General features: G+C 46.4%; 2 protein-coding genes across 3 annotated transcripts; one reads left to right on the forward strand and one right to left on the reverse strand.

Moving 5' to 3' along the window:
• Positions 1 to 3,719: 3,719 nt before the first annotated feature.
• SIGMAR1 (sigma non-opioid intracellular receptor 1) lies at positions 3,720 to 10,906 on the reverse strand. Its single transcript, XM_070938990.1, is given in 7 exon segments — positions 3,720 to 7,110; positions 7,199 to 7,291; positions 9,245 to 9,445; positions 10,406 to 10,603; positions 10,606 to 10,668; positions 10,671 to 10,854; positions 10,856 to 10,906. Coding segments are annotated over 7 exon segments (1,017 nt in total). The 3' UTR covers positions 3,720 to 6,883.
• Positions 10,889 to 40,778, forward strand: GALT (galactose-1-phosphate uridylyltransferase). 2 transcript variants are annotated; one of them, XM_070938988.1, is made up of 11 exons: positions 10,889 to 10,935; positions 11,640 to 11,809; positions 14,592 to 14,667; positions 18,827 to 18,875; positions 19,893 to 20,022; positions 20,259 to 20,315; positions 34,074 to 34,196; positions 34,286 to 34,418; positions 35,802 to 35,885; positions 37,284 to 37,438; positions 40,308 to 40,778. In XM_070938988.1, exons 1-11 carry the CDS (start codon positions 10,905 to 10,907, stop codon positions 40,371 to 40,373), a joined length of 1,074 nt encoding a protein of 357 aa, XP_070795089.1. In that variant the 5' UTR covers positions 10,889 to 10,904; the 3' UTR covers positions 40,374 to 40,778. The 2 variants fall into 2 exon arrangements, with proteins under 2 accessions (XP_070795089.1, XP_070795090.1); XM_070938989.1 differs by lacking the exon at positions 10,889 to 10,935 and adding an exon at positions 11,092 to 11,149.
• The last annotated feature ends 30,347 nt before the right edge of the window (positions 40,779 to 71,125 follow it).

The following is a 71,125-nucleotide window of genomic DNA, read 5'->3' on the forward strand; positions in this document are numbered from 1 at the left end:
TTAGCTACAGGCAGTCCAGGACTTACGACTGGTCGCTTAGCGACCATTCAGAGGTATAGCAGTCCTCCAAGTTGGGACTTATGACCCAGTTTCCAAAGTCCGCCTTCCACCTCCCTAGGCACAACTGCATCTTGAGCCTCGGCTAGCCTGTATTTATTATGGCCATTTGTAGCACCCCAGAGTCAGGTGGATGTGCTTGATGTCCTTACTGCAAACCAGGGTTTACTTCCGTTTCTGAAGAAAACCAACTCATGGCAAACAATGGATTTGCTTCACGACTGTGGCATGAAAGGGCATAACAGCTTTGTTAGGAAATGATTTTACCTAACTCCGTGATGGCGAACCTATGGCACGCGTGCCACCTGGGCACGCCAGCTCAGCTTTGGGGCGCATGTGTGCGCCGGCCAGCTGATTTTCGGGCCTTCTGGGCCCACCACAAGTAGGGAAACAGGCTGTTTCCTGCCTCTGGAGGGCCTGGGGGCGGGGTGGGGAAGGCCCGTTTTTCTTTCTTACCTGGCTCCAGATCCTCTCTGTGTATCTGGGAAGGGCGAAAACAGCCTTTCCCACTCCCTTGGAGGCCCTACGGAGGCTGAAAGGGCCCATTTCCCGACTCCCGGTGGGACAGGAAGTGACTTTTTTTCCTGTCCCCAGCCTCCAGAGACTCCTAGAGAGGCTCCTACAGACTCCTAGAGAGGCTCCTAGAGAGGTTCTGGAGGCTGGGGACAGCAAAAAATGTCACTTCCTGTCCCACCGAGAGTTGGGAAATGGGCCCTTTCAGCCTCCGTAGGGCCTCCAAGGGAGTGGGAAAGGCTGTTTTCGCCCTTCCCAGATACACAGAGAGGATCTGGAACCAGGTAAGAAAGAAAAACGGGCCTACCAGGCCATTGTGCCAGGAGCGGGGGGGGGAAGGGGGAGGGGGTTGCGCACACATGCACGTGGGCACGTGCGTGTGCAACCCTCCCCCGCCCCCCCCCCTCCTGGCACGCGATGGCCAAAAGGTTAGCCATCACTGACCTAACTTGTTGGGTTGGCAATATATAAACTATCATTATAGCTTTAAGACTGCTGTATTGCATACTATGTCCCGATTGGTTAGATCTGTAGCCAATGTCCTTAAGAGGGAGCTAGAAACATGGTTTCTCTTTGCTGTTCTTGCTCTCTGATATCTCTGTATGCTAGTTTGCAAATCCAGAACAACTGTTAATGTGAATGACTACAATGACTGGTAAGAAGACTTTGTTATTGGATTATCCCTGGACTGTTGTTTAACCATCTACTGCTTTATATGTGAATGACCTGGACTGTTATTTGGACTGTGCCTTATTAGTATTTCCTGAAAGTAAACACAACTCAGTGTATCTCTGTATTGGCTGTGTTATTTCCTAACTACTCTCAATCGCTTTTCATGTGCACAACCTTGCTACTCAAGGGTTGCTCTGCGAATTCCTCAACAAACTTTTCCTCCCAGGTTACACCGGAGGCAACTAAACGAGCAGGATAGCAACTTTTGTTCTTGAAAAGCTCAGAAACCCCATTAAACAATTCCAGCAACTGCCGTATGAACAAGCTTTGTTTTTAACTATCTCCATCCCGTTTGCTCTCACATCCCCCCCCCCCAACCACCGACTGTGCCCAAACGGCCAACCGGTTCTCTTTAGGGCAGGGGACGGTTTCCACCCATGTCTTGTTCCAGCCGTCTCTTTTTGAGGATGTAAGAATTAACTTCCACGTAAAGGCCGGCCAAAGGAGGGGTTGTGGAACGTCTTCACGTTGGTGGGGTCCTCGGTGCCCTCTTACCATTTCGCAGGTGGTGAACAAGCAACACATCTGTCTCAGAACTGGGGGGAAACATTCTTCCTGGAATCGGATTGGCGCCAAACCTCCTGGGTTTTAAGAAAGTCAAAAAGTGGAAATGGCATTTCGGGAAATCGATAAGGACTCAACACAGGGCAGTCCTTGACTTGCAGCCATTCGTTTACTGGCCGAAGTCACAGCGGCATGAAAAAGGACTTACGATTGTTTCTCACACTTACGAGGGTCACGTGATCCAAATTCAGTTATCATTCTGACTCACATTTATGACAATCGCAGTGCCCTGGAGTCCTGCGATCCCCTTTTGAACTAGCCAAGTCAATGGGGAAAGCTGGATTCACTTAACAATTGTGTGGCTAACTTAACAATTGCAGTAATTCACTTAATTGTGTCGAGAAGTCATAAAACGGGGCAAAACCCACTTGACAGATGTCTCTGCTAGGCAACAGCAACTTTGGGCCCAATTGTGGTCGTTAAGTCGAGGACTTCCTGTAGCCTGAGTCTTCCCAGGCAGAATTCCCTCAAACACAAAGGCTCCCTCCTGCAACTCTACTGGTTACGCTGATTTACGATTGGCCGTTTCTTGGTGTAGCATGATGGGAAAAGTGCATTTCCTTCTGTTGGGTTGTTTCAAAGCCTTCACTGTAAACTGGGGGTGTAAGCCCCCCTTCAGAGGGTCACCCATGAAGCAGCCCACCAAGTCTCTGCTGCCGAGAGTTCGAAGATGGATGTAACCTTTGCTTCTGCAGGAGTCCAAATGATGGAAATTATATCGATACGGCGAGTCCTTCACCAACGACAACCGATTTCTCTTGCTAAGCGGGACAGTTGTTAAGTGAGTCTTGCCCCACTTGATCACCTTTCTTGCCAACGTTGTTAAGTGAATCGCTGCAGCTCTTAAACTAGCAACACGGTTGTTCAGTGAATCCCCTTCCCCCTTGATTTTGCTTGTCAAGAGGTCGCAAAAGGGGATCACGTGAGCCCCAGGACACTGGGAACGTCACAAATAGGGAGTCGATTCCCAAGTGCTTGAATTTTGATCATATGACTGGGGGGGGGTGGATGCTGCAACGGCCATGTGAAAAGCAGCCATAAGTCCCTATTTTTAATGTCGTCACTTCGAATGGTCAGTAAAACAACTGTTGTAAGTCAAGGACTACCTGTGCATATGTAATCAGGGTCAAATGTGCCTGAATCTCCAGAGTCTGGCCAACCCTGCAGGGAATTCACACAGAACCAATGTGTAAAAGGGTGTTGTAGACCGTACGCAGCCTGTGCAGATTGTAGCTGATTCAGACAGCGAGGAGGCTGGTGTGGTGCTGCGCCAGCAGCCTGTGCAGCTGGCACTCGAGTCGGACAATGAGGAGGCTGGAGAAGATGTGGTGCCAGAGGCAGGGATTCAGCCAGGGCCTTCAGAACCTCCAGAAGCTCCTTTAAGTGAAGAGGAAGAAGAGGAGGAGCCTCTTCTCAATGCACGGGCGCACAGAGCTGCCAAAAGGCAGGAGTGGCTCCTCAGGAGGAGGTCTCCTCGAGAGTAAGGCTAATTGGCCACTCCCTTAGCCTATTTAAGGAGGAACGCCGACTGAAGCAATTTGCAGGGAACAACTTTGTTCACATACCTTTGTGTCTTGTCTTGCTTATCTTATCAGCTTCCTGCAAATTGCTTCTGGGCATTCTGCCAACCACAGTAAGCTTTCAGTTATTATTCTTTGAATTCTTGTAGGCTGTTAAGAAAGTTAACTAACAGCCATTGTTGTAAAAGACTGGTTTATTTAGGTTTGAGCGGATTTTGGGTGTGCTGCGTTCTTTGGGATCCGTAGCTGGGGCAGAACAAAGGGTGTCGTTCGTAAGGGCCTATTTTTGCAACCATGCCCAGCAACGAAGAAAAATAGAGACACACAAAGCGCCAGGTTTAATCACAGTCCATTGTATTGGTTGTTGTTTTTTTTAGTCAAAGTATAACAATCACACACCCACACGGATTCTCAAACACTTGTTCGTGAACATCAGACATGAGACGTTTGCAGTAACCGAGAAACAGAAACTGGAGACATGCTTATATATTTGACCGAGGGTTCCAACGGACTGCAAATTCTAGCCTGTCTGTGCCAGCTAGCTGCCAGCCTCACTGAAGGACGGCTTCAGAGAGAGTGGCCGGCGGAAGGAGAGGCGCGGAGGGAGACCTCGGTGCCGGGCAAACTTTCTGCAATGCGTCACTGCCTTTGATCTGACCTGAACAAAGGACGGCTTGAGCTCAGTGTGGGAGGAAAGGGGGGGGGGGAAATGTGCGCTTATGACTGTAATATTCAACTCCCAGAGGGGAAAAAAAAGCAGAAATTTGTAAATTTGCCAAGGATGCCCCTATTTTGGGGGGGCGGGGGGGGAGGGAAGGGAAGGGGTTGGGCTCTCTCATGGGTAGGGGAAACTTTCCAGCCAATGCAACTTGCCGTCAAATCTGGCTACTGGACCATACCAGCCCTCCAGGCAGCAGCCATGGGGGTCAGTTGAACAGTACTTCAACAGGTTTCCCACGGCTGTTGCAAGGAGGGATCAGAGACCCTCAAAGACCCTCTCCCCAACTACACTGGGGATGGCCAGGACAAACCATTATTGCCATCTACTGGCACTTTCCGCATATCAACTTCCGCCCACCTTTCAGAAGGAGGGGAAAAAAAAAGGACAAAGCCAAATGATGAAAAGAGGTGGGGGAAAAGGATTTCAACACCACACAAGAAGGGATGAGCCTCTCTTTCCATCTAGGCAAAACTAAGCTGAGGAGAAAGGAAGGATCCAGACTGGAGCCAGTCTGGGCCAAAATTGAGCCAGGTTTTGACAATCTAGCAATCTCCAGAGCGTTCTGAGGGAGATGGAGGACTCTTTCAGAAGACTGAAGCATTCAGGATGAGGATCTCTCTCTCGGGCGTTCTGGAACCAGGGACAGTCCAGAACTGACCACCAATACCATAAACCTAATTTCCATGCTACAGAAACAGGATCTTCTGGTTAATAATACTGGGTACGAAGAAAAGGAACTTCATTGTTAAGTAATGACACCCCTTTTTTTGATGGTTGCAATTTTGGGATATTCTGAGAGAAGGAAGAAGAGGTGCCTTGATTTGTTTTAGAACAGGGGTCCCCAAACTTGGCAACTTTAAGACTTGTGCACTTCAACTCCCAGAATTCTCCAGCCAGCTGGCTGGAGAATTCTGGGAGTTCAAGTCCACAAGTCTTAAAGCTGCCAAGTTTGGGGACCTCTGTTCTAGAGAATCAACAATCCTGGGTTTGGTCCCACTGCTTGAATTTCAGGTCAAAAACCTGAACATTGAGGGTTTGCCTATTTCTGCAACTCTAGACAGTCCATTTTTGAGTCAAGCAGATTCAGCCACCCTGGATCCCTGGCCCCATTCTTCCAGAGGTCACTTAACCTCCATGACTGCCTGGTTCTCAGCCAGATAACATCAACAACAGGAGGTATATATATATCTATCTATATATATAAATACACACACACATACACACGTGCATAGCTCAAGAGAATAAGGCGCATGGTTCGGGTGACGGATGGCGGTTCTGCATTATTACAGGACCAAACTGGATGAGATCTTGAAAATGTCTACAATCCATTTTTTTTTTTTTTTTGAGAAAAGAAGGGCTGCAAAAGACATTTTGGTTATTGGTGCTCCAGGCATTAAGACATACAGGAAGAACCAGTCACGAAAGGCAGCTAAAATGCTAACTGTCCTACTACACAGCAGCTACTGCTTAATTATAATAGCATCTCTTCAAAACCACAAGCTCTGTTTTGTATGAGGTGGTTCACTGGGCCATGGACGGAGAAGAGGGGGGATAGAAACGTGCAAATTCCACAAGGGAGCTAACCAGCCCAGCCTACTACCTGGAAGAGGCTAGATTTAGCTCCAAATGCGTCTAGTCTGAAATGGATGAGGTATGTGTGGATAATAATCACCAAGCCATTGAGAGTTGTTTTTTTTCTATTTCTAGGATGGGAGGAGGAGAATATGATAGGAACGGGAAAATACCTCTCCCCTCCGTCTCCTTTGAAATGATTTGGAAGACCTAAAACAGACGAGGAAATTAGCTGAAATTGGGTGTTGCAAGCAGGTAAGGAAGGATGAATTGATTGCCCATAAAGGACAATCAGCTGGCTGATTTGTGGTGAGAGGAAAAAGGTTCACGAAAGACCCAAGGAAAACACAACTGGAATTCCAAACTATTTTTCCAGGTGAGAAGCAAGATAAGAGTCGTGGAAGATCCACACACAGAGATCCCAAGGGGAACAACGCGAGTCTGCCGGAAAGAACTTTCCAGAAGCCCAGTCAAAACACCAGTCTGCATGGGTGTTTTCCAACCTGTGAATGCAGATATTGCTCAACCAAATTACCCGTTTACCATCTGAGAAATTGAAGTGAGGAAGGAAGGAAGGAAAAGGAAGTGCCCGGAAGTATTTGTCTGCCTTAAACAGTAGTGCAAATGTATACTCTCAAGGGCTCAATCCAAAAAGTTCTGCTGTTGTTTCTCAGCTGCCTATTGAATTTGTGGGGATCAAGAGGCCCGTTTGGAACAAAGCAGAGAAGGACCAAGGGAGCTTGGTGACAATGTTGTAGGAGGTATCTCTACTCAAAGCATGCAAGGAGGATGCAACGTCTCTTTCCTGGCAAATGCCACCATGACAAGATACATGCCACCATGCAAATGGCATTATTTGGGTCAATTGTACACCGATGCCACTGCACGTGGGCACCACTCCTTCCATAAAGCACACGGGACTTTCTTTTTTTTCTTTCTCTGCGTGGCTCCCAAATACTCTGAATATCCGGTCTCCACGAGAGACTGAATCTTCACCTTGTGAGCAGCATGGATACCTATTTACAGCTGGACATTCAGGTATCCATGGATGGGCAACTGAGGAGGACGTGGACCCACCTCTGCTTCCTGACACATGTGCGATGCACCCAACTGTGCAAGGCCGGGAGCCGCACCAGGTTTGCTAGCACACGAGATGGGAGGGAAGGGGGCGACCCTTTTATCAGCTTGGGGTGGGGGGGCAGACTCACTGACTCGTGCTGCTGAAGTACGTGTTAGCCTCCAAGACCAGGGCCTTGGCATAAACCCGGAGGGTGTAGAAGAGGGTGAGGAAGTCCTGAGTGCTGAAGATCGTGTCAGCAAGGGCAAAGGTCAGGGTGGAGGGGATGAAGCCTCGGCCATACTCGACCATCCATGTGCCGGCGCTCCACTGCACGGAGGTGACCTCTCCGGAACTGTGGACAATGGTGTCTCCTGCAGGAGGCAAACAGGCAGCAGTTGGAATCTCAACATGGGGTTCCCGTTCTCATGCCAGCCTCCAGGTGAGGAATCTGCAACTCACCTGGATAATAAATCTCACTTTTAGTCGTTCCCTCTTTCCATTGCCGGAAGGTCCCTGAGATGACCGTGTCGTAAATGTCAGCCCAATAGCGACCTGCCGTGGGGAGAAAGAACATCCAGACGCTAGTCCCAGATACAGGTACAGGCAAAGTGGCCAAGAAGAGTTTCTAACAGCTTCCGCCTTTTTTCTTGCAGTCATCGACCACCCGTTTAACACTGCATAAGCCAGTGTTTTTCAGTCTTGTGAACTTTAAGATGCAAAGGCCAAGCCATCTTAAAAGTTACCAAGGTTGAAAAACACTGCAATAGAAATTACAAGAGCAACCTGACAAAGTAGACCACAATCTACTAAAAAAATGTGGGTCAGACAGCATCGCCACCAGATGGATTCATAACTGGCTGACCAACCGCACTCAACGCGTAGTCCTCAATGGAACTGCATCTACATGGAGGGAAGTATGCAGTGGGGAATCCCAGGGCTCTGTTTTAGGCCCAGGGCTCTTCAACATCTTCATCAATGACTTGGACGAGGGGATAGATGGGGAACTCATCAAATTTGCAGAGGACACCAAGCTGGCAGGAATAGCCAACACTCCAGAAGATCGGCTCAAGATACAGATGGATCTCGACAGACTTGAACATTGGGCGTTATTTAACAAAATGAAATTCAAAGGAGAAAAAAGCAAGGTTCTACATTTAGGCAAGAAAAATAAAATGCTCAGGTACAGTATATGTGGTCCCTTGCTAATAGCAGTAACTGTGAGAGGGATCTTGGAGTCCTAGTGGACAACCATTTAGATATGAGCCAGCCATGTGCAGCAGCTGCCAAAAAAGCCAAACCAGTCTAGATGCAAGAATTATAAATGAGCATTGGAAGCATACGTGGGATGCAACCCAAGGCAGCTTACTTTCCAGAAAGGGAAACTGCATTTTGCAGTTGGCTGATGGTCTTGCTCTACTGAGCAGGCTAGCTTCCAAGTTCTAGCTGTCCCTATTTAATTTTATAGAGAGCACGATCAGTTCAAAAACGACATAGTGTCAACGACACAGCTTAAATGTTTTAAAAGCACTGATGGGCAAAGAGGCTTTGTCCTAGGAAGTTCGTTAAGCTAGGATGACTTTCTGGTTTAGCACCTGAGAGCTTGACTTTAAACATAGGGATACATTTCTGTATCCTGTCTACTAGGCCAGTTTGGTCTAGTTGTAAAAGCACCAGACTAGGAGATCGGGAGTTCAAATCCTGCCTCAGGCATGAAAGCCAGTTGGATGACCTTGGGCCAGTCATTCTCATAGCTCAGTCCACCTCAGAGTTGTTGTGGGAAAAATAGGAAGAATTAAGATTAAGATATGTTCACCGTTATGTAAAAATAGTACCTATTTGCTATCAATCTTAATACACAACTAATGCAGAACAAGGTGGGTGGGACTCATGCTTCTCACAATGTACTTTAGCAACATATATTAATAATATACAATTACAAGTAGTTCTCCACGTACGACCACCGTTGAGTCCAAAACTTCTGTTGCTAAGTGAAACATTTATTAGGTGAATTTGCTTCATTTTACGATGCTTCTTGCCACAGTTGTTAAATGAATCACTACAGCTGTTAAGTTAGTCAAACTGTTGTTAAGCGAATCCGGCTACCCCATGGATTTTGCTTGTCAGAAGGTCACAAAAGGGGATCACGTGACCCTGGGACGCTGCAACCGTCATAAATATGAGTCAGTTGCCAAGCCTCTGAGTTTTGATCACGTGACCCCGGGGGTGCTTACAACGGTCGTAAGTGTGAAAACTGGTCATCAGTCTCTTTTTGCGGTGTACCGGAGGTTTCTAAGAAGAGACTGGACATCCACTTGTCTGAAATGGTACAGGTTCTCCTGCTTGAGCAGGGGGCTGGACTAGAAGACCTCCAAGGTCCCTTCCAGATTCTATTCTGTTCTACTTGCGAACTGTTGTAAGTGGAGGACTCGGTGTATTATACCGGTAAGAAAACCCCTAAATAACGGATCTTGGGGTTCCGGCTGGCCTGGAGGCGAGGGGGCTCACCTGAGTGGCCGCCGGTGTCGACGGCGGTGCCGAAGAGCAGCACGTACTCCGAGAGGGAGGCGTGCAGGAGGCACATGGAGCCCATCCAGCCGCCGGCGTTGACGAACACCCAGCGCAGGTCCTCGTCCGGCAGCACGTGCCCCGGGTGCTTCCGCCGCAGCTCCACGATGATCTTGGCGAAGGCCAGCTCGTGGTCCAGGCCTGCAAGGAGGGGGGGGGGGAGAGAGGAGAGGTGCTTGAGGCCGGACGAGCACCATGGGGACTGGAGTCCACCTGCACCCCCTCCTCAGAGCCCCGCTGAGCACCTTGGACATTGGAGTTCGTCCGCTCCCCCTCCCCAGAGCACTGCAGAGCACCATGGACATTGAAGTCCACCTGCACTCCCTCCTCCGAGCCCCGCTGAGCACCATGGACATTGGAGTCCACCTGCACCCCCTCCCCAGGACTATGCAGAGCACCATGGGGATTGCAGTCCACCCGCACCCCCTCCTCAGAGCCCCGCTGAGCACCATGGACACTGGAGTTCGTCCGCTCCCCCTCCCCAGGGCACTGCAGAGCACCATGGACATTGGAGTCCATCTGCACCCCCTTCCAAGGCTACGCTGAGCACCATGGGGACTGGAGTCCACCTGCACTCCCTCCTCCGAGCCCCACTGAACACCATGTACATTGGAGTCCACCTGCACCCCCTCCCCAGGGCTTCGCAGAGCACCATAGGAACTGGAGTCCACTAGCACCCCCTCCTCAGAGCCCCGCAGAGCACCATGGACACTGGAGTTCGTCCGCTCCCCTTCCCCAGGGCACTGCAGACCACCATGGACATTGGAGTCCACCTGCACCCCCTTCCAAGGCTACGCTGCGCACCATGGGGCCTGGAGTCCACCCACACGCTCTCCTCAGAACCTCGCTGAGCACCTTGGACATTGGAGTTTGCCCTCTCCCCCTCCCCTGGGCTCTGCAGAGCAGCATGGACATTGGACTCCACCTGCACCCCCCAACCCAGGGCTCCACTGAGCACCATGGACACTGGAGTCCACCTGCACTCCTTCCTCCGAGCCCCGCTGAGCACCATGGACATTGGAGTCCACCTGCTATCCCTGCTCAGGGCCCCGCTGAGCACCATGGTCGCCGGAGTCCACCCCCCGATTCCCCCGCACTGACCGGCGTGGTGCTTGGCCAGGCGCGCGATCTCCTCAGGCTCGAACTCGAAGCGCCGCGAGGAGGCCCATCCGCGCAGCGCCTGGATCAGCAGCGCCGCCGCCGCCACCGCCAGCCCCAACCGCAGGCCCCGACCGGCCCACCCAGAGCCCGGCCCGGGGAGCCACCGCATCCTCCCGCCTCTTCTCTCGCCTCTCCCGCCGAAGCCGCCGCTGAGGGGACGCGAGACAAGGCCAAGGCCGCCCGCCTCAGGGGTGGGGTGGGCGGGCCAAGGACACGCCGCGCGGGGTGCTGGCCAATCGCCGCCCTGGCGTCCACCGGCGGAGCCAATGAGCGCGGGCGCCGCCGGCGGTCGGCTGCGCCCCCCGCCACGCGCTGCTTACGTCACGCCGGGCCGCCAATCGCGCGCGAGGCGGTGACCTCGCGCTTCCTCCGTCGACTCCCCCCTCCCTCCCTCAAGATCACGTGGCGCCGGTCACATGATCGCGGGAAGGCGGAAGGCATGGAGGCCGCTGCCAAGTTCCAGCCCAGCGGTAACCAACGCCGCCCCTCCCCCCGCCTGCGAGGGGGGGGGCTCTTTCTCAAGCGAGCAGGCGGGGGAGGGGCTTCCCATGAAAGGGGAGCCTGTTGATAGGTGGAGGAGCAGGAGGGGGAGGAGACCGAGGAAGGGGCTTGGTCTCTTGCTAGGGAGCCGCCGCTGCCTTGGACAGGGAAGAGGCGGGCCTTCTTGGCAAAGGGGCGGAGCCTGTACGGGAGGGGCGGGGCTTTCTGGTGGAGAGGGCGGAGCGAGTGGATCTGGTTCTTCAGAGGATGGGCCCCGTTGCTGACGAGGAGGAGGGGCTATTCTGGAGGGGAGGAGTCTATTGCTGCAGAGGCGGGGCTATCCTGAAGGGGCGGGGCCTGTTGCTTGTGAGGAGGAGCTATCATGGAGGGGCGTGGCCTGTTGCTGGAGAGGAGGGGCTGGCCCATTGGAGTGGGGTCTTCCTGTGGGCAGGGTATTCCTATGCGGATGGGGGGGGTGTCTTGCTTGGGTGAAGGGGCGGGGCTTGTTTCTGTGGAGGCGTGGCTAACCCAGAGGGGTGGTGCTTATTGCTGGGGGGGGGCTGGACTAGCCCAGAGGTTCTTGGGGGGGGCAGGGCATTCTGGGTGGGTGGGGCCTGTTGCTGGGGAGGAGCATTTTCCCCTTGATCACCTGGTGGGACCCCTTCCAGCCTCACCACCCGCATCTCTTCCGCAGAGCACCAACACCTGCGCTACAACCCTCTGCGGGAGGACTGGGTGCTGGTCTCTGCCCACCGCATGCGGCGCCCCTGGCAAGGGCAGGTGGAGAAGCCCCCCGAGGAGGACCCCCCACGCCACGACCCGGCCAACCCTTTGTGTCCTGGGGCCACGCGGGCAAACGGCAAGGTGGGCAGCCTGGGGAACAGAGGCCGTAGGGTCCAGGTCTCTGCTCCCTCCTCACCCCAACCCTCGATTTTGTGCCCGGAGTTTGCTTGCCCCTTTCTCCTTCTGGGGCTTCCTTCCTTGGAGGACCCAATCCTGGCACCTGAGTAGCCCCCTGAAGGATTTCGGAGCTTGTATTCGATCTGTTAGGTAGATTTTTATCCCGTGTTTATTATTCGATAAATAACTGGAGGTGGTGAACATATCGAATAGAATCGTGGAATTATAAAACTGGCGGAGACCTTGGAGGTCTTCTTGTCCAGCCCCATAGTTCCATAATCTGTCCCCGCCCTGTGAGGTGGGTTGGATTGGAAGGGAGGGATTGGTCCAAAGTCACTCAGCTGCCTTTCGTGCCTAAAACAGAACTGGAACTCATAGCTTCCTGGTGTCAAGTTTCGAGGTCGTCTCAAATAAATTGCATTTCAAACAAAGTCTTTGATGAAAACTTCCATTTATTAAGCACGACATTCTAACTCCGACTCCATCGTAGCCAACACTGACTTCCTGACCCAAAACCCTCCTATTCCTTTCCCCACTCCTCTGCACTCATTGGCCATCTTCCAAATCACTCTACCCCTAATCTACTGCTCCAGCTCAAAGGAATTTCCCCCCTCCCATCCATCTCCTAGGGGATATTATCTCCAGAGAAAATAAGTAGGTGAAAAGTCAAACGTCCCTTTCCAGACGCCTCCGCTTCTCCTTCTTATGTCAGCACTAGAGTAAATGCAGCTTGAAGTGCTGACACCTGGTTTCTAAGCCAGCCCACCCAAACCACATCTGTACGATGATGGTTCTGCCATGCACGTTGGTACTTTCTTGAGAACGAGAGAGAGAAGTTATCCCATTGAAGCTGAGAAGTATCGGCTGAGCAATTTTGGCCTGACCTGAAGACTGTAGAAATCCAGAATTCAGTCAGGCAAGGCTGGGAAAATATCTACAGACCCCTCACATCCTGGACATAAACTGTTGCAACTCCTACCCTCAAAACAACATTATAGGGCACTGCACACCAGAACAATTAGACACAAGGAGAGTTTTTTTCCCCCACATGCTATCATTCTGCTAAACAAATAATTCCCACAACAGTGTCAAACTATTACTAAGACTGTATTACTATTCTTCTTCTCGTCCTTCCTAGTATCTATCACTTCCCACTTACGACTATGACCATGTTGCTTGTATCTTTACAATTTATATTTTTATTGTTTCCTAGTATGATTTGATTGCTTATTAGTATCCTATGACTACCACTAAGTGTTGTATCTTATGATTCTTGACAGATATATTTTTATTTTTTCTTTATGTACACTGGGAGCTTATGCACCAAAGACAAATTCCTTGTGTGCCCAATCACACTTGGCCAATAAAGTAGGTGAAATGAGGACCCAGTTTGTGGGGGCAATAAGCTGACTTTGTATAAATATACAAAAGGATGAAGGCTATTGCTGAGCACATTGTAAGCCGCCCTGAGTCTTCGGAGAAGGGCGGCATATAAATCAAATTAAAAAAATAAATAAATAAAGAATAATTCTTTTTCTTCTTCCTCTTCTTCTTCTTGTTGTCTTCTTTTTCCTCCTCCTCTTCTTCTTCTTTTCTTCTTCTTCCTCTTCCTCTTCTCCTTCTCCTTCTCCTTCTCCTTCTTCTTTTTCTCCTCCTCCTCCTCCTTCCATCATTCTCGGCTCCACCACATTCTCTGAGCTCCTCTTTGGATAACTTGCGGCTGGGAACAACACATTCTCTCAAAATCTAAAATAAACATAGCTTCACCTTCGATTTTGCAGTCAGTGTAGCTCTTTTCTGTACCCCATGCTGGCTTCCTCGGATGTCAGTACGTTTCTTCACTTTTGTCCCTAACATATTTTTTCCAGCAGAAGGAAAATATAGGCAGTCCTCGGCCTAACGACCACATTTGAGCCCAAAATTTCAGTTGCTAAACAAAATTGTTAAGTGAGTTTTGCCCCCAATTTTTACGACCTTTCTGGCCCTCGGTGTTAAGTGAATCACTGCACTGGTGAAGTTAGGAAAACGGTTGTTAAGTGAATCTGGCTTCCCCATTGTGTTTGATTTTACTTTGCTTACTTTTATCCAAAGAAGAGAATATATCTAACTTTGTTCTTATTCTGAAATTGCTTCCGGATTTTGTGCTTGCCAATGAAAAAAATAATAATGAAACTTTGATTTTGTTTTTGTTAACTAGACAGGCTTATTGTTATAGAAATGGCTTGTATATACGGTTGTGTAAAAGCAAAAAGTTGTGGTTAGTCATTGTGTTATTTTCTACTGTGTTAAAGAGAGTCGGAAGTCTGTGCCTTTTTCTTTCCTTTTTTCCCTTTACACGATATCTCTTTTATTTTCTTAGTTTTCCACTACTATTTTTCCTTTTGCATTTTGTACTTCGATAAACGAATAAAAAATTCTAACAGCGTAAAAAGAAAAAAAAATTAAGAAAGATTTTGCTTAAGAAAGAGGTCACAAAAGGGGATCACGTGACCCCCGGGACATTGTAAACCCGTCATTAATATGAGTCAGCTGCCAAGCGTCTGAACCCAAGGATGCTGCAATGATTGGGTGAAAACTGGTCCTTTTTTCAGTGCCATTGTAAGTAACAGTCAGTAAATGAAAGGTTGTATGTCGAGGACTACCTCGGAGACCTTGATCATATCCAAAAAGGAGGAAAAATCTTGGAATCCAACAGTTCGTTATATAATTAATACCTTATTAATCTCTCTCTATTTGTCTCATGCAGGTAAATCCTCACTACGAGAGCACGTTCGTCTTTGACAATGATTTCCCTGCATTGCAACCAGATGCTCCAGAACCTGGTAAGAGTTCCTTTCACCTTTGCTAAGCCAAAGGTGTACTTTTCTTCATGAGTCAATTGGACTTCATTGTTTTTCTTTCAAGACGTTTTGCTCCTCGTCCAAGAAGCTTCTTCAGCTCTGACTGGATGGTGGGGAATGGAAGGATTTATGTTCCTGTTCTGTCCCCGTCTCACACACACACACACACAAACAGACAGCCGGGGGTTAAATATACTGGCAGACAACCAATTCTTCCGATAAGACGCTTGGCAGCAACCCAGTAGCTGCTTGCAAAGAACTTTTACTCAATAAACAAAATACCCACAGTCAAGAATTGTCCAGTTCGTAAAATAAATCCAAGGCCGATAATGTTGTTTCCAAAGATGCAATGTGACTTGATAGTAGTTAGTTTTGTCCGTCACAGAATCTGAATGGCCACCACGCTCCCTTTTATACCCTGTGGGGTGTGGTCCAGTGACTCAGCCTAATCTCGGGCACGCCTTTTCTTCTGTTGCGCGCACTTATCTCTGCGACGCTGGCATGGATCCAGCCAAGACTCATTACCCTCATCACTGTCCACCTGTGGCTGCGTGGATGTGCTTGGCCCTGGCCCTATCTCTTGCCCTTCGGCGGACACCAAAGGCATTGCCAGAGAGGAGGATCCTGGAGAGGGAGGCCTTGCCAACTCCTCTCCTTCACTCTCGGAGTCCTCTCCTGCCGATGACACAGGCTCCGGTAACGGAGCCACAACAGTTCCTTGCAGACAGCTGGTCATTTGCATCCTTTTAGAGGGTTGTTGAGGCCCCTTGGAGGTTTATCTGTGCCCTCAGGGTCACTATTCATATAAACACTACTTTATATACGTACCTACTACACATTAAATATGGCCTTTTCACTATAATATCTTCTCTTAGCAGTCACTAAACATTGATTTTAGATTTCTTTTCCAGCCAATTATATCACCTATTCCATGTTTCGTAATAAACCGTTTCCTCTCTGTCTTTGAGTTCCATCGTTAACTTATCTGATTCAGCACCTTTTTTATAATCATCGTGTTTGATGGAGCATGCTGTTGTTTCCAATTTGGGCAAATGAAATTCTGACGGCGGTGATTATGTGGAGCATGAGGTATTGAATATCTTTACTCATTTTTTCTTTTATAATCCCCCCCAAAAATAGTTCTGGTTTCATGTCAGTTTTTTGCTCAATCATTTCGTCCAACCACTTTTTAATTTTTTTACCAGTAGTCTCTGGCAAACAAAATGCATATGTATACAATTGGCTGAAGGATAAAATGGATATTACTAAAGATGCCAGTATTGGAAAGCTGTAAAAGTGTAACTAAGATTTCAAAAATGTAACTGTTGAATAAACATAAATTAAAAAAAGAAGAAGTGCTGAAAGGCCATTTCCACCACTCAGGTGACCCTGAGGACACAGACAAACTTCCAAGTGGCCTCAGGGACCCTCTGAAAGGATGCAAAGGACCAGCTGTCTGCAAGGAGTATCAATCCTACCATCCCCTACCATCCAGTCAGAATTGAAGAAGCTGCTTGGATGAGAAGCGAAACGTCTTCAAAGAAAAACCAGAAAGTCCAATTGCCTCTTGGAAAAAAAGCACCTTTGGGACAACCATGACTTGGAGGACTGAGAATGTCCATAGACACTAAGCCAAGAATGTTGGCTTGGTGGTGTCAGGGCCATGGGATGTACTGTATCTCTCCCTGTCCTTCAGAAGTTAGCTTAAATGGGACTGAACAAAAAACTGTTAAATGCATTTGTTCGTCATCTAAGTCATTTTTTTCACTGTTGTTGTTATAACTTTGAAGGGTTTTTTTATTTATTATTTAAATTTTTATACCGCCCTTCTCCCGAGGGACTCAGGGCAGTGCACAGCCAGCAATAAAACACACATATACATAAAATTTAAAAACAATTTAAAATATATTAAATAATTTGGCCCCAATATTATTAAAAAAAACTAAGACAACCATTAAAATTCATGTTTAGGCCAACCCAGCTTGTTGGAACAATAACGTCTTGAGGGCATGGCGAAAGGCGCATAGGTCAGGAATCATCCGTATCTCCGGGGGCAATTCATTCCAGAGGGCAGTTGCCCTCACAGAGAAGGCTCTCCCCTTGGGGGTCGCCAGTCGACATTGTTTGACTGATGGCACCCTGAGGAGGCCCTCTCTGTGGGAGCGTATTGGCCGGTGGGAGGCTGTCGGTAGCAGAAGGCGATCTCGTAAGTACCCAGGTCCTAAGCCATGGAGCGCTTTAAAGATGATAACCAACACCTTGAATCGCACCCGGAAGACCACCGGGAGCCAGTGCAGCTCGCGCAGGAGAGGTGTTACATGGGTGCGCCGTGTCGTTCCCATAATCACCCGCGCGGCCACATTCTGGACCAGTTGGAGCCTCCGAGTGCTCTTCAAGGGGAGCCCCATGTAGAGAGCATTACAGTAGTCCAGGCGGGAAGTGACGAGTGACTGTGCGCAAGGAGTCCCGATCCAGAAAGGGACACAACTGGTGAATCAGGCGAACCTGATAAAAAGCCCCCCTGGTCATAGCCGTCACATGATCTTCAAGAGACAGCCGTGCATCCAGGAGGACACCCAAGTTGCGAGCCCTCTCTGAGGGGGACAAGATCTCACCCCCAATAGTCAACGATGGAACCAGCTGGCTATACTGGGATGCCAGAAACCACAGCCACTCGGTCTTGGAGGGGTTGAGTCTGAGCCTGTTTCTCCCCATCCAGGCCCGCGCGGCCTCCAGGCACCGGGACATCACGTCAAGGGCATCATTGGGGTGGTCCGGGGTGGAGATGTACAGCTGAGTATCATCAACGTACTGATGGAACTTCACCTTCACGGATGATCTCACCCAGCGGCTTCACAAAAATGTTGAACAGGAGGGACGAGAGGACCGACCCTTGCGGCACCCCACAAACAAGGCGCCTCGGGGTCGACCTCTGTCCCCCTGCTAACACAGACTGCGTGCGGTCAGAGAGGAAGGAGGGTCACTATAAATGAATGGCTGTTAGTTGAGAACTAACCGTAGCTTATTTATTTCTTCCATTGTCCGAAATGTATATCAGAGCAGCCAGTCTCTTTAAGTGGAGGTTTCCTTGGGAGACACTTAAGACTGGGATTTAAGGCTAAGCACCTGCAAACATTTGCCATGTATTTATTTGTTTGTTTTCAAACAAACAAGCAAACAAATAAATATTGCCCCCCCCATCTTATCTTACCAGTGGGTAACTCTGGGTGGCTTACAGTCATAAAAGTGTATCTATACCTATATATATATTAGAACAGTGCTTCTCAACTTCTGTAGTTTTAATCGGCATGGCTGGGGAATTCTGGGAGTTGAAGTCCATCCCGCTTCAATTGCACAGGCTGAGAAACACCTCATTAAAACATGAATAAATTAAAACCCAATCATTAAAATCTGAGGACACGCAGGGAGGGCTGGGGCAGAATGGGGGGCGGGGAAGAGGTGGGATCTGTCGTTACTCGATCAATCCCCTCCTCTGCACCGTTCCCCCGTTGGGGAGCCAACCAACCAGGTCTTTAAGGCCCTTATGAAAAGATAGGAGGGTTGAGACCAAACTCACATGGGGGCAGAGGGAGGGAAGATGTTCCAGAGGGCAGGAGCCACAGCAGAGAAGGCCCTTCTCCTGCACCCCGCCAGACGGAATAATCGGTTTGACGGGACCCGCATCCTGCAGTCAAGATTGAATTGCTTCTTTTGAGCTTCCGTCACTCTTCAACTTGTCATTCAAGCGGGAGGAGGAAAGGGGGAAACGGAATGCTGAGAATGTGTGTGTGGAACGTGAGAGCCTGGAAACCATCAAGGTCACCACGGCAGGTGCTGGAGAAAGAGACGGACTGTTCCCATAACAAGAGGACGTCTCATAATCGGACAATCACCCAGGGGTGGGAGAAAGGGAATCTATCGTTTTCACTAAGCGAGCATTTGTGCAGGAAAAACCAGAGCTGGTTTTTCTTCTGAAGTTCCGAGATGGTGTGTCCAATAAAGTTATACTTTTGGGGAGTTCAAATATCCTGAGACTGTTTACTTCTTTTGCGTTCGTTAGTCGGACCGTGGATACCTGCCTTTTTTTCTCTTAATTATACCCTCCTTCTCTTTCTTACTGACGAATATTCTTCTCCTGCAGAGGCCGATGACCATCCCTTGTTTCGCTCAGCGTCAGCGCGAGGCGTGTGGTAAGTCTAGCCTGCTCCTTGTTGTCCTGAGCTAAGTCTCATTAACCCCTGGAGGTGGGAGCGGAATTGCTTTCCGCTGTTATTTCTTTTTTATTATGTTATAACATAAGCCACGGTGGCGCATGGTTAGAGTGCAGTACTGCAAGCTACTTCTGCTGCCTGCCGGCTGCCTGCAGTTGGCAGTTCAAATCTCACCAGACTCGAGGTTGACTCAGCCTTCCATCCTTCCGAGGTGGGTAAAATAAGGACCCAGATTGTTGGGGGCAAGAGGCTGACTCTGTAAACCGCTTAGAGAGGGCTGTGAAGCGGTATATAAATCTGCTAGTGCTAAGTTCTCTCTGTCTGACCATCCATCCATCCATCCATCCATCCATCCATCCATCCATCTATCTATCTATCTATCTATCTATCTATCTACCTATCTATCTATCTATCTATCTATCTATCTCTGAACCACGATGGTGCAGTGGTTAGAGTGCAGTATTGTAGGCTGACTCTGCCCACAGCCTCAAGTTCAAGCCTGTCAGGGCTCCAAGTTGACTCAGCTTTCCATCCTTCCTAGGTGGGAAAAATGAGGACCCAGTTTGTTCGGGGAGGGGGGGCAATAGGCTGACTATGTAAACCGCTTACTTAGGGCTGCAAGTGCTATTGCGAAAAATAGATAGATAGATAGATAGATAGATAGATAGATAGATAGATAGGCAGATAGATAGATAGATAGATAGGCAGGCAGGCAGGCAGGCAGATCCTCCTCCCTGCAAGCCCCACTCTCTTCTAGCACTGATGACATTATCTAGTTGGGTAATGAAACATCTGCAAGAAAAACCCCAAGCTCAGAGAGCACCAAGGACCCCCACAGGAACCAACCATCCTGGGGATGGATCGGTGCCTCTTTTCTACTTAACTTTCTCTCCTTTAGGATATGGGTCATCTACTTAGATGGAATTCAGGGATGGTACTTTCTGTTATGGCCTGTACGGATCATCCCAGAAGCCTTCCTTCCTCTCTTCTCCCCAGCAAAGTCATGTGCTTCCATCCCTGGACTGACCTTACCCTGCCACTGATGTCTCTTGCTGACATCCGCCGGGTGATTGACAAGTGGGCAGAGATAGCGGTCGAGTTGGGTGCCTCTTACACCTGGGTGCAGGTGAGTGTCTCTGCAAGGAATCGTGGCCCGGCCTTTCCTCTGCCGGGCCCAGTTTAAATCCTGCATCAGTGTGGTCCAGTGTTTTTTCACTTGCTGGCTGGCTGGGGAATTCTGGGAGTCGAAGTCCGCAAGTCTTAAAGTGGCCAAGATTGGAAACCCCTGGGGTAAACAAAACAATCCTGTTGTTTTTTGTTTGTTGGCTTGTCTCCTTGTCTCCTTGTTTATGTTGGTTTCAGATCTTTGAGAACAAGGGAGCCACGATGGGCTGTTCAAATTCCCACCCTCACTGTCAGGTAAGATCAGAGGTTCTCTCCCTGAATTTAGCAGTGGAGCTGTCGCCCGAGGTCTGATGATCAGGAGATGTTTTTTGAAGGACATTTCTGGGCTCTTGAACAGGGGTCCCTGTCAGTGTAATTATGAGCTGGGATACAGCGAGGGGATTCAAATAATTCCACCACTGGTTTGTTAAAAATGAGAAGCATGTGCATGCATGTGCACACGGCTTTTGTGCATGCATGCGCACACGGCTTCTGCGCATCCATGCAACTTCTGTGCGTGCACGGCTTCCGCCTCGAGGCGAGGCTCGACCAAGCAGCCTTTCAAGGCCTGCTCCCCTCCATCTCTGCTCTCCGGGGCAGCAGCTGCTTCTCTCCACACTTCTGGGAGTGTGTCTTTGTGCAATTTAGCAGCTGTGAGACACACCGCTTTCCTCTAAGTCCCATCCGGAACGCGCTGCAGCTGAGAGAAACAATATTCAACATGGTTGCTGCTTCTCTCGGCCGCAGCGCTTTCCGGATGGGACTTAGGGGAAAGCGGCGGCTCATAGCTGCTAAATTGCACAAGACACTCTCTCCCAGCAAGAGCAGCAGCGGAGAAAAGCAGCTGCCCACCCGGAGAGCACATGGAGCGTCCCCACGAGCGACTGAGGATCGGCAAGGGATGGAAGAAGCGGCTACAAGATCTCCGCTGCAGCGCTTTCCAGGTGGGACTTCTTGCAGGTAAGAAGAACCGCCTGTTCCATTTCCAAACCGCTTTGGCCGTCCTGCCCCCACCCCCCATGGCCCTTCAGCCTAGTGTGGCAGGCTGCAAGCCAAATAAATTGCTTCGGACTGGGGGGGCCTTTCTTTGAGGCCGGGGGGGGGGGCGGAGGTGGCATGCGGGCAGAGGCCCGGGGCAAGGCCAGAGCGGGGGAATGGTACATTCCCCAACCCAGCCAAGGCGAACGGTGAGCGGGCGGAGGCTCCGGGGCAAGGCCGGAACAGGGGAATGGTGCGTCCTTGGGCCCCGACCCGAGGTGAAGGAGAAGCGGCGGCATGCTTACCTTTGGTGAGCAGAGTGGATGAGGCACAGAGGCGAGGCACGGAGATTATCTGGGCTGCATGGCGAAGGCAAGATATATAGGGTGGGGTTGGGTGAGTGGTGCGAGTAGGCAGGTGGGGTGAGCGGGTGGGGTGAGCGGTGAGCTGGCGGGCAGGGGCGGGGCCAGCCAGAGGTGGTATTTGCCGGTTCTCCAAACTACTCAAAATTTCCACTACCGGTTCGGGACTATATATATAAAGGATTTTATTGCTTTAGTGCTTCTGTGGTTGTATAGATTCTGTACTTCTGGATTCTGAGTTCTGACGCATGGGTATTGTATACATGCATCATGCTTTCTATTGTTGTATATAAACAAGTTTCTTCTATAGAGGAATCCTGCTGAATTATTTACTTGTGTGCTGGTTGGATTGCTGCAAACTCTTAACAGTCCCCAACCCCTGGGTCAAAGCCCACTACCAAATCTTTCATTTTTTAAAAAAGAAACTTATCTGGACATTTGACGGTGGCGTTTCTTTATTTTTTATTTTTTAAAAAAAATGTCATTCAAGCCTCTCTGCTTTGCCGAAGTTTGAAGCTAAACTATCCAGAAGTGGAAGGACAGGGCATAAATTATTCTTGGGATTATTCAGAGGGTTTTGTTCAATTCCATATCTTTGCGGTTTTGATTGTGATGCTTCTCTGGGGGAGGCCTTTGATCAAGAGACTTCAAAGCAGATTCTTTTTTTTTTCCCCTTCCTTTTTGAAGCCTGACAGGTGAGGCCAGTTGGGGAGGGTAGCGGGTGCTGAAATGGGAGGGTGGAAGCAAGGATTCTTTTCCGAGGGGTCTGCTCTTTTCAAAGGGGAATAGAATAGAATAGAATAACAGAGTTGGAAGGGACCTTGGAGGTCTTCTAGTCCAACCCCCTGCCATGGATAAGAATCCTCAAGGAGAAAACAAGAAGCTTGGGAAATTTTGAAAAGTAAGATTGTAAAAGCCCAGTCTAGCACAATACCAATGAAGAAGAAACAGAATATCGATGTAAGGAAGTTTTCTTTTAGACAAATCGTTTTTTATTTACAGTTAGTCCTCCTCTTACGACCACAAACAAGCCCAACATTTCTGTCGTTAAGCAAGATGTTTATTAAATGAATTTTACCCCATTTTTATTATCTTTCCTGCCACAGTTTGTTTGTTTGTGTATGTATGTATGTATGTATGTAATTTATATGCCGCCCTTCTCCCGAAGGACTCAGGGCGGCTTACAAAGAAACATTCAACAAATTCAAAAATTACATAAAAATTAAAATCCCAATTAAAAATTAATTAAAATTATTTCAGTGTAAAAATCCCCCAACGGATCAGCCCATTTGATGAAAGAGCCACGTCTTCAGTTCGCGGTGGAAGGAGAGGAGGTCGGGGGCTGTCCTAAGCCCGGTGGGCAACCCGTTCCAGAGGGTCGGTGCTCTGTTGTTGAGTGAACCACGACCGTGGTTAGATACACAGTTGTTAAGCAAGTCTGGCTTTCCCCGTAGGTTTTGCTTGTTAGAAGGTCCCAAAAGGGGATCATGTGACCCTGGAACACCGTCATAAATATGAGGCATCTGAATTTTGATCACATGCCCACAAGGATGCTACAATGGTCATGAAGTGTGAAAAACTATCATAAGTCATTTTTTCGGTGCCGTTGTAACTTTAAACAGTCACTAAACGAAGACTTTGTATTTTATTTACCTAGCACTGATGATGTTACCTGGCTGGGTAATGAAATGTCTGCAAGAAAACAAGCAAGCTCAGAGAGCACCGGGGGGGGGGGGAGGGGGCTCGTTTATTTTATATATTGATTGATTTGTTAGATTTCTATGGCATCCCATCTTGGTCAATGCCTCTGGCGGGTTTATAGTTCAGAAATATATTACGGTATGAGTAAAAAAAATTTAAAAAAACATTTCAGGACAATAAATATATTCAAACCAGTAAAAAACATGGAAACCAATAGCAAACCTAAAAGCAACTTAAAAAAAAATCAAAAACAGCAAAAAACAAAAAAAAACCCCTACCCTGGAATTGTAAATAGCATAGAGATAAATATATAAAATTTGCTTGGAGTTGGTATCTCTCTCGCTCCCTCTACTCTCTCTCTTTTCCTCTTCTCTTTTTTCTCTCTTTCTGTCTCTCTTTCTTTTTTCTCTTTCTTTCTGTCTCTTTTTTCTTTCTCTACATATCTCGCTTTCTCCACTCTTTCTGTCTTTTCTTTTACTTTCTCTTTTCTCTCTCTCTTTTGCTGTCTCTCTCTCTGTCTGTCTGTCTGTCTGTCTGTCTGTCTGTCTCTCTCTCTCTCTCTCTCTCTCTCTCACACACACACACACACACACACACACACACACACAGACACCCCCCCCCCAATAGTAATCTTATAGGTCCATAAGTGCATGTGTGCTGAATTATTCCCTTCCATTAAAAAAAATAGGAATGGCTTGGGCTGCTCTTTAATCCCACGGTCATCTACATTTGTGGTGGGCTAAGTATTGATCGGAGCGGAGGGGCTGATCTGATCTGGGGGGGCAAAATTCACACACACACACCCAAAATGGGAAGGTTGAGCATGGTTACAGATCCTATCCATGAGGGATTGTCACCTGGCGAGACCACGAAACAGGGCCTTCTCGGTAGTGCCCCTTTCTTTAGGCAACATCATCCCTCTGGGGGCCGCACAGTTGGTCCCCACCCTGCTGCTGTTCCAAAAGGCCCCGAATGGAGCCAATCAAGTGGCTGTTTTATTTATTTATTTATTTATTGGTTTGATTTACATGCCGCCCTTTTCCGGAGACTCAGGGCGGCTTACAATGCGTTAAGCAGTAGCCTTCATCCTTTTGTATATACTTGCTTAGTAGGGCTTTCGCCCCCCCCAAGCGCTGTTCTTTTTTATACAAAGTCAGCTTATTGCCCCCACAATCTTGGTCCTCATTTTACCTACCTCGGAAGGATGGAAGGCTGAGTCAACCTTGAGCCCGGTGAGATTTGAACTCGCAGTAATTGCAGGCAGCTGGTGTTACTTAACAGTGCTTTAGTCTGCTGCGCCACCAAGGCTCTTTTTGTTTGTGTTGCTGCTGCCATGATGTGTGTCTGTGTGTTTATAGGTGACTAACTGTGTAGCTAGAACTGAAGAAGCTCCTCGGATGAGAAGCGAAATGTTTTCAGACAAAAAACCACCAAGAAAATCCAGTTGCCTTTTATTGGGGGAAAAAACCCTTTGGGATTTCTGGATTCAGTATTGACTATAGCAGACTGTGATTAGCCTGAGAGAGCACAATCTTAGGGAGACCATTGAGTGATCTTGCATGGGGGTGGGTGATGGGCGGGGAGTGGTCTCGGAGCCTAAATCTCCTTCCTTTCTGTGGCAATTTCAGTGGTCACACTTGTAATTACGCAGCCTGCAGACATTTGGACCGGATGGGACAATTTGCTGCGGTCAGCTCGCCACGAGACAACTGGTTGCAGGCCAATTCAATTTGATTTAAAACAATTTAAAACAATTATTTTAAGTCTGCAACCTATAAAGGAAATGTGTACAAAATGTTCTATAGGTGGCACCTTCCACCGGCAAGGCTGGCCAAAATGTTCCCCAAAACCCCATCAACATGCTGGAAATGTAAACCACATCAGGGAACGTACTACCACATGTGGTGGACGTGCCCCAAAGCAAAGCAATATTGGAGTAAAATTAGAATACAATTAGAAGAGATAACCAGACAGCATATAGAGATGAAGCCAGAAATATTTTTAATTAGGAATACTCCCAGGGGCTTATGGAAAAAAAAAAATACAATATTTAATTATACATATTATAACAGCAGCAAGAATAATATATGCACAAAATTGGAAAAATAACAATATACCAACGGAAGACAATCTGATTAGAAAAGTTTTGGAGTGTGCAGAAATGTGCAAACTTACAAAGGAAATACAAGAAAAGGAGGAAACAGAATATTATATAGTGTGGGAGAAATGGTATGAATGATTAGAGGAGAGGGATAAAAGGCAAGGAAAGAGCAAATGAGGAAGATATAGGAGTGCAAATGCAGCAACAAACGAGGAAACAAAACAGATGCAGATCGTAGGAACGAAATTGTGTAAACTGTTATCTATATGTATATATATATGTAAATAAATCAATATTAGGATTATATGTATAAAGGATAAATAGAAATAAGGGAGAAAAAATGGATATGTAAGAAATTAAGAAAATTGTAAAAGATTCTTTTTTGTTTTCAAAAAAAACCCCAAAACTGTTTATTTTTTTTTTTATTGCAAAAGTTTTACAATTACATTTTCACCCCTTTTTTCACCCCCCCACCACCCTCCCCAAACTTCCCATCCTCCCTAACCCTCCCTAACCCTCCCCCCCCAGACTTCCCTATTACATACTCATAACTAATAACACTAATAAATAAACCTGAACCCATCCCTCCCCCTATATAATTTTTCCTCTTTGTCTCTTTACATTAAAATATTTCTAATACATTATTTTCAAATAAAAGCTATTTGATACTTTCTAGTTTGGTATTTGTTCTGAACATATTCTATCCACCTTTTCCATTCCCATTCATAAGTCTCTTGTGAACAATCTTTTAAATACGCTGAAATCTTCGCCATCTCTGCAAAACTGGCCATCTTCAAAGTCCATTCCTCGATAGTAGGCAAAGCTTCATTCTTCCAGTATTTACCTATCAACAATCTTGCTGCTGTTATCATATACAATATTAGTTTTATTTCACCCCGTGTAAAACCCTTAACTATACCCAATAAAAACAATTGTGGAGAAAATTGAATTTTTTTCTTCAAAACATTCTGCATGACCCACCAAATTTTTATCCAAAAAGCCTTAACTTTCCTACAGGTCCACCATACATGATAATACGTAGCATCCAAACATTCGCATCTCCAACATTTTGGCTGAACATTAGGGTACATACATGACAACTTTTTAGGATCTAAATGCCATCTATAAAACATTTTATAAAAATTTTCTCTCAGGTTTTGCGACTGTGTAAATTTAACATTCTGAACCCAAATTTTTTCCCAAGTTTCCAGCATCACTGGTTCTTCAAAATTCTGTGCCCACTTAATCATACAATCTTTAACTAATTCCGTTTCTGAATCTCTTTCTAACAAAACATTATAAAGCCTTTTAATATGCATTGGACCTTTCTCTCTTATATGTCTAACCAATTCTTCCTCATGCAACATAATACCAGTTTTTTGGTCCTCTTTCCATCTCATTTGTAATTGATTATATTGTAACCAGGTTAAATTAATCCCTTCGTCCAACAGTGTCTGCAATGTCTTCAGCTGCCATCTGCCCGCATCTGTAAAAAGAACCTCTTTATATAAAAACCCCCCGAGTGACATTATATTTGTATTCCACAAGGTATGACCAAGATCCAGCCATAGCGGTATTTTATAATCCCATTTGAGTCGGTGCTTCTTCCAAACTTTCATCAAGGAGTCTCTAAGTATATGACTTTTAAATACTTTATCCACTTTATTTTCATAGAATAAGTAAGCATGCCATCCAAATTCAAGATCAAAACTTTCTGCATTCAATATTCCAGCCTTTTTATTTCCAAACCAGTCACTTGTTAAAGTTAAAGCTGCTGCATCATAATATAACTGTAGGTTTGGGAGTTTAAGGCCTCCTCTTTCTGGAACATCTTGCATAATTTTCAATTTCACTCTCGGCTTTTTCTCGTTCCAGACAAACTTATTCACACCAGACTGCCAGACTTTCAGTTGTTTGTCACTTTTAAGCACCGGAATCATTTGGAACAAAAACAGAAATCTTGGCAAAATATTCATCTTAACTGCTGCTATTCTTCCAAGTAAAGACAGTTGCAGCTTTTTCCAAGTCTCCATGTCTTTCTGAACCTCTCGCCACAACACCTCATAATTATTTTGAAACAATTTCATATTTGATTCTGCAACCTGAATTCCAAGATATTTTACCTTAGGTACAATTTCAAAACCTGCCCTCCTTTCAAGCTCGTGTTTACGATCTTGTGTCATATTCTTAACTATCATTTTAGTCTTTTTTGAGTTCAGTTTAAAACCTGAAACTCTACCATAGTCTTGTATAATGTCGTTCATCAGGATTATTGATTCCATTGGTTGTGATAGGGTAACAACCAGATCATCTGCAAATGCCTTTATTCTATAATCCTCTTGCCTTATCACTATACCTTTCAAAATTTTTGAGTCCCGTATTGTATTTAGCAAGACTTCCAATGTTAATATAAATAAAAGTGGGGACAACGGACATCCCTGTCTTGTTCCTTTTTCAATTTTAAACTCTGTCGTCAAACTTCCATTAATAATAATCTGTGCTTTTTGCTCTTGATAAATTGCTGAGATCGACTGTATAAATTGGTCCCCAAAGCCCATCTTTTTTAAAGTCTTTAGTAGAAAGTTCCAATCCACTCTATCAAAGGCTTTCTCCGCATCCAAAAAAACCAGCACTGCAGAAATCTGTTTATTCTTATCAAGATATTCCAATAAGTCTATTACTTGCCTTACATTATCCTTCATATATCTGCCCTCAATAAATCCCGCTTGGTCCTCATGAATTACTTTTTGGATTACTGGCATCAACCTGTTGGCTAATACCTTCGCATAAATTTTATAGTCTGTGTTCAAAAGAGATATTGGTCTGTAGTTCTCTGGTTTTTTAGGACCAACTTGTTCCTTTGGTATCAGAGATATATAAGCAGTTGTCCAAGATGGGGGTATTTTACCCCCTTGTTGAATATTGCAAAATAAGTCTCTAAGTTGTTCCACCATTTCAGCTTGTAAAGTTTTGTAATACACTGCAGTCAAACCATCCGTGCCAGGAGCTTTGGCTGTTTTTAGCTGCTTAATTGCTGCTATTATCTCCTCCTCTGTTATAGGATAATTCATTCTTTCCTTTTGTTGATCAGTAATTTTTGTAACTCTCTTATCCTTTAAATATTTTTCTATAAGTCCATTCTGCACCTCTTCTTTGGCATATAATTTAGTATAATAATCCACAAAAGCTTCTTTAATTAATTTTTGTTGAAAAATTTCTTTCCCTCCAATGTTAATACTATCAATAGTCCGTATACTTTGTTTTTTCCTCAGTGTGTAAGCCAACCATCTGCCCGGTTTATTGGCATTGCAAAATGTATTATGCTTCGCGTATTGTAAACTTGTTGCAACTTGTTCCGCCATAAGCATTTGAAATTGGTCTTTCAAAAGTTTTATAGCACTTCGTATTCTTTCATCTGTTGGGTTTTTAATAAGTAATTGTTCCTTATTCTTTATTTCCATTTCCAACTCAGATCTTTTCTTTTGTCGGAACAGTCTATGTTTAGAATTCATGTAGATAAGTACCCCTCTCATATAAGCTTTACTAGCGTCCCAAACAATTTCAATTGGGGTACCTTTATTCAAATTTATCTCAAAAAATTCTTTCAAATGCTTTTTAAGTTCTATTGTATTTTTTTCATATCTAAACAAATTCTCATTTAATCTCCAAGAACGTCTCTCAACCTTATCCATCTCAATTTCTATCCATACAGGGCTATGGTCAGTCAAAGTTCTTGGAAAAATCTTTGTTCTTTTTGTCTTAATAAGTAGATCATTTGACAACAGGATAAAATCAATCCTAGAAAAGGATCTATGTCTATCGGAAAAGAAAGTGTAATCCAATTCATTTGGATTATGTATTCTCCAAACATCTTTTAGTTCCATATCTTCTTTCAAATCAAAAAAAGTCTGCGGTAGTCTAATTCTAGACTTTGCCAAGCTCTTTTTGTCTAATTTAGAATCAATTACTCCATTCCAATCTCCCATAAATAAAATAGATCTATAGTCCCATTGCACTATTTTAGTATGTAACATCTTGTAAAAACAATCCTGTTGTTGGTTGGGAGCATAAATTCCAATCAAAAGAATTTGACCATTTGCTGTAAGCAATTCAATTGCTACAAACCTACCATCTTGATCTACTTCTATAACTTTTGCTGTTAATTTTTTATTTACATAAATAACCACACCATTCTTTTTCTGCGAAGTTGAAGATATATAATGTACTCCTAATTTTGAATTTATCAGATATTTCTGATCTTGAGTTGTAATATGCGTTTCTTGTAAACATATTATATCATTATTAAATTGTTTCAAATATGTAAATAGTTTCTTCCTTTTCTGTGCTGAATTCAACCCATTAACATTCCAAGATAAACACTTAAGGGTCATCGGCCTGTTTCTGGAGCGCAGAGCAAAATATTTGAAGTTCATCCAAGAGCTTCGATCTTGCTCCTCCCATAGCTCCACTCTCTTGTGGGGTACTCTTTGCTGCCTTCTTGTCTTGTCTTTCCTGTTGTTGTTGTTGCTTTTGTTTAAGTAATTTGGATTGAGCTCTAGTTATACGTTGATCTTTAACTTCAGTCAACTGAATCAAATCCAAAATTGGAGAAGAATCCAGCAAGGGCTCACTCAGAAAACCTCCTTCTGCACCTTGCACATTTTCTAATTCCTGCTTAGGCTGTTCTTCCAATTGCCTCTCTTCACTCTCCTTAATCTCCAAAACTGTAGATGTACGTGGAGATGGTGTTCTTTCCTTAAGAATAGTACTATAAAAATGTTGTGCCTTCTCCACAGTATTCAATCGATATCCTTCTCCCTTATATCTAAAAATTATCCCAGCTGGCGCGTCCCACCGGAAGGGTATCTGTAAGTCTTTCAATTCCTTAACAAGAAAACCAAATTCTTTTCTAGCTTTCAGCATTTTAGGAGGTAATTCTTTAAAAATTACAAGTCGTGAGCCCCCCACTTGTACAGAGGTGTGAAAAGATTTTTGGAGGATTTCATTTCTAATTTCTCTCTCAGTAAAATATATGACCACATCTCTAGGCAGTTGTCTTTGTCTGGCCACCCAAGAGTTCACTCTGTAAATTTTATCTATTTTGTGAAATACCAGATCAGGGTTAACTTGTAAGATCTTAGCCAAGGCTTCAGAGCAAACTTGTCTCAAGTCCTGTCTCTCCTCCTCTCGAATTCCCCGAAGCCGTATGGCAAATTCCATCGCCCGGAATTGTATCATGACAATCTCATCTTCAATTCTCTGCATTTTATTATCAGCTTCTTCAATTTTATAGTCATTATCTTTCATCCTAACATTAACTTCTAATTTGAGTTCTTCAACTTTAAAATCAACTTTCCCAATAAAATTTGCCAGGCCAGACGCCACTTCTGATATTTTTTTGGTCACCATATTTTGATTCTGCTTCACCATATCTTTAACTTCATTAATTTCCTGCAGAAATTCCTCATGTGATTTTTGAAGTTTATGATCTATTTCCTGTTGAGATTCTTGAAATTTTTCATCCAAAGTTTTAGAAATAAAGTCTTTTAAATCTCCCACATCAATTTCTTTTTTCTGAGTTTGTAACTGTTGAGCAGGGGGAAGTTGCGTTTGATGTTTATGTGTGGGGGATCCCCCCCCTGATGCCTTCCCTTCCTGCTTCTTTGAAGCCATTGTGCCACGTAAGCTAATTTTTCTAAAGAGGGAAGTTCTTTTTCCTTTCCCTCTTCCACAAAAGCTTCTAAAAAAGTCCCCCAGATTTAATCAAGTGAAGCTGAAGTAAAACAAAGTCAAATTTTAGAAAAAGAAATTTTTTCTTTAGATAGAGCAACTTTGTAGCAGCTTTATAACTTTGTAACAAAGCAGGAAGGCTTCACAAATCCACTTTCATTAGCTCGTTAACTCAAATGCTGGGCGCCATTTTTTTTCAAATCACTTTCACTCACTCACTTTCTCTTTTAAATTAGAAAGTCAACAAAGCACTGATACTTGCAGTTTTCAAGTTTCTGGATTCAAGTTGATATTTCTGTTGTTTGTTAAAATTAGTTCCTTTCGCTTTAAGAGTTTGCTGCTGCCGGCTTGTTCTGCTAATTAGCAGAAACGTCCCACGCCGCCCGGAGTTTCAGCAGGTTGGAAGGGAGCCACGCCTGTTTCCTCCCCAGAAACAGTTCCCTGGGGGGTTACAGGGGCTCAACCTGTACCCTGCTATCTCTTCTCCTTCAATCTTCAAGATTTTGGAGTTTTCGAGCCGCTCCTCGATCGCGGGGCGGCTCTACAGGCGGCGGGGCTGGCGGTCTTTAAAGAAACACCGCCGTCGCCGAGGCTCGCAAACCGGAAGTCCCCAAAACTGTTTATTAAAAATTATTTAAAAGAACAAAAAAACCCCCCACACAATTATTTTAATTTTTGTCATTCACACTTCATCTTGTCCCTCCTTTGGCATCCTTTCTTTTAATGATTCCCTTCCACTGTTTCTTTGAGATTAGTGTAACTCTGGTCCCGTGGCGAGTTTGCAATGGTGACCTATCCTATTCTCCATGGCACGTCGTCCGTGGGAGGTTGGCTGGGGCGAGTTGTCGTAGATCCCCACTTGTAGGCCTTACGGAGAGCTTTGCGGTTGTGTTTCTTACAGAGCCACAAGGTGGCAGTGGGTACCTGCAAATGGGCGGCTCTTAGCTACAAGGCACAAGCACGAAGCTTTCTAGTCCAGGTTGTTGGGTGTGTTTGTGTCGGGTGAAATCCAGCAGGTTCTGACAGGTTCTGGAGAACCGGTAGCAGAAATTTTGAGCAGTTCGGAGAACCGGCAAATGCCACCTCCTTCCCCCAGGAGTGGGGTGGGAATGGGGATTTTGCAATATCCTTCCCCCAGGAGTGGGGCGGGAATGGGGATTTTGCAATATCCTTCCCCCAGGAGTGAGGAGGGAATGGGGATTTTGTAATATCCTTCCCCCAGGAGTGAGGAGGGAATGGGGATTTTGGCAGTATTCTTCCCCCAGGAGTGGGGTGGGAATGGGGATTTTGCAATATCCTTCCCCCAGGAGTGGGGCGGGAATGGGGATTTTGCAATATCCTTCCCCCAGGAGTGGGGAGGGAATGGGGATTTTGTAATATCCTTCCCCCAGGAGTGAGGAGGGAATGGGGATTTTGGCAGTATTCTTCCCCCAGGAGTGGGGAGGGAATGGGGATTTTGCAATATCCTTCCCCCAGGAGTGGGGCGGGAATGGGGATTTTGCAATATCCTTCCCCCAGGAGTGGGGTGGGAATGGGGATTTTGCAATATCCTTCCCCCAGGAGTGGGGAGGGAATGGGGATTTTGCAATATCCTTCCCCCAGGAGTGGGGAGAAAATGGGGATTTTGCAATATCCTTCCCCCAGGAGTGGGGCGGGAATGGGGATTTTGCAATATCCTTCCCCCAGGAGTGGGGTGGGAATGGGGATTTTGCAATATCCTTCCCCCAGGAGTGGGGTGGGAATGGGGATTTTGCAATATCCTTCCCCCAGGAGTGGGGAGGGAATGGGGATTTTGTAATATCCTTCCCCCAGGAGTGAGGAGGGAATGGGGATTTTGGCAGTATTCTTCCCCCAGGAGTGGGGTGGGAATGGGGATTTTGCAATATCCTTCCCCCAGGAGTGGGGTGGGAATGGGGATTTTGCAATATCCTTTCCCCAGGAGTGGGGTGGGAATGGGGATTTTGCAATATCCTTCCCCCAGGAGTGGAGTGGGAATGGGGATTTTGGCAATATCCTTCCCCTAGGAGTGGGGAGGGAATGGGGACTTTGCAATATCCTTCCCCCAGGAGTGGGGTGGGAATGGGGATTTTGGCAATATCCTTCCCCCAGGAGTGGGGAGGGAATGGGGACTTTGCAATATCCTTCCCCCAGGAGTGGGGTGGGAATGGGGATTTTGGCAATATCCTTCCCCCAGGAGTGGGGTGGGAATGGGGATTTTGCAGTATCCTTCCCCCAGGAGTGGGGTGGGAATGGGGATTTTGGCAATATCCTTCCCCCAGGAGTGGAGTGGGAATGGGGATTTTGCAATATCCTTCCCCCAGGAGTGGAGTGGGAATGGGGATTTTGGCAATATCCTTCCCCTAGGAGTGGGGAGGAATGGGGACTTTGCAATATCCTTCCCCCAGGAGTGGGGTGGGAATGGGGATTTTGGCAATATCCTTCCCCCAGGAGTGGGGAGGGAATGGGGAATTTGCAGTATCCTTCCCCCAGGAGTGGGGAGGGAATGGGGATTTTGCAATATCCTTCCCCCAGGAGTGGGGAGGGAATGGGGATTTTGCAATATCCTTCCCCTGCCATGCCTACCAAGCCACACCCACCAAGCCACACCACGCCCACCAAGCCACGCCCACAGAACCAGTAGTAAAAAAATGTGGATTTCGCCACTGGTTTGTATGGTTATAAATTGTAGAGCATAGAATACCTAGGACTGGAAGGGACCTTGATACAACTGTGTATCAATCGTCCAGAATCGAGCTGGAAGGGGCCTTGGAGGTCTTCTAGTCCAGCCCCCTGCTCAAGCAGGAGATCCTCTACCATTCCAGACAAGTGACTGTCCAGTCTCTTCCTAAAAGCCTCCAGTGATGGAGCACCCACAACTTCTGAAGGCAACTTCGGTTCCAATGGTTAATTGTCCTCACTGTTAGGAAGTTTCTCCTTAATTCCAGGTTGCTTCTCTCCTTGATTAGTTTCCAACTGAAACTTCTTCTCCTGCCTTCGGGTGCTTTGGAGAATAGCTTGACCCCCCTCGCTTCTTTGTGGCAGCCCCTCAAATACTGGAAGACTGCTATCAGGTCCCCCCTGGTCCTTCTCTTCATTAGGCACACCTCGTTCTCCTCCTAAGTCTCTTTCCCTTCTTTACAGATCTGGGCTAGTAACTTCCTGCCCAATGAAGCCTCGCTGGAGGACCAGTCTCAACGGAAGTACTACCAGGACAATTCTGTCCCCATGCTGCTGGACTACGCCTGGCTGGAGGCCGAGAGGAAGGTGGGGACCGCTGGCCCATTAGGGAAGAGGGGGCCGGTCTCCGCTTGGGGATGCCGGCTCTGAGGCTGATCTGGGAGGGTGCCTTGCAGGAACGGGTCGTGGTGGAAAATGCGGACTGGCTGGTGGTGGTGCCCTACTGGGCAGTGTGGCCCTTCCAGACACTCTTGCTTCCTCGGAGACACGTCTGCCGCCTGGAGGAGCTCCGGGAGAGTGAGAGAGACAGTAAGTGTCCCGTTTATGGACGATGGAGAGAGGAGGTCCTTGGGTGGCCAGTGGGGGAAGTATCAGTGCTGCCTGAGGGAGGAGGAGGAGGAGGAGGAAGAAGAGGAGGAGAAGGAGGAGGAAGAGGAGGAGGAAAAGGAAGAGGAAGAAGAGGGAGGAGGAGGAAGAAGAGAAGGAGGAGGAGGAGGAAGAAGAGGAGGAGGAAGAGAAGGAGGAAGAAGAGAAGGAAGAGGAAGAAGAGAGGAGGAAGAGGAAGAGGGAGGAGGAGGAAGAGGAGAAGGAGGAAGAAGAGAAGGAAGAGGAAGAAGACGAGGTGGAGAAGGAAGAGGAAGAAGAGAAGGAGGAAGAGGAGAAGGAAAAGGAAGAGGGAGGAGAAGGAGGAAGAAGAGAAGGAAGAGGAAGAAGAGAAGGAGGAGGAAAGGAAGAGGAGAATGAAGAAGAGAAGGAAGAGGAAGAAGAGGGAGGAGGAGGAAGAAGAGGAAGAGGAGGAGAAGGAAAAGGAAGAGGGAGGAGAAAGAAGAGGAGGAAGAGGAAGAAGGGGGAGAAAGAGGAGGAAGGGGAGGAGGAAGAGGGGCAGCAGGAGGAGGAAGAGGAGAAAGAAAAGGAAGACGGAGGAGAAGGAGGAAGAAGAGAAGGAGGAGGAAAGGAAGAGGGAGGGAGGAGGAGGAAGAGGAGAAGGAGGAAGAAGAGGAGAAGGAAGAGGAAGAAGAGGAGGAGGAAGAAGAGAAGGAGGAGGAAAGGAAGAGGAGGAGGGAGGAGGAGGAAGAGGAGAAGGAGGAAGAAGAGAAGGAAGAGGAAGAAGAGGGAGGAGGAGGAAGAAGAGAAGGAGGAGGAAGAGGAGGATAAGGAAAAGGAAGAGGGAGGAGAAAGAAGAGGAGGAAGAGGAAGAAGGGGGAGAAAGAGGAGGAGGGGGAGGAGGAAGAGGGGCAGCAGGAGGAGGAAGAGGAGAAGGAGGAGATAATTGTGGGGTCCTTGGTGCTTTCTGAGCTTGGTGGTTTTCTTGCAGACGTTTCATTACCCAAATAGGTAATATCATCAGTGCTAGAAGGGAATGCTATCTGTTTATAGTGGCTTGCCTTGCCAGTGTTGGTGGGAGTGTTGTTGGTAGTTCTCTGATTGGGGTTGCTGATTTCTGATAATGTTACCTAGTTGGGTCATGAAACGTCTGCAAGAAAACCACCCAGCTCAGAGAGCACCAAGGACCCCATAACCTTTAGTCTTCGTCCTCCTCCTCCTCTTCTCTGCAAACCCCGCCCCCTTCAGAGATGTGCAAATGGGGAGGTTTGGGGTGGGGGCTCCAGCCCAGCTGTCGGTGGGGTGTGTGGGATGCCTTGGGGGTTGCAGGAGACCAGCTGACTCCTTTGAGCCTCCTCTTTTTTGCAGGCCTGGCCTCCATCATGAAGAGGCTTCTCACCCGATACGACAACCTCTTCCAGGTTTCCTTCCCTTACTCCATGGGTTGGCATGGTGAGAATCCGGGAGAGGGCAAGCAGGTTTGGGCACGGGGGAGACAGGAAGCCAGCTCTCATTGGGGAGATACCTTCCCAGGGTTGGAAGGCTCTTTCTTTCTTTCTTTCTTTCTTTCTTTCTTTCTTTCTTTCTTTCTTTCTTTCTTTCTTTCTTTCTTTCTTTCTTTCTTTCTTTCTTTCTTTCTTTCTTTCTTTCCCTCCTTCCTTCTTTCCTTCCTTCCTCCCTCCCTTCCTTTTTCTTCTTTCTCTTCCTTCCTTCCTTTCCTCCCTCCCTTCCCCTTCCTTCCTTCCTTCTCCCTCCCCCTTCCATCTTCTTTCCATTCCTTCCTTCCCTCCCCCTCCCCTTCCTCCTTTCCTTTCCTTTCCTTTCCTTTCCTTTCCTTTCCTTTCCTTTCCTTTCCTTTCCTTTCCTTTCCTTTCCTTTCCTTTCCTTCCCCTTTCCTTTCATCTTCCGCCCTCTCCTTCCTTCCTTTTCTTTGTCTCTTTCCATCTTTCCTTCTTTCCTTTCTTCCTTCCTTTTTGCTTCCTTTTTTCTTTTCTTTCTTTTCTTTCCTTCCTTCCTCCTTCCTTTTTCCCTCCCTCCCTTCCTTCCTTCCTTTTTCCCTCCCTCCCTCCCTCTCTTCCTTCCTTCCTTCCTTTTTCCCTCCCTCCCTCTCTTCGCTCCTTCCTTCCTTCCTTTTTCCCTCCCTCCCTCTCTTCCATGGCTATTCGTCTCACTTCACAGCTCAAAGCAACTGTGGGTGGCTTACAATGTAATAGAACCTCCCGATATAAAAACCATTATCAATGAAAAGCAGACTAAAGTTACAAAGGATGAAGAACAGACTAAAAGCCTGTTTGGGGGAGAGCAGCGGTGGCACCTTCTCTGTTAATCGACCAACCACCTCCAGCCTACATCTTCGTTGGGGTCACGTGCCGGCCAGCATAGCCAGATTTTAAGGCCCTGAAGGCCAAGAAGATGGGGATGGATCTCACCTCTGGTGGCAAGATGTTCCAGAGGGCAAGGAGCCACAGCAGAGAAGGCTCTTGTCCTGGACCCCACCAGCAGGAATTCCTTGGCAACCAGAGTTTATAGCAGGCAACGTTTGAGATTTTATTGAGCATATTGGCTCCTTAAAGGAGGGGTCTCCAACCTTGGCCACTTTAAGACTTGCAGACTTCAACTCCCAGAGTTCCTCAGCCAACCATGGTGCCCGGGGAATTCTGGGAGTTGAAGTCCACAGGTCGTAAAGGGGTCATAGCTCATGAATGTTGGGCTCATGGATTCCCTTTTGACCCTGGCTGTCCCCTTCCTTTCTGCACCCCAGGGAGCAAATCCCGCTCTTGCTGGCACCCAACTCGCCTCCCTTGGGCTAAAATCGGATTTCCTGCTCTCTTTGCCGCCTCTTCCCCACAGGAGCTCCGACGGGACCGTACCTGGAGGCCGACTGCAGGCACTGGCAGCTCCACGCCCATTACTACCCTCCTCTGCTACGTTCCGCCACCATCCGTAAATTCATGGTGGGCTACGAGATGCTGGCTCAGGCCCAGAGGGACTTGACTCCAGAGCAGGTGAGGGGGAGCTAGGAGATGGGCTGTAACTGCTGGAAGGGGCTGTGGCCCACCTGCTTTTGAAAGAAGCTTAAAAGGAAGCAGAATACTTGTAGCTCAGGGTGGAAATGAGGGGCCCTGGGTGCTCTCTGAGCTTGGTTGGTTTCTTGTAGACGTTTTATGACCCAATTAGGTATCTTCATCAGTGCTAGAAGGGAGTGGGGATTGTGAGGAGGAGGAAGAGGAGAGGGAGGGGGTGGGGGAGGAGGAGGAGGGGTGATGGTGGTGAGGACTGGGGTTCTTGGTGCTCTCTGAGCTTGGTTGGTTTTATTTATTATTTTTATTTTTTTTATTTATATGCTCTTCTCTTCTCCGGAGACTCAGGGCGGCTTACAATGCGTTAAGCAATAGCCTTCATACTTTTGTATATTTATACAAAGTCAGCTTATTGCCCCCACAAACCGGGTCCTCATTTTACCCACCTTAGAAAGGATGGAAGGCTGAGTCGACCTTGAGCCTGGCGAGATTTGAACCTGCAGAAATTGCAGGCAGCTGGAAGCTAAATACTACCTTTTAACAGTAGCATTAGTCTGCTGTGCCACTCAGGCTCCTTGCCCGGTTTCTTGCAGATGTTTCATGACCCAATTAGGTAACCTCATCCGTGCTAGAAGGGAGTGGGGATTGTGGAGAGGAGGAGGAGGACTGTGGGGTCCTTGGTGCTTTCTGAGCTTGGGGGTTTTCTTGCAGACGTTTCATAACCCAACTAGGTTACATCATCAGGGTTAGTTGGGTAATGAAACATCTGCAGGAATACAACAAAGCTCAGAGAGAAGCAAGGAGCTCTCAAGTTTAAAATTTCACCGTTTAGTGGCTGACCTCATCGGTGGGAATGGGCAGGGAAAGGTTGAGGGTTGGAAGAGGGAAGGGGACCCTCCAGTTCTCTGGGGCTTTATGTGGCCTTTGGGCTGTGACTACCAGTCTTCACAGCTGGTGGCCAAACGCTGCTTTTGGGTTATTAAAGTTGTTAAGCAAATGCAGAGTTCTAAGGCAGGGGTGGGCAACTATGGCCCTTTTATGACTTGTGGACTTCAACTCCCAGAATTCCTGAGCCAGCCATGTTAGCTCAGGAATTCTGGGAATTGAAGTCCACAAGTCATAAAAGGGCCATAGTTGCCCACCTCTGCTCTAAGGGAAAGAGATAGGTCTTCAAACCTTTAAGATTTGGGGACTTCAACTCCCAGAATCCCTCAGCCTTAAGACTTGCGGACTTCAACTCCCAGAATCCCTCAGCCTTAAGACTTGCGGACTTCAACTCCCAGAATTCCTCAGCCTTAAGACTTGTGGTTTTCAACTCCCAGAATCCCTCAGCCTTAAGACTTGCGGACTTCAACTCCCAGAATCCCTCAGCCTTAAGACTTGCGGACTTACTCCCAGAATCCCTCAGTCTTAAGACTTGCGGACTTCAACTCCCAGAATCCCTCAGCCTTAAGACTTGTGGATTTCAACTCCCAGAATTCCTCAGCCTTAAGACTTGCGGACTTCAACTCCCAGAATCCCTCAGCCTTAAGACTTGCGGACTTCAACTCCCAGAATTCCTCAGCCTTAAGACTTGCGGACTTCCCCAGAATCCCTCAGCCCTAAGACTTGTGGACTTCAACTCCCAGAATCCCTCAGCCTTAAGACTTGCGGACTTCAACTCCCAGAATTCCTCAGCCTTAAGACTTGCGGACTTCAACTCCCAGAATCCCTCAGCCTTAAGACTTGCGGACTTCAACTCCCAGAATTCCTCAGCCTTAAGACTTGCGGACTTCCCCAGAATCCCTCAGCCCTAAGACTTGTGGACTTCAACTCCCAGAATCCCTCAGCCTTAAGACTTGCGGACTTCAACTCCCAGAATCCCTCAGCCTTAAGACTTGCGGACTTCAACTCCCAGAATCCCTCAGCCTTAAGACTTGCGGACTTCAACTCCCAGAATCCCTCAGCCTTAAGACTTGCGGACTTCAACTCCCAGAATCCCTCAGCCTTAAGACTTGCGGACTTCAACTCCCAGAATTCCTCAGCCTTAAGACTTGCGGACTTCCCCAGAATCCCTCAGCCCTAAGACTTGTGGACTTCAACTCCCAGAATCCCTCAGCCTTAAGACTTGCGGACTTCAACTCCCAGAATCCCTCAGCCTTAAGACTTGCGGACTTCAACTCCCAGAATTCCTCAGCCTTAAGACTTGGGGACTTCAACTCCCAGAATCCCTCAGCCTTAAGACTTGCGGACTTCAACTCCCAGAATTCCTCAGCCTTAAGACTTGGGGACTTCAACTCCCAGAATTCCTCAGCCTTAAGACTTGCGGACTTCAACTCCCAGAATCCCTCAGCCTTAAGACTTGTGGACTTCAACTCCCAGAATCCCTCAGTCTTAAGACTTGTGGACTTCAACTCCCAGAATCCCTCAGCCTTAAGACTTGTGGACTTCAACTCCCAGAATCCCTCAGCCTTAAGACTTGTGGACTTCAACTCCCAGAATTCCTCAGCCTTAAAACTTGCGGACTTCAACTCCCAGAATTCCTCAGCCTTAAGACTTGCGGACTTCAACTCCCACAATTCCTCAGCCTTAAGACTTGCGGACTTCAACTCCCACAATTCCTCAGCCAGCCATGCTAGCTGAGGAATTCTGGGAGTTGAAGTCCCCAAGTCTTAAAGTTGCCAAGTTTGGAGACCCCCCTATAATAGACTGTGGAAATAATGAAGGAGCTAGGAAGGAAGGGAGAACTCCTTGAGTCTTGTTCCCTTTTTGGGGGGGCAGCATTCAGCAAAAGACCCCCGGGACCTGGAAAGGAGGAAGGTCCCTGCGTTCACCTCTTTCCTTCTTCTCCCTCCACGCTGCTTTCTCCTCACAGGCCGCGGAACGTTTGAGGAACCTTCCTGAGCACCATTACAAACTGGAGACCAAGGAGGCACCTTAGGGCAGACGACGGCTTTATTGGCAGTCGCACAACCCCTAGCGGCTGACAAAGAGAGCCTGGAGAACGATCCCAGCTGGACAGTAAGGGGTCCGTCCTTGGGGGCAGCTGAGAACTTTCCTCAGGAATTGCCTGACCTCAGGCAGAATGCCAGTCCGGCTGCCTGACTCCACTAAGGCTGTGATGCTGGTGACCAGTTAAGCCAGGACCTCTTCCCGTCTCAAAAGTCCTCTGCAGAACCGGAGGCTCCGTGTCCTGTGTGCACACAAGAGGCGAGACCCATCCTCGGAGAAGTGGGAAGTCGGGGATCCCTCTCCCCAACACCAAGTCTCTACTGCTTCTCATGATGGACGGCTGCTCTGCCCAGGTTCTGAGAGCTGGCACTATTAAATCAGGATATTTCGGGCCGAGGCTGTTTTCTTTTTCTGAATTCTCCTCAAACGATGCTAGAAAGAGTGCAGAGAAGAGCAACAAAGATGATGAGGGGACTGGAGGCTAAAACATACAAAGAACGGTGGCAGGAATTGGGTAGGTTCAGTTTAATGAAAAGAACGACTAGGGGAGACAGGATAGCAGCCTTCCAAAATCTGAGGAGCTGCCTGCCCCAAAGAAGAGGGGGGTTGGGGGGAGTGTCAGCCTATTCTCAAAAGCACCTGAAGGCAAGATGAGAAACAATGGATGGAAACGGAACAAAGTGACCATCAACCTTAGGACGAAGGAGAAATTTCCTGACGATCAACCCGTGGAACAGAAGTTGCGTTCAGAAGTTGTGGGTGCTTCATCCCTGGAGGTTTTGAAGAAGGGATTGGGGCTGGACTAGAAGACCTCCAAGGTCCCTTCCAACTCTCTTATTCTGTTATTCTGTTAAATATATATAAAAATACCCTTTTTCTTGAAAACTTTTTCTTTTCATCCCCCAACTCCAGTTGGCAAACCATTCCATTTCCGTCAGGAAATTCCTCTTGTAGGTTGGATCTCCCTCTGAGGACTTCCTGCCCTTTGCTTCTTGTCCAGCCCTCAGGTGCTTTGGAGAGTAAATTCATGGCTTCCTTGTGGTAGCCCTTCAAGGATTGGAAGATGCTATCAGGCCTCCCCTTCTCCTTAGTTCTAAATTGCTTCTCTCCTTGATTAGTTTCCACCCATTGCTTCTTGTTCTATCCTCAGGTGCTTTGGAGAATAGCTTGACTCCCTCTTCTTTGGGGCAGCCCCTGAGATATTGGAAGAGTGCTATCATGTCTCCCCTGGTCCTTCTTTTCATCAGACTAGACATACCCAGTTCCTGCAACCGTTCTTCATATGTTTCAGCCTCCAGTCCTCTCGTCATCTTTGTTGCTCTTCTCTGCACTCTTTCTAGAGAGGGGTCGGCAACCTGCAGCTCTGGAGCTGCATGTGGCTCTTTCATCCCTCTGCTGCGGCTCCCTGTCGCCAGTCAGCTCCACAATTGATAGGGCTTTCAGTTAGGATAGACAGAGGAAAAAGGACACTGCGCTAGGAGGAGAGACACTATGGTGGGGGGAGCCGGACTTCCAGTTGGCTCCAGAATTGAACGGGGGGCTTCTTGGTTAGGGCCTTTGTGGCTCTTTAAGGTTGCCGACCCCTGTTCCAGAGTCTCAATATCTTTCTTCTATCCTAGTGGCCAAAACTGGATGCCGAATTCCAAGTGTAGCCTTCCCAAGGCCTTATAAGGTGGCATTAACACTTCACGTGATCTTGATGCCATCTGAACTTTTATTAATTCAGCTCCCTGGGTGTGGTGGTAGAGGACCTGGAGCCCTTACCTCGTTTGCAAATGGGATTTGCGATGCTTCGTTGAACCTCCCCCAGTGATGGGAAGCGAGGGAGCCGTCGCTGCGTGCCATCGTCTCATTTTCACCAACACACTTTTGGGAAGGCGGTTGCGTTTCCACCCAGCATCACACTTAATGCGAGAAGACTTGGCTCTTCCATGCCTCTCATCTCAGCGCTCACTTGGGGACAGTTGAAGTCAATAATATATTTCATATTCGAAAAGGGAATCTAAATATGTATATTCTTTTTTTCCCCCTTCTCCTGGAGTAATAAATGTTGTGATTTTGTTTTGAAGGTGGGATGTTTTATTCATTTTGAGACTCGTGATAAAACGATCGGAAGGGGCCGGCTGGAGGGAAGGATGAAATGTTTCATTCTTATTATTATTTTAAAAAAGAGTCTTTTTGGTTTTCAAAAAACGAAAAGGGTTGAGAAACCCCGTGGGATCCATCTGACCCAGCCAGCTTTCTCCGGGAGTCCTCAACTACAATTGAGGCCAAAATTGATGTCGTTAAGCGAGGCATTTGTTAACTGAGTTTTGAACCACGTTTCTTGCCGTGGAAGCAAAGCAATTATCTGAATCATTGCACTGGTTCAGTTAGTTGCACGTTTGTTACGTGAATCCGGCTTCCCCGTTGAGTTCTTGTGTAAGAAGGGTCACAAAAGGGGATCACGTGACCCCAGGACATGGCGACCGTCATAAATATGAGTCAGTGGCCAAGCGTCCCAAATTTTGATCATGTGACCATGGGGACACTGCAACGATCGTAAGGGTGAAAAACGGACATAAGTCAACTTTTTTTCAGTGTTTCAGTCAACTTTGAACGGTCACTAAGCAATCTGTTGTAGGTTGAGGACTCCCTGTAGAGGGCCAGTTTTGCCCTAAGAGAGAACTCAGGGTTGTTGATCTATTTTATGTGCCTAAAAGGGAAAGGGAGTTACAGGCAGCTTGTGGAATTTGACAGAATGGATGCAATCTTCTCCTCCTCCTCCTCCTCCTCCTCTTCCTTCTCCTTCTCCTCCTTCTTCTCTTTCTCCTCCTCCTCCTCCTCCTCCTTCTTCTACTTCTCCTTCTCCTCCTTCTTCTCCTTCTCCTCCTCCTCCTCCTTCACCTTCTTCTCCTCCTCCTCCTCCTCCTCCTCCTCCTCCTCCTCCTCCTCCTCCTCCTCCTCCTCCTCCTCCTCCTCCTCCTTCTTCTTCTTCTTCTTCTCCTCCTCCTCCTCCTCCACCTCCTCCTCCTAGCATATTCCCGCAGGTGCAGAGTCCACTTTTCGGATCATTGAATGCCACTTTGTGTGGACAGCTGCGTCTCCAGGGCGCTGGCCCTGGCTTGCACATCTTTGTTATTGGGATCTTGCCATCTCTGTTTTGGACGCCCGCGAGGTCACCGGCCATTGACTTCTAGTTGGTAGGCAGTCTTGGCCACGGTGGAAGGTGCTGCTCTCGGGACGTGTCCATACCATTGGAGTCGGCCATCTCTCATCTTCTCTGTAATTGGTGCCACACCGAAATGCTGTGGAATGGTGTCATTTGTGATGTAGTCAAGAAGTGAGGTGCGCAATATCCAGCAGAGCCTTCGCATTTCCATGGCATGCAGAGAGCTTCCGGTCCCTGTTGTTGCTGCCCAGCATTCAGTGCCAGACAGTGCAACAGGGCGGATGGTCATGTAACACACTGGTGAGTTCTTGCCAAGGCATCCAGGCTGCCTCGCTTGCTCCTCGCCATTGATGTTTTCCATTGCCTTGGAGACGGGATCCCAGTTAACAGAATGGATGCAATGCCAGAATCAAAATAACGAGGATTGTGGCTAAAATAAAAAGGCTAAAAATCAGAGGAGGGGAGAAGGGGGGGGGTGCCACTAACCCCACAATTTTAATTATATTTAATTTTAATTAAATATTGTAATTATCTTTCTCTTCCCCCCTTCCTTTAAATACTGTATATTGCTTTCTTTATAAACCTTCAATAAAAGATAGATACAGAAAGATGATAGACAATAGATACACATAGATGATAGAAATGGTAGGTACAGATAGATGATAATGATAGATAGACAGACAAACAGACAGAATAACTTATTGTCATTTTCTGTGGGCACACTGGCACACATTACAAATGAAATTCTATTACCTGCTCTCAGAAGTGTACACATACACAGAGAAAGAGAAGATACATGATAAATGGATGGATGGATAGCTGCATGGTAAATTGATCAATTGATCAGTAGATGCATAGAGATTAGAGGATATGGAGATTAGATAGAGATAGATGATAGATAGATAGATGATAGATAGGAGATATAGATAGATGATTGATAGATGATAGATATAGATAGATGATATAGATAGATGATAGATGATAGATAGATACTGTAGATAGATAGATTAGATAGATAATGGATGGATAGATAGATGATAGATAGATAGATAGATACTGTAGATAGATAGATTAGATCGATAGATAATGGATGGATAGATAGATGATAGATAGATAGATAGATAGATAGATAGATGATAGATAGATAGGAGATATAGATAGATGATTGATAGATGATAGATAGATATAGATAGATGATATAGATAGATGATAGATAGATAGATAGATAGATGATAGATAGATAGATAGATAGATAGATAGATAGATAGATAGATAGATATAGATAGATGATAGATGATCGATCGATAGATAGATGAGGGAGGGAGGGTGGGTGGGAGAGAGAAGATACATGATAAATGGATGGATGAATAAATAGATATATGATGGGTGGACGGATGGATAGCTGCATGGTAAATTGATAGATCAATTTTTTTTAAAAAAAATTGATTTATATGCCGCCCTTCTCTGGAGACTCAGGGCGGCTTACAATGCATTAAGCAATAGCCTTCATACTTTTGTATATTTTATACAAAGTCAGCTTATTGTCCCCACAAACTGGGTCCTCATTGATTAGTAGATGCATAGAGATTAGAGATTAGATATGGAGATTAGATGATAGATAGATGAGGGAGGGAGGGAGAGAGGGAGAGAGGGAAAGAGAAAGGACAGAGAGAGAGAGAGAGAGAGATCTGGCTTTTGGGCCAGGACTGAGATGTCCCAAATCTGTCATTGTGCCTGGGCAGGAACCCAAATGCAGCTGAATTTCATCCTACCTGACCAACCAAAACACTCGCTGCCCCTTCCTTCAAAGCAGCTCAGCTGGAAAGCCGGAATGTGATGGGGGAGTGGACGGAGGACAGGTGCAGAAAGCCAGAAGAACAAAAGGAAAGGAAAGGAAGATAAACTACTAGGATGTTTAAAAAGAGCCAAGCACCGACTGCCCTTCTGAGTCCAGAGTTCAGCCCTCAGGTGTGGTTCCTTCTGTTGAAAGAGACTTTCGCTCCCTCTGTTCATTAAAGGCTCTTGTGAATTTGATTTTTTTCATAATCGGCTCGTCATCTCCATAAATGGAGGTGGAATATTTCACAGGCATGCTCCCTGCCCCCCCCCCATCACTTCCCATCAGGAAAAGAATTGAAAAAGAGAGAACATACAAAGTCTTCATCGGCAACAGGTGTGTGAAAGGATGCTGCTTTAGGATAGATAAAGCCAGACACAAAGCGAGCAACGTGGTATATCCAGTACAATGCAGTGGGACGTGTGCAGATCTGTACATTGGAGAAACAAAACAGCCACTTCACAAGCACATGGCGCAACACAGGAGAACAAATAAAGGAGAATATTTGTAGCTCAGGGTTGACATGAGGGATCTTTGGTGCTCTCTGAGCTGGGTTGCTTCCTTGCACTGATGTTACCTATTTTGGGTAATGAAATGTCTGCAGATAAATTACCAAGCTCAGAGAGAACTTCCTTCTCCTCCCTGCAAACCCCCTCGCCTTCTAGCATTGATGGTGTTACCTAGTCGGGTAATGAAACGTCTGCAAGCAAACAAGAAAGCTCAGAGAGCACCAAGGACCCTTCTGTTGTGGCTCTGTTACCTGAGCCTGTGTCAACGGCAGGAGAGGACTCCGAGAGTGAAGGAGAGGAGTTGGCAAGGCCTCCCTCTCCAGGACCCTCCTCTCTGGCAATGCCTTCGGTGTCCACCGAAGGTCAAGAGATAGGGCTGGGGCCAAGCACGTCCACGCAGCCACAGGTGGACAGTGATGAGGGAAATGAGTCTTGGCTGGATCCTCAGCAGCGTCGCAGAGATAAGCGCGCGCAACAGAGATTAGTGCATGCCAGAGATTAAGCTGAGTCACTGGACCACACCCCACAGGGTATAAAAGGGGGTGAGGTGGCCATTCAGACTCTGTGACGGACAAAACTAACTACTATCGAGTCACATTGCATCTTTGGAAACAACATTATCGGCCTTGGATTTATTTTACGAACTGGACAATGCTTGAACTGTGTGTATTTTGTTTATGAGTAAAGTTCTTGGCAAGCAGCTACTGGGTTACTGCCAAGCCTCTAATCGGAAGAATTGGTTGTCTGCCAGTTTATTTAACCCCTGGCTGTCTGTTTGCGTGCGTGTGTGAGACGGGGACAGAACACCTTCATAGGAGAACCAACCGATCTGGACAACATTCAGCAATCCATCTACATTTCAGAGACAAAACCCACTCTTTTGAAGACAGTAAAGACCACATTCTGGACTCAGAGGACCGCTGGTTTGACAGAGGAGCCGAAGTGGTCATCTACGTCAAAATTGAACAGCCCTCTCTCAACAGAGGGGCGGGATAGGACACCACCCATCTCCTGTTTACAACACGGTCCTTTCAGCAGTTCCAAGAAAGTTCCACACCCATTTGCACTCTGATTCAGGTGACCCTGAGGGCACAGATAGACCTCCAAGTGGCATCAATGAATAGAATAGAAATAGAATAGAATAGAATAGAATAGAATAGAATAGAATAGAATAGAATAGAATAGAATAGAATAGAATAGAATAGAATAGAATAGAATAGAATAGAATAGAATAGAATAAAATTAATGGAATGGAATGGAATGGAATGGAATGGAATTAATGGAATGGAACGGAACAGAATGTAATGTCAGAGTTGGAGGGGACCTTGGAGGTCTTCTAGTCCAACTCCCAGTTTAGACTGTCAGAAAGAGTGATAACAACCAGATGACTGCAACAAATGTCAACGGAAATCTTGACGAGAAATTCACACACAGACAGAATGACAGAATTCGAAGGGACCTTGGAGGTCTTCTAGTCCAACCCCCTACTCAAGCAGGAGACCCTGTACCATTTCAAACAAGTGACTGCCCAGTCCCTTCTTAAAAACGTCCAGTGATGAAGCACCCACAACTTCTGGAGGGAAGTTGTTCCATTGATTAATTGTTCTCACTGTCATGAAATTACTCCTTAATTCCATGTTGCTTCTCTCCTTGATTAGTTTCCATCCGTTACTTCTTGTCCTGCCCTCAAGGGCTTTGGAGAATAGGTTGACCCCCTCTTCTTCTTTGTGGCAGCCCCTCAAATGCTGGAAGACTGCTGTCATGTCCCCTCTAGTTCTTCTTTTTACTAGATATACCCAATACCTGCAACTGTTCTTCATTTGTTTTATCCTCCGGCCCCCTAATCCTCTTGGTTGCTCTTCTCTGCATTTTTTCCAGAGTCTCCACATCTTTTTTATATCGTGGTGACCAAAACTGGATGCAGGATTCCAGGTGTGGCCTTACCAAGGCCTTATAAAGCAGTCCTAAATACTTCACGTCATCTTGGTTTATGCAGTCTAAGATTTTGCTGGCTTTTTTGACCCTTGCCCCAAAACCCCGAGAAAGTCCAGTTGCCTTTTTGAAAAAGCACCTTTGGGACAAACATGACGTGGATGGCTGAGAATCTCCATAGGCCTTTAGCTTAGGGTGAAATAAATCCATTTTTCCCAAAGGAGGTTTATGGAGAACCAAGCAGAAATATTTTCCTTTATGCTTTTGGGAGACCTGCCCTGGGGTCTAATGAATGGAAATTGCCAGCTGATTCCTTGCAAGGTCCTCTCCTGCCTCTCCCCCGCCCCAAACTGGCCTGATCCTGCTATGCCAACAGCTTGCAAAGGCCGTGAACGGCGTATTTAGAAGTCATCTGGCTGCTAATGGGAGTCACCGCTTTTTATGTCCCTCTCTCTCCCCTTCTCTGCATCTAAATGGTCAGATTTATTTTTAAAGGCTCGTAATTGAGATTACGCTCCTGAAGATCACCTGTCCAGATGCCCGGTGTGGAAACACCGGTGGGGGCAGCAAAGGCCCAGCAGAAGCAGGTGGTGGGGGGATCAGATCAGCCAAAGGTCCCTCCCGTGGTCTTGGGGGGGGTCCTTGCTCTTGCCCCCTACCCCCAGTGAGCTGTTGGCCAGAGTGAAGAAGCCAATTGAGGAATTGAGGAATGACAGAAGTCTTGTTTGTACAGAAGCAGAGGTTCTGCTTGGGTTCACATCCAATTGAACCGAAATTGTTCAATGAACAGTTGCAGGAACTGGGCATGGCTAGTCTCACGGAGAGAACTAGGGGTGACATGATAGCAGCTATTATTATTATTATTATTATTATTATTATTATTATTATTATTATTATTATTATTATTTCAATTTGTATACCGCCCTACTCCCGAAGGACTCAGGGCGGTGAACACCCATGGAATAAAACGTATAATACAAAATTTAAAATAAAGTAAAACAAATAATTTGGCTGAAAATTTAAAACCCCAATAATTTAAGACCAAATTTAAAATTTCCATTTAAAAAGGGGAAAAAACTTAGGTCAGGCCAGCTTGATGAAATAAGAACGTTTTGAGCGCGCGATGGAAGGTACGCAGATCCGGGATCCTCCGTATCTCCGGGGGGAGCTCGTTCCAGACAGTAGGTGCCCCCACAGAGAAGGCTCTCCCCCTGGGGGCCACCAGTTGACATTGTTTGGCCAACGGCACCCGGAATATATTTTTCAATATTTGAGGGGCTGCCACAAAGAAGAGGGGGTCAAATTATTTTCCAAAGGCAGGAGAAGAAGCAACGGATGGAAATTAATCAAGGAGAGAAGCAACCTGGAAATAAGGAGAAACCTCCTAGCAGTGGGAATAACTAACCTGAATTTAACCAACCTTACCTCTAGAAGTTGTGGGGGCTCCATCACTGGAGGTTTTCAAGAAGAAACCGGACAGTCAGTTGTCTGAAATGGTATAGAGCAGGGGTGTCAAACTGGATTTCTATGAGGGCCAGATCAGCATTGTAGCTCTCCACCGCGGTCCAGCGGGGACGGCGGGGTCGGGAACTGGGTGGGGAGGAGTGATGGGAGGGACGCCTCCTGCAGCACTCTGCCGGTCAAAAATGGGCCACGCGGAGGTCTCAGGAGGCCTCGGCATGGCCCATTTTTGGCCGGCAGAGTGCTGCTGAAGGCCGGGGAGGCTGAAAATGGGCCACGGTGGCCCTGCTTGTGGACCGTTTTGGCCGGCAGAGGCACCACAGGCAAGACCTTTGATATTTCCAGGCCGGCCCTGCGGGCCCAAATTCACTCAAACAAACTTACAAACAGAAGGTGGGACTAGAATTCACCATCTCCTAGTGATTGACCCAAAGACACGTAGCTGGCTTTTCTGCCTAAGACGGGACTAGAACTCACAGTCTCCTGGTGATTGACCCAAAGACACGTAGCTGGCTTTTCTGCCTAAAGCGGGACTAGAACTCACCGACTTCTGGTTTCTAGGCCAGCACCTTAACCACAACAGGTTCTCTCATTTTCCTGGGCTTTCTAGAGTCTTTGCTTTCTAAAAAATGCACCGCACAAATTTGTGCATCTACTGCGCGCCCGAATGTCCAGAGGATGGAAGAGGATTCATCGTCAGAAAACTTTCATTTTTCCTTTGTAGGAGAATGCATGAATTTTTGCGTTCACCGTTGAAGCTTCCCTCCCTCCCTCTCTTAACACACAACCTCTCCTCCTCTAACTGGAAGACGGAGAATGCATCTCAATGAGGATGGTGAGAGTTAAATGTAGCTCTCAACCCATTTCTTCTGGGTCGAGGAAATTACTTAATGGCCATCGTGATCGGCCATAATCTAAAACCATCAACTGGTGCTCGGTTGGCAATTTACATCAGGCTGGATGGAGTGGATGGGACCCATAAGACAGAAAATAGAGATGCTGCATTAAATCAGGTCCCAAACAGCTGATTTTTCTAGGGTTGGACATTAAATGCAGTTAGTCCTCAACATACAACTCTTCATCTAATGACTAAAGTTACAAAAGCACTGAAAAAAAAATGACTGTTTTTTCACCATCACTTGCAGCCAACTCTGTGGTCACGTGATCAAAATTTGGATGCTTGTAGCTGGCATGTACGCAAGTCCTCGACTTACGACCACAAATTGAGTGCAACTGTTGCTAAGTGAGTTTTATAATGGGTTTTTTTGCAATAGTTAAGTAAATCACTGCAGTTGTTAAGTTAGGAACTTGGTTGTTAAGTGAATCCAGCTTCCCCATGGACTTTGCTGGCCAGAAGGTCGCAAAACGGGATCATGTGATCCCAGGAACCTTGCCACCGTCATAAATGTGAGTCAGTTGCCAAGCTTCTGAATATTTTGATCACGTGACCACGGGGATGCTGCAGCAGGCATAACTGTGAAAACTGCGACAGTCACATGTTTCAGTTCTGTTGTAACTTTGAATGGTCGCTAAATGAACTGCTGTATATGGCAGATTACCTGTATTTATGGCGATGGCTATCCCGGGATCACGTCATCCCCCTTTTGCGACCTTCTGATCAACAGAGTCAATGGGACAAACCAGATTCCCTTAACAACCGGATTACCAATTTAACCACGGCAGCGATTTGCTTAACGACGGTGGCAAGAAAGGCCATAAAATGGGGCAAAACTCAGTTAATCATTGTCTCAGTTTGCAAGAGAAATTCTGGGCTCAATTGTGGGTTGCACATTAAAGATTACCTGTATCCAGGGCTGGGATTCAGCCGGTTCGGGAAAACCGGTAGTTGTGCCCTGCGGGTGGGCCCATCCCGTCCACCCCCCCCCCCAGTGCTATGCCATCCTATTTAGCTGCATTTTTTAAGCCATGCGCATGCGTGCAAGCGCACGTGTGAGGAAAGCATATGCACAGTAGGCCGCACATGCGTTCACATTTTCGGTGCTGGAGCGAACCGGTTGTTAATTCATGTGCTGCCCATCTCTGCCTATATCCCGCAGCGGCGTGTGTATGTGTATGCGTTCGTGTGTACATGTGCCGAATGTTTTATACCGCATTGTGACAAAAGAGTTGTGATCTTTGTATAAAGACCTTTAGCTGCCTCGATTCCCTTTTGCAGAGCTGAGTTGCGATGCTTTCCCCACCTGTTCGGCGCCCCTGCTGTTCCTGAATTTCCAAATCGGCTGCGGCTCTGGTGTCTCCATTAAAAGAGCCCCACAATGTTTATTTCCATATATATAACTCTCTGACCCTACCGATATCAGGAGCCTGGAAGACATGCCGTTTCTTCAGAAGTCGGGAAGTTATTTTTCCCCGACACTTTTGCAAAAAAAACCAACAAAACAAAACAAAAATGACTACAGTTGTTTTCGCACCACCGGTGTTTCATTTTTAAATTAGCTGTCTTTAAAAAAACAAAACAAAAAGAAAGAAACCAGAAAAAAAAATAATAATAATAAATCAGAGATCTCCCTGTTGCAGGGTGAGGAATGAGAGGAAAAATGAGAGAACTCGTCCAAATGGGTTATTCTCATCAATCTCGTGTGATTTGAGCAGGGTGGCGAGTGGGCTGTGAACGGAGCCCCCTCCTCTTCAATCATGCGGGTTATTTGTTCGGAGGAGATGATGGAAGGGAATGCATTTCAAGTCTGCAAATGACACACGAGCTATTCCAGAAGATTGGAATTAAAATTCAAAACATCTCGATAGGTTCGATGAGCATGGGGTTTTCAAACTGGGGAGTGGGAGTTGGGGCAGATCCTTGAGAGGGGGGAACAGAGAGATCGGTCATGGGTGGTTGTGAGTTTGAGATCCAGTTTGGGGGACTTAAAATAATAGACTCTAGTTTTGGGTTGTTTTTTTTTTAAGGAGGGGATTTATTTGAGACAGAATAAGGGGTTATTAGGGCAAATCCCTAATTAAACTAAGAATCCCTGGGCGACATAAATTTATTTATTTCTTTTATTTATAAAATATAATAGGCTACCCATCAAGGAGCCGAGGTCACCAGGGAACAAATGCAAAGTTGTAGAAGACCGTAACGTGAGAGCAAACCCCTACAAGCACTGAGGATGTAACCTAGTTCGGTAATGAAACCAAGTCTGCAAGAAAACCACCAAGCTCATAGAGCACCAAAGACACTGCAGTCGTCGTCCTCCTCCTCCTCCTCCTCCTCCTCCTCCTCCTCCTCCTCCTCCTCCTCCTCCTCCTCCTCCTCCTCCTCCTCCTCCCTCCTCCCTCCTCCCTCCTCCATTCTACAACTCCTCCGCCTTCTAGCACTGGTGATCTTATCTCATTGGGTAATGAAACATCTGCAAGAAAACCACCAGCACCAAAGACACGGCAGTCCTTCTCCTTCTTCTCCTTCTCCATCTCCATCTCCATCTCCTTCTCCTCCTTCTCCTCCTCCCTCCTCCATTCTCCCTCCTCCTCCACCAAAGACACTGCAGTCCTTCTCCTCCTCCTCCTCCTCCTCCTCCTCCTCCTCCTCCTCCTCCTCCTCCTCCTCCTCCTCCTCCTCCCTCCTCCATTCTACAACTCCTCCGCCTTCTAGCACTGGTGATCTTATCTCGTTGGGTAATGAAACATCTGCAAGAAAACCACCAGCACCAAAGACACTGCAGTCCTTCTCCTTCTTCTCCTTCTCCATCTCCATCTCCTTCTCCTCCTTCTCCTCCTCCCTCCTCCATTCTCCCTCCTCCTCCACCAAAGACACTGCAGTCCTTCTCCTCCTCCTCCTCCTCCTCCTCCTCCTCCTCCTCCTCCTCCTCCTCCTCCTCCTCCTCCTCCCTCCTCCATTCTACAAACTCCTCCGCCTTCTAGCACTGGTGATCTTATCTAGTTGGGTAATGAAACATCTGCAAGAAGATGTTTGCAGGGCCGAGCTGAGGATTTTGTACAGTATCTGGATGATAAAATAACTCAGATTCGGGAAGACTTGGCCGCCGACTGGGTTAGTTCAGACGAGATGACTGAGGCAGGCCTTGAGAGTGTTATCTGGGAGGAGTTTGATCCTGTGGCTCCCAAGGACGTGGACAGGATCTTGGGACGGCTGAACGCAACCACATGTTTATTGGACCCATGTCCCTCCTGGTTGGTGCTGGCTTCCCGGGAGGTTACACGAGGCTGGCTCCAGGGGATTATTAACGCTTCTTTGAGCGAGGGTGTCCTGCCAGCCGCCTTGAAAGAGGCGGTGGTGAGGCCTCTCCTCAAGAAGCCATCCCTGGATCCGGCTGTTTTGGCTAACTATCGTCCAGTCTCCAACCTTCGCTTTATTGCGAAGGTTGTTGAGAGTGTGGTGGCGCGACAGCTTCCCCAGTACCTGGATGAAGCTGTCTATCTGGATCCGCTCCAGTCCGGCTTCAGACCTGGGTACAGCACGGAAACGGCATTGGTCGCATTGGTTGATGATCTCTGGAGGGCCCGGGATAGGGGTTATTCCTCTATCCTGGTCCTATTAGACCTCTCAGCGGCTTTTGATACCATTGACCATGGTATCTTGTTGCGCCGGCTGGAGGGACTGGGAGTGGGGGGCACCGTTTTGCGGTGGTTCTCCTCCTATCTCTCCGACCGGTCGCAATCCGTGTTGACAGGGGGGCAGCGGTCGACCCCGAGGCGCCTTGTTTGTGGGGTGCTGCAAGGGTCGGTCCTCTCGCCCCTCCTGTTCAACATTTATGTGAAGCCGCAGGGTGAGATCATCCGTGGTTTTGGGGTGGAGTTCCATCAGTACGCTGATGATACTCAGCTGTACATTTCCACCCCAGACCATCCCAACGATGCCTTGGAAGTGATGTCCCAGTGCCTGGAGGCCGTGCGGGTCTGGATGGGGAGAAACAGGCTTCGACTCAACCCTTCCAAGACCGAGTGGCTGTGGCTGCCGGCGTCCCGGTATAGCCAGCTGACGCCATCGCTGGTTATTGGGGGCGAATCATTGGCCCCCACGGAAAGGGCCCACAACTTGGGTGTCCTCCTGGATGCGCGGCTGTCTTTAGAAGGGCATATGACAGCCGTGGCCAGGGGGGCTTTTTGTCAGGTTCGCCTGATATGCCAGTTGCGCCCCTTTCTGGATCGGGACTCCCTACACACGGTCACTCAAGCACTCGTCACTTCTCGTCTGGACTATTGTAACGCTCTCTACATGGGGCTGCCCTTGGGGTACACCCGGAGGCTCCAACTGGTGCATAATGTGGCCGCGCGGGGGATTATGGGAGCGACGGGGCGCTCCCATGTGACTCCTCTCCTGCGCGAGCTGCATTGGCTTCCAGTGGACTTCTGGGTGCGCTTCAAGGTGTTGGTGATCACCTTTAAAGCGCTCCATGGCTTAGGGCCAGGGTACTTATGGGACCGCCTTCTGCCACCGATAGCCTCCCACCGGCCGGTTCGCTCCCACAGAGAGGGCCTCCTCAGGGTGCTGTTGGCCAGACAATGCCGGCTGGCGACCCCCAGGAGGAGAGCCTTCTCTGTGGCAGCACCTGCCCTCTGGAATGACCTACCCCCAGAGATACGAGTGATCTCCGACCTCCGGACTTTTCGTCGGGCCCTAAAAACTTATTTTTTTCAGTTAGCCGGTCTGTCTTGATTTTAGGGTTAGTTTTAAAATTTTAATATTGATTTTAAATTGACAAGTTTTAAATTATGGGCCAAATTTATAAATTATTTTAACTTTATTTTTAACTGTGATGTTATGTATAGATGTTTTTATTTTGGCTGTTCACCGCCCTGAGTCCGAAAGGAGAAGGGCGGTATAAAAATTTGAATAATAAATGAATAATAAATAAAACCAAACTCAGAGAGTGCCAAGGACCCACAGTCATCTTCCTCCTCCCCCCTCCTCCTCCTTATAACATTTTCAAAAAAACCCACCAAACTCAGAGAGCATCAAAGACTTGACAGATCAATCCTGAACTACAAATATTCTCTGCTATTCGTTTTTTCTCTTTGCCTGAATTGCTTCACAAAGAAGGATGGTCTTTGAGGTTAGAAGAATCGTACCAGAATTAATGGACTGGCCCAGTGGTGAAATCCACTGAAGTCTGCTACTGGTTCTGTAAGGCTGCTACCAACCATGTGCTTTGTGTGCGCACCCGCGCAGCGCTAAAAAAGGAACATTTTTAAGCCTTCCGCGTCTGCAAAAGTAATTAGAACAGTGGCGGTGGGGGGAATCCGCTGTGCCGCACAATTTAGATTAGCTAGAAAGCAGGAAATCCAACGATTCTAACTAATATAAATCACGTGTCACAGCTGATCGTCAGAAATACCGGTTTGCCCGAACCGGTAGCATTTTTTTACTATTGGTTCAGGAGAACTGGTCCGAACTGGTAGCATTTCACCCCTGGACAGGACGCTTTGTTCCTGCTGATTTGCCGTTAGGTTGTGCCAGATTGTTGTCTAATTCTGGCGGGCAGTGGGGGAAATTGGTTTGAAAAGCAGGAAGCATTTTGGGGATGACACAAACCACAGCTCCCCATAAAGGTTTGGCCTGGGGGAATGGCTACGACCCCCTGTTTGCAAAAGGCAGATCCAGATAATGAACTTACCTTCGATTTTTGAAGCATTTATTTCAGGGGGTTGAATGAACAGGGCTGCTTCCAAAATATAGCTGGTACAGATGCAGGTAATGCTCAACTTATGACCACAATTGAGCCCAAAATTTATGTTGCTAAGTGAAACCTCTGTGGTAAGTCGAAACTCCCTATCTTGCTTTTGTCTCGAATGAATGGATGAAATGAAATGAGAAGAATCAGCCCAGCCTAATATAGATGATAAATGTTAGCTTAGTGTTGACAGGTTTCAATCTGGTCTGAGACACAGATGGGCCTGACAGAGTTACAGTTAGTCCTTGACTTGCAACCGTTTGTTTAGTGACCGTTTGAAGTTACAACGGCACTGAAAAACGGGACTCATGACCGTTTTTCACACTTACGTCTGTTGCAGCATCCCCATGATTACAATTCAGACCCTTGGTAACTGACTCATATTTATTCAGTATCAGATCATGCCAGACTATTCTTATTGCATTTTTTGACAAAGTGACAAACTTAGTGGACCAGAGGAATACTGTTGATATAATTTACCTGGACTTCAGTAAGGCATTTGATAAAGTAGACCATAACCTACTACTAGATAAAGTAGAAAAATGTGGGTTAGACAGCATCAACCACCAGATGGATCTGTAACTGGCGGACCAACTGCATTCAACACATAGTCCAGTGGTGGGTTGCCCCCGGTTCGGACCGGTTCCCAAGAACCGGTAGTAAAACCGGTGGAAGACTCTGCCCACCGACCCAAACATCATCAGGAATTTTCTGCACATGCACAGAAGCTTCTGCACATGTGCAGAAGTGTATGCGGTCCCATTGCAAACCAGTAGTAAAGGTAAGTAGAACCCACCCCTGACATAGTCCTCAATGGAACTGCATCTACATGGAGGGAAGTATGCAGTGGAGTACCCCAAGGCTCTGTTTTAGGTCCAGGACTCTTCAACATCTTCATCAATGACTTGGATGAGGGGATAGATGAGGAACTCACCAAATTTGCAGATGACACCAAGCTGGCAGGAATAGCCAACTCTCCGGAAGATAGGCTGAAGATACAGATGGATCTCGACAGACTTGAACATTGGGTGCTATTGAACAAAATAAAATTCAATGGTGAAAAAAGCAAGGTTCTACATTTAGGCAAAAAAAACCTTGCTCAATAGTAGTAACTGTGAGAGGGATCTTGGAGTCCTAGTGGACAACTATTTAAATCTGAGCCAGCTGTGTGCAGCAGCTGCCAAAAAAGCCAACACAGTTCTGGGCTGCATAAACAGAGGGATGGAATCAAGATCACATGAAGTGTTAAGACCACTTTATAAGGCCTTGGTAAGGCCACACTTGGAATCCTGCATTCAGTTTTGGTCACCACGATGTAAAAAAGATGTGGAGACTCTGGAAAGAGTGCAGAGAAAAGCAACAAAGAGGATTGGGGGACTGGAGGCTAAAACATATGAATAACGGTTGCAGGAACTGGGTATGTCTAGTTTGATGAAAAGAAGGACTAGGGGTGACATGATAGAAGTATTCCAGTATTTGAGGGGCTGCCACAAAGAAGAGGGAGTCAATTTATTCTCCAAAGCACCTGCGGGTAGGAAAAAGAAGCAATGGGTGGAAACTAATCAAGGAGAGAAGCAACCTGGGACTAAGGAGAAATTTCCTGACAGTTAGAGCAATTAATCAGTGGAACAACTTGCCTCCAGAAGTTGTGAATGCCCCAACACTGGGAGTTTTAAAGAAGAGATTGGATAACCATTTGTCTGAAGTGGTGTACGGTATCCTGCCTGGGCAGGGGGTTGGACTAGAAGACCTCCAAGGTCCCTTCCAACTCTGTTATTCTGTTTCTGTTTCAGTATTCCAGGGTCACGTGATCGCCTTTTGTGACCTTCTCACAGGCAGAGTCAACGGGGAAGCCAATCCACTTAACCATCATGTTTCTAACTTAAGAACTGCAGTGATTCACCGAATAATTGTGGCAAGAAAGCTAAAATGGGGCCACATTCCCTTGGGAGTTGGGCGGCATAGAAATGCGACAAAATAAATAAATAAATAAATAAAATAAACATTCACGTAACTATCTCACTTAGCAACAAAAAATTTGGGCTCAATTTCTGGTTGCTAGCTGAGGACTACCTGTACCTGCTGCAGGGTAGTGGAACATAGTTACACTTAAAGCAATGTTTACTCAAATACTAATAACTTGTTATATTGTTATATAAAAGATAACAGAATAACAGAATTGGAAGGGACCTTGGAGGTCTTCTAGTCCAACCCCCTGCTCAAAGAGGAGACCTTCTGCCATTCCAGATAAATGTCTGTCCAATCTCTTCTTAAAAGCCTTCAGTGTTGAAGCACCTACAACTTCTGGTGGCAACTTCTGTTCCACTAATTGTTAATGTAACATTCACACATTCAGGTAACCCTCAACTCAGGCTGCCAATCATGGTCTCAAGTCAGGAGGATTGTAAATCAAGTTGCCCACAAGGTGATCTGATTTGCGGCTGTCATTAAGCGAATGTGGCAGGCGTTCAGCGAACTAACGGCCTGGTTTTGTCCAAAACAGGAAGTAAATGTTGGTTGTTAATCTGTAAAATGCAGCCATGTGATGGGGGGGGGGGGGGGTTGCTGCAAACATTTATCAATTTAGGCCAGATGTTAAGCACCCAACATGCAAGTCATGTCTCCACGAAGGGGGGGGGGGCTGTCATTGGAACTTTTGAACCAAGTTGTAAGTACCCCAAGGAGATCCTTTATAACTTTGAACAGTCACTAACTGGCCGGTTGTAATTCAAGGATTACTGTATGTATAAATACAAGTGTTATGGGCAGATACAAAAATTTAATCCATACATAATAAATTTGATAATAAGGAAAAATCCAGCAGGGGTCGAGAGTAGGAGAGAAAAAAGTTAGCTCAACTCAATGATTTCATGGAGACATCCATGTCGTTTTCTTCACAAGTGCAGGGAAGTGGTTTGCATCCGCTCGTTTCATAAATATATTTTTAAATGAAATATTCAGCTTTGGCATTCCACTGTTCAGATACTAATTAAGACAGCCCCGGCTTAGGTTAAAAGCCCAAATGAAGTCAGCCAGGCCATGCCACCTGCTGAGATATCTTCAAAATGAAGCTTCCCAACTGAAAAGGGAATTAGTGGTAGTTCTTTCAGCACCTTGGAGAGCTCACCCAAATGAGACTGGTTGTTCTGATGAGTTTCTCTCATGCTTGAAGGCGACTTTAACAGTTGAGTAGCAGAGAATCACAAAGTAATAGCCTAGAGCAGGTGGGGGGGGGGCGTCAAACTGGCAGCCCGCAGGCCAAATGCATCATGCATAGACCACGCCTGGTTTAGTGAAGGGGGACAAAAGTTTTGATATGTCACGTGACGCCACCATATTGACGTGAGTTTGACACCCCTGGCCTGCGGGCCAGATGCATCACACAAAACCCACACCCACCCCAGCTCCGCAAAGGGGAAAAAAGCCTCCTTATTTATAGATTGGGTAACTTCCTTTGTTTTGTTTTGTTTTTTCATTCCAAGTCGCATATTTTGAGTTTTTTTTTAAAAAAAAACCTGTTGCCCACAATTTCCTTGGTGGAACCTGACAAGGTTTTGCGTGAATCACAATCTTGATATACTTTCTTGTCTCTTTTCCCAGAGTCCGAGAAGAGCGATGTAGACTTGCACGAGTGTGTAAATCCAGATCGCAATAATTACCCGGCAAACCAGTTGTAATGAACCTCGTCATCTATTGCTCCACGCACAGTTAGCACTAATTTAATAGGGCCACTACTTTAGGCTGGGTTGGATCTGCATCTGGAGCGGTAAATGAAACTCCCAATAAGTCAAGCGGTATTAAACTTTATGGCCGCTGTATTTAAAAATGAGACACTTTCCCCTATCAATCAGCCAGAGTGGAATTGTAAATATCAAAGCAGGATCCATATTGCTTAATTAAACAGCAGCTAATGAGCACCGTGGTTGTTGGGCTGTGATTTAGGACAAGGATTATGCAAATTGAGGATGGTGGAGAACATCTCTGAAAAGGTAGTGGAACGTGGACTTGATGAAGATCGTCTTGGATTTGTAGCTAACCGAGCAGAGTTGCAGAAACTGAACGGGGCAAGAAAAGGGCCAGAATGACTCAAAATGGTGTCTGGATTCGGTGGCTCTGAATCTGAGGCCCTGTGACTCTGTTTCCTTTCGGAATGACTTCGTGATGGGGCAAGGCCTCCTTTGAACATAAATACAGCTCCTGACAACACACCTTATCTTATCTTATTTTATTATTCTATTCTGTTTTAATTTTTTTTTTACAGGTAATCCTAGACTGATGACCCCCTCCCTTCTGGCACTGGTGATGTTTAGTTGGGTCATGAAATATCTGTAAGGAAATAACCAAGCTCAGAGAGCGTCAAGGACCCCACAGTCTTCTTCTTCTTCTTCTTCTTCTTCTTCTTCTTCTTCTTCTTCTTCTTCTTCTTCTTCTTCTTCTTCTTCTTCTTCTTCTTCTTCTTCTTCTTCTTCTTCTTCTTCTTCTTCTTCTTCTTCTTCTTCTTCTTCTTCTTCTTCTCCTCCTTCTCCTTCTCCTTCTCCTTCTCCTTCTCCTTCTCCTTCTCCTTCTCCTTCTCCTTCTTCTTCTCTCCACAAACCTTGCACCCTTCTAGCACTAATGATGTTACCTAGTTGACTCATGAAACATTTGCAACAAAGCAACCAAGCTCAGAGAGCACCAAGGACCTGACAGTTGTTGTTATCTTCCTCCTCCTCTTCCTCCTCCCCCTCCTCACAAACCCTACTTCCTTCAAGCACTGATGAGGTTACCTAGTTGGGTAATGAAACATCTGCAAGAAATCAACCAAGCTCAGAGAGCACCAAGGACCCCACAGTTCTCCTCTTCCTCCTCCTCCTCCTCCTCCTCCTCCTCCTCTTCACAAACCCCACTCCCTTCTAGCATTGATGATGTTAACTAGTTGGGTCATGAAATATCTGCAAGAAATCAACCAAGCTCAGAGACCACCAAAGCCCCCAGTCCTCCTCCTCCCCCTCCCCCTCCCCCTCCTCCTCTCCACAAACCCTTTTAGCACTGATGCCATTACCTAGTTGGGTCATGAAATGTTTGCAACAAAGACCCCAAGCTCAGAGAGCACCAAGAACCCCACAGTTCAACCCTGAGCTACAAATGTTTCTTTTCTATTAGATACCCCAAAAAGTGGGGTTTTGGCCTAAAATCACAGTAGATGGTGAGGAAGAAATGCCCAGGGCCTTTTTTTCCACACAACAGCTGCTAATTTAGACCAGGCAGTGAAAGCGTCTTATGGAGACATTGTATAGAGGGGGAAAAAAAAAACCTTCTCTACTGGTTTAGTCCAAATATCTCCACTTGGCCAGCGATTGGATGCAAAGCAAAAGTTAGTGAGAGCTATAGTAAGAGAGGCCCCTGGCTTTACTTCGGCTGTGTATTCTTTACTCCTGCTGGGGTGAAAGGAATCTCTTATGTGAAAATTAGAAACCTTCCAACTATTGCCAGCCACGCAGGTGAGAGGTGGATTTGGAAATTTGGAAATTATTCTTATTGCACTGTCCTTCTTTTGATAGCGTAGTAACTTTCTCACCAATTAAATGCTCTGAGAAACCCAGAGGGTTTTCTATTCTATTTCATATCTTGATTGTCACCCAGGGAGGAAGACTTGTGGCCTTGTAGCCTGACTGTCCCACTTTATGTATTAAAAACACAGGGCATTAGGATAGAGGCAGCAAAAAAAATAATAAAAAAATAGAAATAAAATATATAAGGACTGCGGGAATGAAACAGGGGAAAACAGCCAACTTTATTCTGGTAACTTTGAAAGGGTTGATGGATCCTTGGCACAGAATCGTAGGATCCTAGGGCTGGAAGGGACCTCGGAGGTCTTCTAGTCCAACCCTTGCCCAAGATTGGAGACTTTATACCACCCTGGAAAAATGGAAGCAGGCTCTTCAGGGAATCGCTTAACAATCCTGGCCAGAAAGATAAAACTGGGTGCAACTGAGTTAATGCTTAGTAACAGGCAACCTGATTCTAATTGTGGTCATAAGTGGAGCATTACCTGTAGAACTATTTCAGCCTGGAAGCAGTGGCAGTCAAAATTGCCTTCCTTCTCTTTCAAACGGATGCTCATTTGATCTGAATTCCTTCTCCACTGAAAAAGTGCCCAGGCTGATTGCTAGGCAGACACCTGTATCAGTGACCACGGGGGTGGGGGGAGGGGGGGAGAGGGGGGGCTGCCCCAAAGAAGAGGGTGTCCACCTAATCTCCAAAGCACCAGAAGGCAGGAGAAGAAGCAACGGATGGAAACTAATCAAGGAGAGAAGCAACCTGGAATGAAGGAGAAACCTCCTAACAGTGAGGACAATTAACCAGTGGAACAGCTTGCCACCAGAAGTTGTAAATGCTCCAACACTGGAAGTTTTAAAGAAGAGATTGGATAACCATTTGTCTTATATGGTATTAGTTTCTTGCTTGAGAAGGAGGTTGGACTAGACAACCTCCTTTGATCCCTTCCAATTCGGTTATTCTGTTCATTAATTAAAAAACGCAAACCAGCAGCTGCATTTCCTAAATTGGATGAAGAGAGCACGTCTTTCTCCTTCTGTCCTGGCTACTTTGTACAGAGGCACAATTGAGAGCGTTTTAACAAACCGCATCCCTGTTTGGTTTGGTGGCAGCAGATAGAAAGTCCTTACAGAGAGTGGTGAGGACAGTGGAGAAGATTATAGGAAGCTCACTTCCCGTTATTCAGGATGCTGCTTAAAGCGTTCTGTGCTTAGAGCTCAAATCATTGTTAGAGACCCCACACACCCACTTCACGGTCTGTTTCTGTTGCTTCCCTCTGGGAGGAGGTTTCAAAGTATCTATAGCAGGGCTACCAGATTCGGGAACAGCTTTGTTCCCTAGGCCATCTGTCTGGTGAACTCTATTCTATTCTATTCTATTCTATTCTATTCTATTCTATTCTATTCTATTCTATTCTATTCTATTCTATTCTATTCTATTCTATTCTATTCTATAGTTCCTTCCTTGCCTCTTCCTGCTCCAAGCAGCAGCCCGCGACCCAGCGTGACTTTTCCAGACAGATGTGAAGCACCGGGAAAATTTGCCTTTATGCCAACCTTTCTCCCCACCTGCGTTCTGTGAAAGAATAAGCATAAAAGAGGTTTTCAGAGTGAACCCCCCACCCCCTCCCCCCGGCCCCTGGGTGTCAGGTTGGCCTTTCCCCAGAAATATCTGTTTTTCTAGCCGTAATTTCCTCCCTCTGTGAAGGACTCCCGGCCTCCTTTGAAGTCGCACATTAATTTCTCTGAGTAAACAGCGTCTCTGAGCTAAAGCAGGTTTTACTTCAGGAGACCAGAGGTCTGGAGTATTGATATTAAATTTAACTCCCATGATCTATCCCCTGTGATCAGCCCTTCTGACAAATCCAAGGAGAGATTGCTGGCTTTAGATCAGGCTGGAGACAGGAGGTCCCTTCGCAGGAGGATCAAAACCAGACAGGTTGAGATAAATTAACCAGCTTTCCTTCGTCCAACAGACACCACAAATATCCCAAAGACATCCTTGGAACTGGGTCTCTGTACCTTCTTTCTTCTTTTCTTTACTCATGGGCTGTTTGTGAAAGTTCAAAAAAGGGTGGGGATTGGAGCTGAATGGTGCCAAAGCTTTTATCATTTAGAATAACAAAGTTGGAAGAGACCTTGGAGGTTTTCTAGTCCAACTCCCTCCTTAGGCAGAAAACCCTACACCACTTCAGACAAATGGTTATCCAACATCTTCTTAAAAACTTCCAGTGTTGGAGCATTTACAACTCCTGGAGGAAAGTTCTTCCACTGATTAATTGTTCTCACTGTCAGGAAATTTCTCCTTAGTCCCAGGTTGCTTCTCTCCTTGATGAATTTCCATCCGTTGCTTGCTGATTCTTTGGAGAATAGGTTGATGCCCTCGTCTTTGGAGGAGCCCCTCAAATATTGGAAGACTGCTATCATTACATCCCTACTCCTAACACTCTGTCTGTCTGTCTGTCTGTCTGTCTCTGTGGTGACACAGTGGTTAGAATGCAGTATTGCAGGCTAACTCTGCTCACTGACAGGAGTTTGATTCTCACCAGCTCAAGGTTGACTCAGCCCTCCATCCTTCTGAGGTTGGTGAAATGAGGACCCAGATTGTTGGGGGCAAGAGGCTGACTCTGTAAACTGGTTAGAGTGGGCTGTGGAGCACGGTGAAGCAGTATATAAGTCTAAGTGCTATTGCTAAGTTCTATCTGTCTGTCTGTCTGTCTGTCTCTCCCTCCCTCTCGCTCTCTGTATCTATCTATCTATCTATCTATCTATCTATCTATCTATCTATCTATCTATCTATCTACACCCCCCCCCCCTCTCTCTCTCTCTCTCTCTCTCTCTCTATCTCTATCTCTATCTCTATCTCTATCTCTATCTCTATCTCTATCTCTATCTCTATATCTCTATCTCTATCTCTATAATCTCTGAGCCATGATGGCACAGTGGTTAGAATGCAGCATTACAGGCTAAATCACTGCTCTAGCTTCCCCGTTGATATCGCTTGTCAGAAAGTCTCAAAAGAATATCCCGCGCCAACCGTCGTAAGTATGAGTCAGTTGCCAAGCATCTCATTTTGGATCAAGTGACCCTGGGGAATGAGGCAATGGTTGCAGGTGTGAAAATTGGTCTTAGGTCACTTTTTTCCGGTGCTGTTGTGACTTTGAATGGTGACTAAATGAACCGTTGTAACTTGAGGACTACCTATAAACCTTGAGACTTGAAGTCCTTCGCAAATGCTGAGAGAGAGAGAGAGAGAGAGAGCGAGAGAGAGAGAGAGAGAGAGAGGGAGAGGGAGAGAGAGAGAGAAAATTGGGCTGGGCAAAAGCTTCTTTTAATAAGAAAAGAACCCTGTTTAAGGGAAGCTCATATGAAATGGAGCTGAACAGACCAGCTGCCTGTTTTCCCCCAAAAAGAATTTATCCTCATCAGGCAGGAGAGAAATGATGTCTCCTTGAATCCCGCTGTTTATTATCTTCTCAGATGAGTTGGATAAAGAAAAAGAGGCTCTCTCCTCAGATTTATAGCTGCCGTTAAATGGATACCTTAAGATATAAGATGGTTGTAAGAGGCTGGAGGATAAGGCCGCAACTAATGAAATAACGTTTCCAAAAAAAAATTAATACATGAACACGATGGTGCATCCAAGCGAGATAAACAGGTTGCACAAAGAGCAGGGGGAAAGGTGTGTAGCAGGTAGATGGACGGGAATATATCATTTTAAAATGTGAAGCTTTGCAATGGGGTATAAATTCTGATGTGGTTTCCAAGGTTTGTGGGGCCCTATTACTGTTACGGTGTTTTAATGAGTTATAATAGTATTCTGATTTGAAGGTGATAGATGATAGACAGAGTGCATAGACAGACAGATAGGCAGACAGCGGCATACAGTAGATAGACACACTCCATCAAGGAGAATATTTGTAGCTCAGGGTTGAAATGAAGGGTCCTTGATGTTGTCTGAATTGGGTTGTTTTTTTGCAGACATTTCACGACCCAACTAGGGAACATCATCAGTGCTAGAAAGGAGGGGATTTTTTTTCTCTCAAATTATATTCTAGTGGCTTGCCCATCAGGGTTGATGCAAGAGTTCTTGGATACATTCCAAGAAAGCACCTCAATGCCACAAAGAGAGAGAGGTGGGGGGAGAGGGGGAGAGAGATATGATAGATGATAGATAGATAGATAGATAGATAGATAGATAGATGATCAATATAGATGATAGATAGAAAGATAGATGATGGATAGATGATAGATAGACAGACAGACAGACAGACGATAGATGATAGATGATAGATGTTATATAGACAGACAGACAGACAGACAGATAAAATAGATAAGTAGATGATAGATAGGCAGGCAGGCAGGCAGGCAGGCAGGCAGGCAGGCTGGCAGATGGAGTTTTAGTAGAAGACCTAACCATGAGGAGGAAAGTTGCAAATAATGCCTCTCCATGGTTAAAATCATGCTCAACTAACCCAATTTCCTGGACTGGCAGAATGTCTAACCCTAAATGAATCACAATGTGAATCACAAGCACATCTCTTGCTAAGTTGTTTAGCTGCCAAGGGCCAAGCAGGCTCAGAAGCCATCATGCCCTGAATTTGGCCTGGTGGGTGGAAGGAATCATGGAATGGAGTTGGCCACAAAAGTGCATGGCTGGCTGATTGATACACTAGATGAAAACATCCCACATCGCAACTCTTCACAGCAGAAGCCCCTTCTTCTTTCCAAAGTTGCATTCTATCATCCCCTCCTATCTGCCAGGCAGGTGGGCTTCTATTCTTATTTCCCTGTTGCTGTTGTATGTCCTTCACTCAACGGTTGTGCAGACGTTCCTCTCCACAACTGACATGGAGTTAAAGGAAGAGGAGAAAACGGCATGCAGATCCTGAAAATAAATGTGATGACTCTACAGACTCCTTTGTCCCAAAGGAGATTTTTTCAAGAGGCAACTGGACTTTCTTGGGGTTTTTTGGGAAGACATTTCGCTTCTCATCCAAGAAGCTTCTTCAGCTCTGACTGGAGGGTGGGGAATGGAAGGATTTATATTCCTTGTAGACAGCTGGTCATTGGCATCCTTTTAGAGGATTGTTGAGGCCACTTGGAGGTTTATCTGTGTCCTCAGGGTCACCTGAGTGGTGCAAATAGGTGCGAAGCCTTCTTGGAACTGATGAAAGGACTGAATTGTAGACAGGCGATAGACGATGTCATATCCCTCCCCCTCTCTTTGACCCCTCTTTCAAACCAGTGGTCTTCTCTGTCCAAAATGTGGATGTTGCTGTCTTCAAAAGAGTGGCTGTTGTCTTTGAAATGCAGATAGACTTCTTAATCTAGCCTTGGTGGGTTTGCTCTCCTATGTTGCGCCATGCGTTTGTGAAATGGCTGTTTTGTTTCCCCAATGTACAGATCTGCACGTGTCTCCCTGCATTGTACTGCATATAAACATTTACAGAGTTAGTCAGCTCTAAAGGACCCTCTTTCTTCTTCACAAAGACACAGCTTGAGAAGAAGATCCTCCTCAGCTGGAGTGCTGAAAGTCCTCCAACACGACTGCGGTTGTTTTTGTACAATGGAAGAAAGCTCCAGAGAGATTCCCCCCCTGCCTGCATATCTCTTACCAGATGTCTCATGAAGCTGAAATTACAGCAGTTGTCCTGCCTTATTCGACACAAACAATGGAGAGGCCACTTTGGGAAGAAGATGGCCAGAAACAGCATTCTTGGATGTGTGGGCCAGAAGTGAAGCATGTTCTCCAGAGAGAGATGGACCTCAAAAGAGCTTTTGAGCTCTGAGAAGCTCAAAGAAAAAAAAAAATCAAGCCCGTCTTGGAATTGCTCACCAATCTGGGGTTTTTGACATTTCCTCGTCCCCGGTGTCCTGACATCTCCATGCGAAATGGGGAAATGTGAAATAATGGGATATTAGAGAGCAATTTAATAAGCCCACTGCTTCAGCGTAGAGACTTATTTTGCTGGCTTGGCTAAAAGGGGTTTTGGAGACCGCAAGGCAGCGTCAGGAGAAGAACACGCTGGGCCAAAATATAACATCATGCGGTTTCCTGCAGGAAGTTTTCCTGGCAAAAGATCAGAGCCCGGAGAAGATTGGGTGCCTCTTTTCCCAGCTGATCTGGCTTGTGTTCATTCAAGCAAGTCTTTCATCCGCATCTCCAGTACATAGCAATTGCTTTTACAAAAGGAGCATATGCGAAAGATTTAACCCCTTCTTCCAATGTACCTGCTAATCAAAGACACCGTTCTTTTTTTCCAGATGTGCATTTATAACTGCAAGTGTTAGAAAGACTGGGGGTTTGGAAAAGCACAAGGGACATATCGATTAGAACATAGAAGATATAATAATAAAGTTGGGAGGGACCTTGGAAATCTTCAAGTCCAACTTCCTGCCCAAGCAGGAAACCCTATAACATTCTGCCCGGGTTGGGTCTAATTTTTTTTACTACCGGTTCTGTGGGCGTGGCTTATTTTGTGGGCGTGGCTTGGTGGTAGGGGTAATGTGACTGGGTGAGCGTGGCCAAGTTTATTTTTTTTTTTACTTTTAAAAGCATTTTTTCTACAACCTTAAGAGGTTGCAGAAAACAATGCTTTGAAAAGCCTCTGATGATCAGGGAACTCAGCTGGGATCGTCAGAGGCTTTTTTTTTTTAATTTTAAAAGCATTTCTTCGGCCGAAGAGGTTGTAGAAAAAAATGCTTTTAAAAGTAAAAAAAAAAAAAAATGATGAGGTTAATGCCTCCTAAGGCAGCATTTAATATCCAGCTGCCTGCAATTACTACGAGTTCAATTCTCACCAGGCTCAAGGTCAACTCAGCCTTCCATCCTTTCTAAGGTGGGTAAATTGAGGACCCAGTTTGTGGGGGCAATAAGCTGACTTTGTATAAATATAAAAAAGTATGAAGGCTATTGCTTAACGCATTGTAAGCCGCCCTGAGTCTCCGGAGAAGGGTTCGGGGGCATAGCCAGCCAATGTTATTACCGGTTCTCCGAACTACTACAAATTTTTACTACCGGTTCTTGCGAACTGGTGCGAACCGGGAGCAACCCACCGCTGACATTCTGGATAAATGGCTGCCCAGTTTTTTCTTGAAAACCTCCAGGGATAGAGCATCCACCTCTTCTGGTGCAAACTATTTCATTGATTAATTGACAGAATAACAGAGTTGGAAGGGACCTTGGAGGTCTTCTAGTCCAACTCCCTTCTCAAGCAAGAGACCCTCTATCATTTCAGACAAATGCAGTGGTGGGAGTCAAATAATTTAACAACTGGTTCTCTGCCCTAATGACCAGCTGGGTGGGCGTGGCCATGGTGGGCGTGGCCAGGGGGTGTGACAGGCAGCAGTCGGCCTCCTGCACCTCCCTGGGACCAGTTCTGGAAAACCGATAGCAGAAATTTTGAGTAGTTTGGCGAACCGGCAAATACCACCTGTGGCTGGCCCCGCCCCCATCTATTCTCTGTCTCCCGAGTCCCAGCTGATCGGGAGGAAATGGGGATTTTGTAGTAACCTTCCCCTGGAGTGGGGAGGGAATGGAGGCTTTACAGTATCCTTCCCTGCCACGCCCACCAAGCCACGCCCACCAAGCCATGCCATGCCATGCACGCCCACCAAGCCACGCCCACAGAACCGGTAGTAAAAAAAATTGAATCCTACCACTGCATTTAGTGCAATTTACTCTGAGATCCGTAAGGAGGTAGGATCATGGTCTGATTGCCTTCTGAATTGTCCTTTCACTTGTAATTCAATTATCATTCTGTTAGTGGCTAAGAGCTAGCTGAAAGGTTTTCTTAATAAATCTCAATGCTTTAAGATCAAATTGCTCCTTTTGAGGAGGGTTTTTTTCTTTTTTAATGCCTGCTCATTTCATGTTTTACATTGTGCTCCATTGCGTAACAGTCTAAATGGTTGGCAGTCATAAAGACTAGAAATGAAAACTGTATTAAAGAATCAGCTCCCTTCTCCCTTCTCCCCTTCCTCCTTTTATAGAAAAAATAATAATTCCAGCTTGGAATTATTATTTTTTTTAAATAAAAACTGAAGCCAATCTTTAATAATGCGCCTCCACCATGGAATAATTGCAGGGCTGCAAGTCACCTTTGGAAAGAATATATTTTAATTCACTATTTGCAGTAGAATTGGAACAGAGGGCATGTGTGTGTGTGTCCATTTGTGTACTTGTGTGTATGACTCTCTTTCTCTGTGTTTGCATACTTGCATATGTGTGCATGTATTTTGGACCGCATAATACTCATAAAGTCCTCATCCATTAACAAAAACAAAGACTTCCTCTTTAAACACAGCCTCACCTGGGAAATGCCCTTGATATATTTGAGTGCACCATAACCACTCATTAAATAATTGATTTACAAGGAGTCTTAACGAACTCGGAGACCCTGGCACAACCTTTGGCTCAAAATTAGCAGTTCCCTCCAGAGTTGAGCTAAGAAAGTAACACTGAGGCAAATTAAAGAGGGGAAAAAATATCATCTAGACAAGAATTTCCTGTCCCACCTGAACCTTGTTTGATCATGAACATTAATCTGGGTTTGTGTGGAATACCCAGCCCTTAAATAAACTAGAATACTCCAATTTAGCACTCTCTATACCAGAGTTGAGATTCTGGAAAGACTGCAAAGAAGAGGATTAGGGGGCTGGAGGCTAAAACATATGAAGAACAGTTGCAGGAACTGGCTAGTTTAATGAAAAGAAGGACCAGGGGACATATGATAGCAGTCTTTTAATATCTCAGGGATTGCCATAAAGAAGAGGGAGTCAACCTCTTCTCCAAAGCACCAGAAGGCAGGAGAAAAAGGAACGGACGGAAACTAATCAAGGAGAGAAGCAACCTGGAATTAAGGAGAAACTTCCTAACAGTGAGAACAATTAACCAGTGGAACAGAAGTTGCCACCAGAAGTTATGGGTGCTTCATCACTGGAGGTTTCCAAGAAGAGATTGGACAACCATTTGCCTGAAATGGTACAAGGTCTCCTGCCTAAGCAGGGGGCTGGACTAGAAGACCTCCAAGGTCCCTTCCAACTCTATTCTATTCTATTCTATTCTATTCTATTCTATTCTATTCTATTCTATTCTATTCTATTCTATTCTATTCTATTCTCTGGGGCCAGCCAGAGGTGGTATTTGCCGGTTCTCCGAACTACTCAAAATTGCCGCTACCAGTTCTCCAGAACCTGTCAGAACCTGCTGGATTTCACCCCTGATACATAATATTATACACCCTGATTATAACCATTGTTATCATATTTATAGAATGCAGTCACTTTTAAATATATATTATCTTGTACATCCTAGTTTTAACTGTTATTCTCATAGTTATACCATAACACTCTATACACTTTAGTCTATAGTCAAGTAGAGTCCATGGTAATGTTACTTATAGTATATATGCTTATATATGTCTACAGTATATATATATATATATATATATATGTTTTCTCAGGTTTTCGCGGGTGTTTGTATGTAGGTCTTTGGTTATTCGGGTCTTCTCCCACGTAAAATTGGAAGTGTCTTGGCGACGTTTCGACGAAGTCTCATTCGTCATCTTCAGGCTGGTGTTCTCGGCTTCGTGCTTCCAGGAGCAATGTGAGATCGCAGCTGTCTCTTCCTTTAGGAAGGAAGGAAGATGACGAATGAGAC

Source organism: Pituophis catenifer, unplaced genomic scaffold, assembly GCF_029215685.1.
Source record: "Pituophis catenifer annectens isolate HBS135680 unplaced genomic scaffold, rPitCat1.0.hap2 SCAF_2, whole genome shotgun sequence".
NCBI lineage: Eukaryota > Metazoa > Chordata > Lepidosauria > Squamata > Colubridae > Pituophis > Pituophis catenifer.

Excerpts from the sequence above, each read along its gene's own strand:
- GALT (XM_070938988.1), top strand. The coding sequence starts at position 10,905 with ATGGAGGCCGCTGCCAAGTTCCAGCCCAGCG. Across the intron at positions 20,316-34,073 it reads ATTCCCACCCTCACTGTCAG|ATCTGGGCTAGTAACTTCCT; the intron begins GTAAGATCAGAG and ends CCTTCTTTACAG. Across the intron at positions 34,197-34,285 it reads GGCTGGAGGCCGAGAGGAAG|GAACGGGTCGTGGTGGAAAA; the intron begins GTGGGGACCGCT and ends GGTGCCTTGCAG.